Source organism: Argentina anserina, chromosome 6 (assembly GCF_933775445.1).
Source record: "Argentina anserina chromosome 6, drPotAnse1.1, whole genome shotgun sequence".
NCBI lineage: Eukaryota > Viridiplantae > Streptophyta > Magnoliopsida > Rosales > Rosaceae > Argentina > Argentina anserina.
Window position 1 is genome coordinate 14,213,292 of NC_065877.1, and position 60,948 is coordinate 14,274,239.

The following is a 60,948-nucleotide window of genomic DNA, read 5'->3' on the forward strand; positions in this document are numbered from 1 at the left end:
GGAGTTCCTATATTCAAATTGTATTTTGGGGATCATTGGCATATTACATGTTCTTTTGCGATATTCCAAGGCTAATTAAGTTTGATAGGAGAAAGATTCTTGACCGTTTAAGGCACTTCAGAAATGTTGCCTTGGCCGGCAAGTGTACATAGTCCAATGATTGAACGAGTGACGTTCTCATAGTCGAATTGCCGGAATTGGTGTGTTCTTATCCTTTTGTTATTCATATGAAGATAACTATCTACCCTTTTAAATTAAATTAATCATGACTTCATGAGTGCCTCAACCCAAATTGACCTTTGCTTGGACAAGCTTCGAAAAAATTATTCATTGTGCAAAGCCAATTCGATCTGATGAATCAAGTTAGTCCGAAACAACTTGAGGTACATCAATATTTGAATTTTGAATGTGAAACCTAAGCATGGGACCTGGCCTTTTCTCAAATTTCTAACACAAAAAAAAAACTAACTTGATTAAGTCAGCATGAGCTGCTAGATCTTAGAGGATCGGAACTTGATAATTTAGAAGAAACCTCCCTATAAGTAGAGGCTATCTCTTACCAATACTTAGAGCAATTGATCAACGTGCGCTGAAGATTTAAGTCTATGACACAGCATCACCGTATCTAGAAGAGGCAAATGTTTGAACTAACTGTATTCTCTCTGTCAATATGCATTGTACGTTTCTACTACTATCAACTTTGTTTGTACGTACAAACATGTCCTAAGCTGAGAAGCTGCAAAAAATAATAATCCATAAGCTTATTTACAAGTCGTGTTCTAAACCTGGGTAACGATCCTGTAAGCTCAATCTAGTTTAAAATACAGACATTGGATATTATTGTTCCATTTCTAAAACAGTTCAAATTGGACAAACTACTGAGCTTGGGATGGCCTGTACAACCTCAAAAAAATGGCCCATATGTGTGGAAACTCTTATCAATAGCACATAACCAATTGCTCCATGATAGGAACATATAATGCGACGTTTATAATGTAATTTCTCCCCCATTAGTTTAGTTATTCTCTTAATAATGTCCATTTTAACTTAGTTTACTTTTTTTAGATTCATTAGAGAAAAATAAGAGGAAAATGTGTTTAAAAGTCCAAAAGGAGTAATAAAACCCGAAATCAGGATTCTGACTCTGCTGAACAGTCAACTTCGACGGACCATAGCGGACAATTTACTTGGAGGAAAATTATGAATAATATATCGATGGAAAACCCTATGAGTCTAGTTTCAAGTGCCTTGGAATCACAGTAACATCAATTTTTGGGAGGAAGTTATGCTCAATTTAGTGACCAGAGGTCAGACTAGCCGAGAAAGCTGATATTGACTGGTTTGTGTAACTACGACCCAGTTCACTTCGAAATAGGTTTTGCACAATTATGAGAGGTCTTCTAGCCATAAAAGGAAGCTGATGTGGGTGTGGAGTATGTTAGGAGAAACCAAAAGCAGATCCGGCCATCCAAAGTCATTTAATTTCAAGGGTTGTGATCTAATCTCAAACTCTGACCTCTCTCTATACTTAGGGGGCTGAAACCAATGAATTGGGGATCACTTATTGCCGCATTCAAGATCAGAAAAATCTTAATCTATGTCTTCTCTCAGCCTCCCAAGTCCAAGAAGCAAAAACCCTAGTGTAGGCAACTTTAGGACTTCTCCAAGGTTGCCGTGCATCACCATCTTCTTCCCGGGGCTACTCTTTGATGTTTTCAAGCTTCCTTGTTGATTAAAAAGTGTAATCCATGACGTTTATTTTCTGTTTTTCTACGTTTGTTATTGGATTTCAGATTTATTGTATGAATTTTGTTATTGGTATTGGATTTTTGATTAGACCAAAGATGTGTTGAATTTCATAACGTTTCCTATATGATCTCGAGTTATTAATGATTTTTGATGATATAATTCCATGCTTGCTGGTTTTCTAAAGACTTTCATTGAGTCAAGCTTGTGTATAAGAAACTTCTTGTAATATGCTTGCATGTTCAAATTTCGTTCTTATTAAGCTTAATGATTCATGTTGACATTATATGGGTGCTCTTCAGTCTAAGTATGATGTTTGCATGGAAGAACCTAAGTGTTGGACTTCTCTAAAGCTTAGGATAATTAAGAAGAACATTTAAGTACATACGCGACTTCTTGTAATGTGCTTAAGAATTTACTTTTTGATAACTAATTGAATCAAAATTATATTATTAGATTGAAATATTTCGTTGACGTGTTGGAACTGTTATGGAACTCTGTCATTGATTGTGAGAGAAGATGATCATGTGTACATATATTTAATTATTTCCTATTTTGTATTCTTTTATTTCGTAAATTATATCTCAAAATCCTTTTATAAATCCTTGTAAATATGTAAATGTTGTAGATAATCTTTTTCCTAACACTCTATCTCGCAGGAATACTCTCAATCTCCGGCTTATAACGATAACCCTTACTATTTACTATACTATCTTCTACATGGTTTTATTGATGGTTTAAAACGCTACATCACTCTAAATTGATTGATTCACAGTTGCTTCATTTAAAGTCTTCTTATCTACTAGAATGGCAAACTGATTTTCCAAATCAAGGGATCCTGCATATTATATACAAATATTAGTTTATTACTAAAAATCATCAGGGAAGACAAACTATGAAAAGGGAATTGAATGTCGAAGACATATATATCCATCAGTAGAGGGTGGCAGACGGGAGAGATATGCAAAATTAAGTAGTACATAAATTGAAACCTTCAACTATTCTTCCAGAAGTTCATACTCATACTTGATATGCTTCTACCAAAAAAAAAAGAGAGGAAAAACTCATACTGTAAAGTTATAATCCCACGGAGCAATAACTAGTCAACTACTATTTATCACTCGTTAATATAGTGATGATCATCAAAACTTAATAAATTAGGAGTTCAGGACAGACAAAAAGAAAACACATTCCAGTAATTTTTGGATGGACCAATCGTCAAAGACGCAAATTTAAATCAAAATATCACTTTCCAAAGACAATTCAAAATTTATACTCCCAAATGTAATCCTTGGATTATAAGGTAGCTTTTGCTAGAGCAAGACTTGCTCGACGAGAGTGACTAATAGAATTGACTTCTTTCGAAGCGAACTTAGGTGAGTTTCATTTTGTAATGAGTAGGTTGTACTATTATGCTCCTGGTGGTTTCATTAATGCAATGAACTGATTTATATGTCGGGAAAGGGAAATCCTACGGGACTAATTCGCTTTCCGACTTTCCTCCGAGAAAGTTCCACTAATCTAGAAGGCAAGACGTCCCAGTTTTAAGCTCTCTTCTCTCGATTGGTTACTCTGACACGCTATTTTTAATCGAAGAGACTATAACTTGCATGGAAACACAAAATCTAAATACAAATCTTGAACAAGTCCTCGTGTAGGAATTTTTGCTGCGATGCTACTTGTACGTAGTACATGATATTATAAAAAATTCAGTTAAGATGACGATGCATGGTGGACTAACTTGTGGATTCTTTGAAATTGATTAAAGATGTATCTGCTTGTTGTTTGTCATTTCATGTACGTTCAACATCAGATAATTTTCCATATGATTTATCATGAAGTTTCCAGTTTTTCCATCGTTAAGAGATTGGTATTGAACTTTGGTTGTTGTTTGTATTTTTCGATGACCATACATTTATTGACTCGGTTAAAACTTGAAACTTATTCACTCTGAAATTTTAATGTGACTTGGAATATCTCATTACTATTACTCAACAAGCATGGACCCATAGCTTGCGTATTCGGTCATAGGTAATTCTAATGCAATTGGTATGAACTTTCCCGGTTTATCTTGACATTTTCAAAGAAAGTGATTAAAATTAAATATGCATAATTATTGTCTAGACCCAAAAATCAAAATATTAGATCATATCTATTAAAGCTGATATTATTTGAATGATTATATTGTGCAGCAAATTTGTGATGTCGAATTCCTCAATCAATACAGATTCTGCAACCTGTACGTAAAACAAGTAACTTGTAATATCCCTTATTCTGGATACAATAAATAATTATAAATACACATTCATGCTCATGGTACTTATTCCATAGACCATATATTATCAAGAAATATTTTTAACAATACAATTGAAGTAAGTGGAGCAATCTTCATTTAATACACAACAGAATTATCCTAGTTTGACCCAATTACCACATATATATATAAATATATATATTTCAGAGGATTGCATCTTCTCTGAAACTTGAAAATCACCAAACTCACCATCTTTCTTGTCTCTCAAGCTTCATCTTCCTGAGCAACTGCGCATGATGCAGTTTTCTTCATTTCAAACCTTAATATTCTTACTAGCTCTTTTGTGTGGTGCTCTTACTCAAGCAAGTTGCTTGAGTTTCAGCTATCCAGAATTTAAAAACGAAAATGAAACAGATTTTCTTTGGTCAGAAAAAGATTTCAGGATTATTAATGATGCGATCCAAGTCACAATTGATGTTTCTGGCGGTCCAATCAGCAACCAATCTGGAAGGGTTTTATATAAGAAGAAATTCAGGCTGTGGGGAGATGGTGGTCGGAAGAAAGCTTCATTTAACTCTACGTTCAACATCAACATCAGCAACAGAACAGATCCAGGAGCTGAAGGTCTGGCCTTCATCTTAACTGCCAACGAGACTCTTCCTGAGAATAGCAATGGACAATGGCTTGGAATTGTAAATGCAAGTTCCAACGGATCTATCCAAGCCAGAATTGTGGCGGTAGAATTTGACACAAGTAAAAGCTACGAGCAAGATCTTGATGACAACCATGTAGGTGTGGATGTAAATAGCATTTACTCTCTCAAACAAGAGAGTTTGACAAGATACGGGATCAGACTTTCAAGCGGTACAAACTACACAGTGACGGTTCAGTATGACAGCCAGAATCTCACCATCTTTATTTCCCACCCCACGGACACTGGGGATCAAATGAATGATCAAGTGCTGTCGCTTCCTCTTAATCTCACAGAGTATCTTCCGGAGAAGGTTTATGTGGGATTCTCAGCTTCCACGGGCAACAACACCCAGCTAAATTGCATAACGTCATGGAACTTCACCTCTTCACGTATAGAGGAAAATCCAAACCTACTGTGGGTTTGGATTGCAACTCCAGCAGCCGTTGTATTCGCCTTCCTAGCAGGGGTTGCTTCTTACATCTACTGGAGAAGACATCATGGAAAGGAATTACTGGAAGATGCATATCCCTGGTTAGAAGATGAGATTCAAAGCACTGCCATGGCTCCAAAAAAGTTCGAACTGAAAGAGCTTCAAAGAGCTACAAGCAGGTTCAATCCCAAGAACAAGCTTGGAAAAGGTGGCTTTGGAACAGTGTATAAGGGATGCTTAGGAAATAAGGAAATAGCAGTCAAGAGAATCTCAAAGAACTCACGTCAAGGAATGCAAGAATTCATAGCAGAAGTCACCACAATAGGCAGCCTTCGTCACAAAAATTTGGTTAAATTGATTGGATGGTGCTATGAACGCCAGGAGCTTCTTATTGTATACGAGTTGATGCCAAATGGAAGCCTCGACAGATTCCTATTTGGTGAAAACATGTTAGGCAAAGAGATGGAGGAACCACCACTGAGCTGGGAGAGAAGGCACAACATCATAAACGGGGTAGCTCAGGCACTAGATTATCTTCATAACGGATGCGAAAAGAGAGTACTTCACCGAGACATAAAAGCCAGCAATATCATGTTAGACGCAGATTTCACTGCACGGCTGGGAGACTTTGGATTGGCCCGTACGCTTCAGCAAAGTGAAGTAACTCACCACTCCACCAAAGAGATCGCAGGAACACCAGGTTATATGGCCCCGGAAACATTTCTTACAGCAAGGGCTACAGTTGAAACAGATGTCTATGCATTTGGCGTTCTTGTGCTGGAAGTTGCCTGTGGAAGAAGGCCAGCTGGGAATCAAGTTGAGCAGAGTAACTACAATAATAGCATTGTGTATTGGCTATGGGATCTTTACAGCAGGGGAAGAGTCCTCGATGCGGTGGACTCAAGATTGGATGGAGACACAGATGAGGATGATATGGTGTCTGTGCTGACTTTAGGGTTAGCTTGTTGCCATCCCGACCCACATCAGAGGCCTTCCATGAGAACTGTTCTTAAGGTTCTTACCAGGGAGGCAGATCCACCAGTGTTGCCAATCGAACGACCGGCTTTTGTATGGCCATCCATGCCTCCATCATTCAAGGAGGATACAGAATGTGATTTAGCTGGAGGTCGACTTACTCCATTCACAGAAATCATAGGAAGATGAGTCCCCTATCTAATGGTTGGTAAAAATGAAATCTTGCTCTTCTTTTGTGTTTAAATACTTTCTGGGTTACAAGTTTGTTTGCATTGCGTGAACAGTGTACATATATGTTTTAAACTTTCTCCAGTCAATACATTCCTGTAAGCATATAATTTGTACAATAGTAAATACAATAACAATTTCTGTAAAACAAATTTGTGTATTTTCTTTCAATGTAAGTTAGTCACTGTTTCCGCACTTCGTTATAAATTATCTTATAACTTTTTATATAGGAATCAGTCTCTTGAAGAAGAAAAAAAATGTATACATTCTTTTATCAGTACATGATCAGGATATTGATGGTATTTTTTTTGGCAACCAATACTCTCATTAAACCACAAGGAAAACGTACAGGAAAAACATGGGACAGATAAACAAATTAGAAAACAAAGAAAGGGGAATTAGGGTGCTGGTTCAGAAGTAGCATCAAGGACTATTAGTTCAGTGAGGAGCAAGGCGGGTTGATGACCCAAATCAAAGGACACATCGTCCTAAAAACCAATTGCATAACATTAGAAAGTATAACATTTAACAAAAAGGAATTCTAATGGACGCACCAATAGGAATGGTCTCTGAATGGTATATATAAACATACGCAACGACCGATGTCATAATTTAACTTGTGATTGGTCATTTTAATTATTTTCTTTCAGGTTGCAACCGCGCCGGCTTGGCTGTTAATACTTAATAGCACTTATTTAATCAAACAAGTTCCATTAATTAGCTATATATGGTAGCAATTACACTGTGACTGTTCAATATGATAGCCATAGCCAGACAATCACTGTCTATATTTCTTCCCCAAGAAAAGTGGGGAGGAATTGAAGGATCCGTAATTCTCTCTGGCTAGAAGGTGTTTGTGGGTGCATCAGAATCAACTGGCTAATAATATGTCTGAGAGAAATTGCATATTTTTGTGGGATTTTGAAATTTACAACATCATCTGTGTTTGGATCACAGTTCCAGCAGCCATAGAAGTTTTTTTTCCCTATCAGGAAGGCTTCTTGCTTGTACTGGAGGAACAAAAAAGAAGGTGAAAAAGCACAATTGGAGGATGCATAAAGAAGAGATTCAAAGTTCCTCAGTTCCAAAGACATTCATAATGAAAGACTTCAGACAGCAAGAGATTGGACAAGGTGGCTTTGGAACAGTTTACAAGGGAATCTTAGAAAATAAAGTGTAATACCCAAAATTCATATATAATTTCCAATGAGTTCCTTGATATTATTAAATTGTTCATTTTCTAAATTTATTTCACGAGGATGAAAACGAAAGGATTTAAAAGATTAATTATTTAGAAACGTTTAATTTGACGAGTCTAAGAGTTGACTTTGGACTCATTGGGTTTCTTAGAAAACTTTTTACATGAAAGTTGTAGAGTTCGTCGATATGAATTCGTGGACACGCGACACGCCTAACTTGGAGTTCGTATGAAGAAGTTACGAATCAAAAGGTATTTGCACATTATTGGAAAATAGTATAAATAGAGGAATTAAAGAGAAAAAAATGGGAGAAAATCAGAAATTCATATCGGTACTGTTCATGAGCACTGTTCATCACGACAAAATCTAGAAATTCTCTCCCCGAACAACCGACTTTCGACCGCCGGATCTCCGCCGTCTGGCCACCATAGAGCAGTGCACTAGTCACGTTTGAAAGGTTGTTGCGTCCCCTGCCAATTGGTGGCAGCGTCACCCGCCATCTCGCCGCCGTTTGGGAGCGGTGAAGTCCGGAAGTTCTCCCGAAAATGCATATCTCGCTGAACTTCAACTCATCGGATCTCCTTCCTCCGGCAACCAATCGGTAAGATTCTTGTCCCATTTTGAAGGTCTCCTTCCATACTACAAACTCTCCAAAAGATTTAACCCAAATCGTTGTGTGCTAGGACAATCGAAAAAAAGAAATTATAGTTTTTAAATTGGGGCTTTTCGGTTTTTGTTAAATTGAAGTGTATAGGCTCTGAATTAGACTTTGTAGTGAAATAGGAAGTTGTTAGGAATGTCATTTAGTTTGTGGTGGTGAAATTTTGTAGTCATTAGTGGCGGCCGGTGAACAGTGGCACCGTATGAACAACACTGTAAACATTGTCCATGAACAATGAATGTGAACAATGTTCATAAAACAGTTACGTTGAACAGTGATCATGAACAATACGAACAGTAAATGTGAACAGTGTTATGTAAAACAGTAAATTCAAACAGTACAACATGAACAATATTTTATGAACATCATTTAACTGTACTGAAATCGTCACATGATATTTTACGTATCGTTTTCTAAGCATTTTATCATGCTATTAAGTGACCGATGAAACAAGTGAGGAAATTACTTTCAGTTTCGTGGAAGTTGCACGCATGAAATAAGGTGAGTAAACCTCACAATGATCATCATGATCAAAGTAATATTATAATTATTGAATTTAGTTTGAGTTTTCACCATAGTCGTTGCATCACTAGTTTATAAAAATTATTTTAAAAATATGTTTTGGTTTAAATTACGTGAACTTGATCGTCTACGGTTCATGGGTAAGTGAAACCCTATTTTAATAAATGATTTTAAAAAGGTTTTAGTGATTATAGACTATGGTGAATGTGAGTAAATCTCACTATGACGAGTCTACCCTTGACGTGACTCATATCTACGTTTTCTTTAAAAGATCGAACTATAACATGTATATAATATAGTGGGTTGTGTATGTGTATAAAATGATAAATACGATACATATATATGGGTTGCTATATTATATACTGCTACGTTCTTATCTCCAAATGAATTATATTGTGGCAACTATATTTATTTTATTTGAGCAAGAGTCGCTTGTTATAGTACAATAACATGGGTGGATTGTTATTATACGTGGTTTTAACATTGAGTTTTGTTAAAACGGTTTCTGTCTTCGGACGTGTTTTATGTCTTCGGAACATGTTTTTCTGTCTTCGGACGTGTTGGCATGTCGGAACCTAGTTTTGGCCGGGCGACAGTTACGATTCAGTTGGAGCCCTAGTCTGTCTGCCGGTATACTGCATGAGGGGTAACAGATGTGTTACCTGCTTATGAGTACCCATATTTTTAGATATTAGGTAACAGATGGGTTGCCCAGTGTCTGGTGGCGTACTGCATGAGGGGTAACAGATGAGTACCTGGGTCTCATGAGTACCTGTATTATAAATGTAATTTGGGTAAATAGATGGGTTGCTCAATGTCTCATGAGCACTCATATTTTCAGATATTATTAGACATCCAGATGAGCCGTCCTGTGACTCATGAGTGCATTTATAATTAAATGTTTTCAGTATTTTCTCTTGTATACTATGTGTGTTATACTGTTGGTTTACTCATACGAGCTGCAAAGCTTACCGGGTTTGTGTTTACAATCACGGTGCACCTATTCGATGGTGTAGGAGATAGTTCTGCAGGTGTGGATTAGCAGAATTAGAGGGCTTTCTCTGAAGATTGTAGAAGATTTTTTTCTGCTGTTCGTGGTGAGGATTGAGTGAATTTTACATTTCCATTGGTTGTGTATTATTCAATTCAAATGAGTCATGTTGTGGACTCAGTTTCGATACACTGTTATGATAAGATGATTTCAATATATTTGAGATTGTTTTAGAGTTTTCATGGCTTTAAATTCGAATTTTTATCATTCGAATTTCGAAGCTGTGACATAAAGAGATAGTAGTTATAGAAGTCTTAGAGGATTCACGTCAAGAAGTGCAATAATTCATATTAGAATTTACAACAATACAAAGTCTACATCACATAATTTGGTAAAATTAATTGAATGTTACTATGAAAGCCATGAACTTCTTATCGTTTATGAGTTCATGCTAAATGACAGCCTTGAATCCCTTGATAGATTCATATTATAGGATGAGCGCATGGGAAATAGAACAACAAACTCTGAGCTGGGAAAGATGGCACAATGTCTACTTCACTGGGACAAAAAAAAAAGCCAGCAATATTCATGTTAGAGGAAATTCAATAATGGAATTCATAACTGTCTCAATCTTTGTTTTTTATTTTATTTGGATGACTGTTCAAGAGCTAAGACCATTCCAATGCTCCTTTTCGCCATGCATAAATTGAACCAACAACTAAGATAAGGACGAAAATTAAAGTTTCTATAAATATAGATACTCCTAATACATCAAAACTCATTGTCCATGAATAAAAAAAACTGTTTCAACAACAAAAACTAGAGCAAACATATAATAACGTTTTCGAAATTGTAACCAAGCAAATCAACTTCGATTTTTAAATAATCAACATCAGTTATACTTCTATTGTAACAAAGGATTCCCTTTTTTTGTGAAAAAGGCCCGTATCAATAATTATGATTTTACGTATGGACAATAGATTTGGATCCATCCCTAGGCTGGGAGATGGCTCATACCATTCAGCAAAGTGAGCCCACTCCACCGAAGTGATTGCAGGAACATCAGGTTATACGGCTCCAGAAACATTTCTGACAATGAGGACTATAATGTTGAGAAAGATGTTTATGCATTTGGTGTTCTTGTGCTAGAAGTTGTCTGCAGAAGAAGTCCTGGTAGGATATAGTGTAGAAGGGAACGATTCTTCATGATGCTCACTCAAGATTGATTACGACGTTAAAAAGTTCTTACAAGGAAAGTAGATCCATCATTGTTGCCTATCGAAAAGCCTGATTTTGTGTTGCCATCCATGTGATAACTCTGGATGGAAGTCAGATTACTACTGTATATTACAGAACTATATGAGAGATGAATTAGCCAACAAGCTACACGTAATTTCCAGTTCTGTGATTGCAATTATTGTTCACTAGTGGATTCAGCAACGCTTTTCTGGATGTAAGATGTGTTCCACTCATTATTTAGGTGTGTATAGCATATTTTATGATCTTAGTTGTTGTGTGGATTGAGTTTCTCTTTCTTTTTGCTTCACAATTTGTGTACATGTAAAATTGTAACATCCTGAATTTTCTGTATATTTATAAAACTTTCAATTGTATGATTGTTATATCGCATTTTGAGCTTAAAGTGTTTTGTCTCTGAAAGGTTTAGAAATTTGATTTTTTACATTCATGTGACTACGTTTCAAAAGTAAGGTAGAGAGTTTTATTTGATATAGAGAAAACTAACACACACACACACCAATCAATGTGAATGTCAGTAATCTCTGAATCATACAAACAATCATCACCGATTGATGTATTCACAAGGAGTGAAACAAATGATGTCAAGAAAATTGTATCAATTTACTCAGGTGACCTAAATTTTTTCGAATGATATTTTTGTTGTCTTTGATGCATATTGAGTCATACTTGAAGTTGCACGAGGGTTTCTACTTATCTGTTATGCCCATTATCTTAAAATTTCAAACAACTCAGAATCAAACAAGACAATCTTCAATCAACTCAAAACTAGATTAACAATCTGCAATTCCCTTAGCTGCTAATACCAAAAGAGCATTTCATACTTATCAAAAACAAGACAACCCCAGGGAAATCATAGAGCAGTCAATCCGTAAGCTGATTGAATAGTTAAAAAATAAACTGCAGCAGCTAGCAGTACATACCAAGATTCGCCTCCCCGAGCGAGGGAATTTTGAATGTGATTCCTCAAATTTGCTACCAACCCTTTAAAAAACGCTCTTTGTGCTCCTGCAATAGTTGGCAAGCATTATGATTATTAAACATCTAAACAACATGATGCAGTATAGTACAAAAAGAGTCTGGTTTTCCCTGGATACCATTAACCCAGTGACAGTGGGACTATTAACCCAGTAAAGGAAATGTTTGTTTTTGCACATAATTAGATGAGGCTCCACCAGTGGCGGATTCATGACTAAAATGATGCATGGCTTATATATCAGTACAATTTTTTTAATTAAAATTAATATAGCAAGTATTTTTTATAAACACTTTGTATAACATGAGATAGAATACAATATAAAAAGAACATAAATGAAAACTAACTAAATTTTACTCTACGTGGAACTAAATCTTCAAAATCTTTGATCACCACCTCATTATCAACTGCTCCAGCAAATTCCTTCTCAATGTGGAGTACAATGCAATCATCAAGAAATTCTTCTTCTATCTTGTTTCTGAGTTTGTTTTTTATTATGTTCATGGATGAAAAAGCTCTCTCGGTGGTAGCAGTAGAAACAGGAAGGGTCAGCACTAAACAAATCAGTCTATATATCATCGGAAAAAACTCTGACTTCCTTGTTTGGACAAGTTGCCGACATAAATCAAATATAGAATCTAAGTTATGAAATGTTGCATTCTCAACTATATCCTTCATATAATATGCACACTCTACTTCTAGAGAAAGTAAGTCATCTTGCAAAAAATCTTGAGGATAAAAGCTTTTACCAAGAAGAAGTACCTTTTCAGTTTAAAAAAGGTTGAACTTATCTTGAGGATCCAAAGTCGAAGTGAGCATAAGGAGTTCACAAGACCTTTCATTGAACCTCTTGTTTAGCTCATTGATAGTCAAGTACATCATTGAATACCTCTATGCAACAATGGTGCTCATTGGTGAAAAAATTTTGTTGTTGACATGGACGACCCGTGCCATCCAAGTAACGAGCAGTCATATCAGGCATATCGATGTTATGTTTCTCACAGAATGAAGTAAGGGCCACCAAAAAATCATTCCAACCATCATCTCTCATATCTTGAACAAGCGATTTTGTATGTCCCACAAAATTCAATGCAGCTCGGATGTCAATAGCTTTTCGCTGTAGTGTTTGGCAAAGATGTTCAGTGACTTTCATGACTCTATACATCAAAATCAGACAAAACACAAACTCGAAGGCTCTCATTTCTTTAAGAACACCACTAGTTTCTCCCCGAACAAGTACTTTTGCGGTCTCCATGATATTAACCAAAGTAGTCAAGGTTGAACCAAATAATTCAATGAGGCTCTCAATAGAGCGAAAATGAGAGTTCTAACGAGTACTAGATGCCCGTTGCAAGGTACTTGTTTGGTTAAAACCCTTCCCTGAAATAAAATAAAAATACATTATAATCTAACATTAGCATATATAATCAGTAGACCAATAAGTTAATTGCATAAATATGAAATTGGGAGCTCAATGAAGTAAAAGATTTTACCTATTTCAAGGGTACCAAGAGCAACTAAATCTTGAATTTCCTTTTCTCGTGCAAATTTTAATTCACTCTTACGTTTTGCAGAGGCATCAATAAAATTCACAATCATAACTAGAGTGGAAAAGAAACGGTAAGTATTAAGAACACCCTTAGATGCCCCATTTAGTGCTAGCTGCAAACTGTGAGCAAAACAATGAATATAGTAGGCATACAGACAATCTTCAAGAAATAACGCTTGTAAGCCATTCCAAATACCACTCATATTGTTGGCTCCATCATATCCTTGACCACGGATATTTTCCACTTGCAAATTAAACATACCAAGAAATTTAACAATAGCCAATTTAAGAGTCAATGAGGTTGTCTCAGGTTCACTCACTATCTTAAAGAACCGTTCTCGTATTAAACCACAACGATCAACAAACCTCAAAACAATGGATATTTGCTCTTTACCACTTACATCAACTGCTTCATCAACAAGAATGCAAAATTTTGCATTACCAACTTCTTCGCGAATCATTTGCCTCACTCTATTACCAAGAATATTCAAAAGCTGTTTTTGAATAATTGGACAAGTGTACTTGGCATTTCCACGGCCACTCTCCAATATAGCTTTATCATCATCATTAGTCATTCTTGCATAAGACTTCCTAACTTGCTGAAAATTTCCGGCATTACGAGAGCTTTCGGATTCGTCATGGCCTCTAAAAGCTTGTCCTTGGTTGGCTAATAGTCTTACACTCTCAATTGTAGCATTCAACCTAAAGTTATTATGCTCCACCTCTTTTGCTGTTTGTTTCACGAAAACTCTCTCAATTTGTGTAGCTAAATTCCTCAATGAGTGCCACTTCTCCATGGCTTCATGATGCACACCCATTGTATACCCAGCATGTTGTTGAAGAATCCTCTTTTGCTTCCAATTTCTCTGCCCATCTATGGTGAATGCATGATGAGTAGCATTTTCTTTATCAAAAAGAAAACATGGGAAACAATAGATCTTATCTTGATCCTCCGAGTACTCAAGCCATGGATGACCTTCAAACTATTTATAGTTAAATGCTCGCATTTGTTTCCCATGTTGTGAAAGTTTATAAAATTAGAGCTTAGGTTGACAAGGACCTAATAAGATGTAAGCCTTTCGGATAGCTTCGTGCCTATCTACAGGATACTTCCATATAGGACATCATTTTCCAGGATCACGTTCAATGGCATTGTCATTGCCATTTGGATCAAACTCATTTCTCTGCAACCCATGTAAAGGAGACTCGGAAGATGGCTGTTCAGTTACTCCAATTGCTATTTGAGTACTTATAGAGGCTTGTGAAGATGATGGTTGAGAATTGCTTTTGCTAAACCACTCACTAATCAATGATGTTTTTCGTCGTTTAACACTCTCAATTGGCTCATCTGCCATTCTGAAATTAAGCATACACAAAAATTCACCTCAATAACCTCCATATTAAAGTAGCCGGAGGAGGACGAGTGGTTGAACCTTTTATACAAAGAATCAGCACATTAGAAAGAATATGGGAATTCTAGAGCAAACGTAAAGCATATATACTGCATTAGTCATTGATCGACCGAGCAAGTCTATGATCAAGAATTTAATATAAGATGAAACCATAGGCCAAGTTTTCAGAGTTATACAGATGAACAGATCGAAAACAAGCTTCAAGAATACTCTTTTAAATCCTTGCTTGTTCTATAAGATCCACAAACAAATGCTGGAACAATTTTTAGCAACCAATACATCTATGAACATTTATGATCTCAGGTAAATGAATATAAAGACGACTAGACGAGAAACTATTTAGGTGCCGCGCCCTTTGTTATTAACATGCCAGTTAGTGAATGCATTACTAACTCAGTTGGACAAATTGAAATCAGCACCAAAAGTGATAATTTTAACGACATCCAACATAACTGCTTCTATTGGTAAGACTGCAGTGACTTTCTTGTATTGTGAATGAAAATTTATACTTGCATGTTAAATTAAAAATCTCCTTAGTATGGTGGCCATTTATATTTACCAGGAGCTGTAATTTGTTGTTTTGAAAGATGATGCACTTCTAGTACCGGCCCCGTATGTATCAATTTAGTTTATTTTTGGTATTCTACATCAGTCTGCAGTCCACCATGGTTCTATGCAGTAACAAATATGCATGATTGAATAACTAGGGTTGAAACATGACATTCTGTTCCTCATTCTCAAGTTTCCAACTTATATGCTGAAATTGCTCTAGGTCTTCTATCTGTTCCTGCACTATGTTTGATGGAGCATATTATCCTTTTTGCTCCTCCCAATTGATCATACTTGGCTTTTATGTGTCAATTTACCTTGCAGATATCGCATTGCCCTAATGTACAGTATGTATTCTTAGGGTTGTGAAAGCTTCATGCTTCCTAACTATGCTAGTTTGAAAGAGAAATTAAATATGCCTCAGATTCATGATACCCATACCGTATTGAAGTTTCTCAGCAACTAAACACTGAATGTATATGATTCCGACCAATGAAACAAAAAGCATAGATCTTAACATATATAACTAAACTCCCAATTCGGAAATAAGATAAACATAAACTAATTGTTTCAAATTTGAGTTCTAGTTAAGCACTGTCAGACTCAGATACTTACATAATAATCCAATGGAGTAAAGCAAAGTGAGGGTCACATGTGATATTAAGGATGATGAATCGATGATCCCACCTGTGATACTCATCTGGAAATCCATGAAAGTTGGAACCAATTTGGAATGTTAAGGAAACCCTATAAATTAAAGTTTGGGATATAGTAATTGGAATTTGGGGAAGCTTGAAGCCGTGTTTGGGTTAAAAGTCAAGACTTGATATTTATGAGCTCCAATTAAATCACAGCCATGTTGGGATTCAATTAAACAACACAAGTAGACTAGTATTATTATTTTTTGCTCTAAATTTTCGCATGGGCTTCAGCCCAGGTTAGCCCTAGGCTGGATCCGCCACTGGGCTCCACCGTTGAAGTACGTAACCGGGTAAACTGAACAAAAACATATAAGCAAAATATATATATCAAGGCATGGGAAGAGTTACCATTTACCAACATATAGTTGGTATATAAATAATATAGTATTGAATTAACCATTCATCTAAATTCAAAAGTCATAATAATTATTTGTATGTATCAAAAATCAATTGCATTGGGAGAGAGAGTTAAAACCATTTAGAAAACTCAGATACCATGTAGAATATGACTCTTCTTACATCGAAATAAAGATTACCAATTTTATAGTGCGAGCATATAATTACAAGATCCACATGATTTGCATAAAAAATATACAAGATTTGTGTGATTAGCAATATACATTTAATGACTTGATTCTAGGACTTGATTGGAGGAGGAGGATGAGTGATTATCTTTTTTTTTTTTGATACAAGAAAAGAACAACTACAACTTAAAACCTCTCAAACAACCAATACCATAAACATCAAAACGAATAGCACGAGAAACATTAGCTGGAAAACTATTGGACCAGAGGCAATAGGGACCGTATGACCAATTTGAGTAACTGCATTAGCAGCAAAGTTTGCTTCATGCCAAATATGCCGGAAAGTATTCATCTGAAATTGTGTAACTAGCATAGTAATATCACCAACTAAGGAATGAATGCGCCAAGGGATTGTGCAGAAACCATTAATGTTGTCAATAAGAATCTTGGAATCACTTCGACTTGGAGATGAGAAAATTTATGCTCCAAGGCAGCAATAAGGCTAGCAGGAAAACTGTAGGCTTCAGCACTAAGAATATCAGTAAAGCCAAGGTGTTTAGTTGTAGCTAGAACATGAGAGCATAAGGAGTTGCAAAAAATAAAGCCAGCAAAGGCAGAATTAGTAGTAACCAAGCCATAAAAATTCAACTTCATAGTATGAGCATGAGGGTTTGACCAATGAATCAGATGAGTAGGGGAAGAACGAGTAGAATGATCTTTACTCAATTTATCGTGAGAATAAGAAGAGAACATATAAGCTGCATTAAAGGCAGTCTGAGTTGAATCAGGAGAAGTATTTCAGAAAATAAAGTGGTTTCTTGCTTTCCCAATATGGTACATAATTTTTAAGGCTTTTGAGAAGTTAAACTGATGAGAGTAGGGTGATTTGAGCCAACTAATTACTGAAGAGAAGGAAGAAGGAATGTCAACATTGGAGTGCAACCAAACTTGTTTAGAAAAAGGACATGAAAGGAACAGATTATCTGAGGTTTCTAGATCATTGGTACTGTAATATCCTGGAAATTTATAATTATTTTCTAATTATTGTTCGGAGATATTTAAATTGGTACTGATCTGATTATATAGTACAAGGGAGAAAACGAAAGTGTTCGAGCGATTTATACTCAGAAACGTTACCGTGATGGGTCAAGAGTTGACTTTTTATCCATTAGGAATCTCATAAAACTTCATTCGTGAAAGTTATAGAGTTCTTCAATACAAATTTGTGGGCACGTGGCACGCCTAAATCGGAGTTCGTATGAAAAAGTTATGAATAAAAGGGTATTTTGGACATTTTTGGAAAATAGTATAGATAGGGGAATTAAAGAGAGAAAACAGGGAGAACAATCAAAAATTTGGATCAGGTACTGTTCCTGGACACTGTTCACCGAAAACCCAGATTTTTCGTCTCGAGCGGCCGAATTTGGGTCGCTGGATCTCCGCCGTCCGGCCACCATAGACTAGTGCACGGTCCCATTTGAAAATTTTATGTGTCCCCTGTTGATTGGTGGCATCGCCACCCGCCATCAGGAGCGGTGAAGCCCGTAAGTTCCCCAAAAGTGCATAGTTTCGCCGAACTTCACCTCGCCGGAACTCCCTCCTCCGGTCACCAATCAGTGAGATTCTTGTCTCATTTTGAAGGTCTCCTTCCATACTACAAACCCTCTAAAAGATTTAACCCAAATCGTTTTATGCTAGGAGAATCGAAGAAAAAGAAATCATATGGTTTAAATTGGGGTTTTTCGGTTTTTGTTAAATTGAAGTGTTTAGGCTCAGATTTGGACTTTGTGGTGAACTAGAAAGTTGTTAAGAATGTCATTTAGATTATGGTAGTGAATTTGGGTGGTCATTGGTGGTGGTTGAAAAACGGGCGGCGCTAGGGGCGGCTGCCGCCGTGCCGCAGTTGTTTTCAACGGCTTTTTTGTGTCGTTTGATGGATGTGGCGGTGTTTTGGGTCATGTGTCGGAGTAATGATTTACTCCATTGTGACGTGCTCGTCGATAAGAGCGTTTACATAGGTCATTTGCATGTGTTAGGTTAATTCTTGAGTAAGTTAATTGTTGTTAAAGGTTTGGGGATTCTAGGTTGAATTGTTGTTGTCGTGTTTCAAGTGTTAATAACTTGCAATCTTGATATGAATTAGGTACTTGTTTCTTGGTTATGGAGTGATTGTGGTAGCTAGTACCTTCCTTATTTTGAGTAGAAGATGCATCGGGAGCTAAGGTGAGTAAACCTCACAATTATCATCATGGTCGAAGCAGTGTTATCATTATTGAATTTTAGTTTGAGTTGTTATTTGTTAACATAGTCATTGCATCACTAGCTTATAAAAATTGTTCTAAAAATATGTTTTGGTTTAAATTACGTGAACTTGATCATCTACGGTTCATGGGTAAGTGAAACGCTATTTTAATAAATTATTTTTAAAGGTTTTAGTGATTATGAACTATAGTGAATGTGAATAAATCTCACTATGACTAGTCTACCATTGGCAGTGACTTATATGTTTGAATTATTAAAAAGAGTGAACTGTGACATTTCTATAATATAGTGGGTTGTGTATGGAGTAGTGAACTTTCCTATTTTTATTCTTTCATATTTATAACTTGTCGATTCTTTTCAGGAAAGACAAATCCTATATGTAGTAGGAGTAGAGATGCCGTGATGCATTCTTAGGTGGATAATGAGATTATGTCCGTGTTGGATAAGGAGAAGAGAGGCTAGCCTAGCAATCCTAGTCCAAGAATAAGAGTTGTTGAGCATCCCTTGTTTATCTCCCATTTGGATTTGGTTTCCTACATCAAGTTGGATTTGGAGTTCAAGAATCAAAGTCCATATCAAATAAGATATCTTCATCCAATTCTGATGATACCTCTTCATTTGGACGGCAAGGCTGACTTGTGACTCCTATATATAGAGACTCGGCATCATAAGAGAATCATCATTCAACCTTGTACAATCACTAGCCAAACCTCTGCCCGAATTCCATACCCACCATCCAAGAACCCTAAATCTGATTCCACCCTTCACCATCCCTTGCTTTGAAGTACGCTTGTGAAGAAGTCCATTCCCTTACAACTACAAGTCTCGGTCTGCTTTTGTGAATGCGTTGAGATTGCATAAAGTATAACCATGATTCTTCTATTTTTAATTCTTGTTTTAGGTTTCTTGTATTTAGATGATTACAATGTTTGGTTTTTGTTAATCTATTTCGACTTTTTCTATAAAGTTGTTGTATGATTTCAAATTATATAAATATGATGAATTTAGGTTTTGTTTCTATGATTTTTGGTTTTCTACCGTGCATATTATTAAGTGATTTCAAAAATATCTATGTGTTGTGTTTGCATTGAGTATAGCATGACATCCAGGTTATTGGATTAAAGACTTGTGATGAATTCAATGATTCTTATTTGCTGCGTTGAGTATGCATGTTAGGGTTAATTGATTAGATTTTAATGAAGGGCGTTGATCAATAGTTGAATGAGCTTAGTGTTTATGTATTTAGGATAACCGTTGAAGACCCTAATTGCATGATCCAACCTTAATTATTCTTGACTTGTTTCGGCATGAACCTTAGGGAGAATGAACTCTGATTTTCGTTGGTTTTGTGTAACTTGTTTTGGTGATGCTTTATATGAGTGTTGATCGATCACATGTACATAGTAATTTATGTTTTATTTATGTTTTATATCCATTCCGAAACTTATACCCTTATATCTCTTTGTGAATTTGTGTTATTTGATTGTGATTCAGTCCCTGGTTGGATCCCCAGTTTGTGAACGATACCCTCTTGCTTTATACTACTAACGATGCTTACAGGTTTAATATTGATGTCGAGTAATCGAACTGATCAGATACATTTATGCAGCACAGACTTTAAGCGATTAACAATAATTTTGAAAATAATCTTATAGCTAACATTGCACAAACTGATAGGTCTATAATGATTTACATTATTAGGAGAATCAATTTTCGGATCAAAAACATCACAATATTGACAAAGAAGACAATTATGTAGTTCAAAACCAAAGGTTTAATATTGTCACAGAAGGACTGGTAAAAAGTAGCATGAATTCCATTCGGACCTGGGGCTTTGAGAGCCCCAATTTGAGAAATAGCCAGAAAAGCCTCTTGTTCAGTGATAGGAGCAGTGAGCTGTAAGTTATCAGAGTCAGAGATGATAGGAGTAATGACTTTAGTAAAGCTACGAATAAAATAATTGCTAGGGGTAGAGGTGGGAATGAAACATTTTTGAAAGCTAGAACGAAAGTAATTAGTAATTTGAACAGGATCAGTAAGAGTCAAGCCAGAGTTATCTTTAATATAAGAAATGTTCTTTCTTTTCTTTCTAATCAAAGCTTGAGTTTGGAAATAGGCATGTTCTTATCACCAAAAGAGCTCCACTTAGAACGAGCTCTTTGGATCCAAAATACTCCTCAGCAGAAGCAATTTTATCGAAATCTTTAGTAATAGAAAAATCTTGTGATAACAAATTTAAATCTAAAAAGTTAGCATACCTGGACTTGCTCAAGTTGATCTATAAGAGTTTTTTTTTCTTGAAAAAATATCACTAAAAGTAGTCTTATTCCATCTAGAAGCCAAAGACTGAAAGCAAGAAATGAAAGACTTAAATGTTTGAATAGACAAATCAATAAAGTTATTAGCAAAAGAAATAGTAACAACATTCTTAAAGGTATCATTTTGTAGCCACATAGCTTCAAATCTAAAAGATCTAGATTTCGGAGAAGAACCATTGTCAAAAGAAATAAGAACAAAAGCGTGATCAGAATGGATAATATGCAAATTAATAGCAGATAGAGAAGGGAGAGAATGAAGACAATTGCTATTAGCAACAACTTTATCTAATCTCTCATAGATTCTATTAGGAGGGGATTGCATGTTGCACCAAGTAAAGGCATTGCCTGAAGCAGGGAGGGAAATTAAAGAACGGTCATTCAAGAAGTTCATAAAATTTGAGAATTCCTATTGTCCAAACTTGCCTTGTGAATGACATCTCTGCCATATTTCTGTTGAGATACAAACATATCACCTTCAAATACTCAATTCAAATCCAAGGAAGAAGTGAAGCTGACATAAGTCTTTCATTTCAAACTCTTCTTGTAGGGGTGTCTTGATTTCTGCAATAAGAGTCTCATTGTTGCCAATTAGAATAATGTCATCAACATATAAAGGGAGGAAAATTTTTGAGCCACCACTAGTCTTGACAAATAGACTTGGGTCAACATATAAGTATTTAAATCCAACATGAGAAAAGGTTTCTTCATGATCTATTCTATACTCCTGACTAAGACCCCTTGCAACAAGTCTTGCTTTGTGCCTTGCAATGGTCCCACCAAAAACTCTCAACAAATCAATTGGAGGAATAGAATTGTGCAACTTCTCATATGGATTTCATGTCTAAATTTGGAGTTGGCATTCTATTAATCAATTAAATAGGTAGCAATAGCACATGCATGATACCAAAACTTATAAGGCAGAGATGCATGTTGTAAGAGAGTGACAATAGTCTCTCTAATATACCTATTTGTCCTTTCACTCACACCATTTTGTTCAAGAGTGTAGGGACATGCAACTTTATGGGAGATGTCATGATCCAACATAAAATCTTTAAACTTTATTCTCATATATTCTCCTCCCATGTCACTCCTGAGGCATTTAACTTTCACATCAAATTGAGTCTCAATCATGGTATATAAAGCTTTAAAATATTTCAAAACCTCATCTTTTGTTTTCATATGAAAAATCCAAGTAAACCTTGTGTAACCATCAATAAAGAGAACAAAGTACTTAAAGCCATCAATAGATAGATAATAAGTCTGGCCCTAAACATCAGTATGAATAATCTTCAAAGGGTTTTGGCATCTGCTCAAAGACTTAGAAAATGGCAGTTTCTTGAACTTACCCATTAAAAAAAGGTTCACAAACCGATGGAACAAATTCTGCTACATTAGAAATATTACATTTATTCATCATTGATCTAACTATCTCATGTGAAGGATGCTCAAACCTCTTGTGTCATAAACTATGCTCGATCACCTTTCCAACTAAAGCAACAGCCTGACTTAATGAAGAAGCAACCTCATCACTTGTAGAATTGTTTAGCTTGGGCAGGTCAAAAGGAATGGGATACATCCCTTGTCTACTCAATCCCTTGTACAACACCTTGCCGAGCACCTTGTCCTAAATAACACACATGAATTCATCAAACCACACTACACATGTAATGCCCGAGACTTTAATCTCGTTTAACCAACACATTATGACTAATTAATCAACATTTGTCGAATAACGTAGTTTAATACGTCGATATTAAACTACACGTCGCCATTAGCGTTTTAGAAGCTCTATTTTATTTTTTTAACTTTACAAATATTTTCTCTGTTTTAAAAGTGTTTTACTCACTACACCAATCATAGCCTTTAGAGACAGATTCTAGAGACATATTGAAAAAACTGTCTCTACTGCTTTTCATTAGCAACAGTTTTTGTTGTGTGTCTCTAATAATAATAGAGATGAACTAAATTATATCTCTAATACTGATAGTGACGGATGTAATCCCCACTACATGATTAGGCGCCAAACTAAAATTTTGGAGGTAAAAAGTTTTCAAGCCCCGGGTATCTTTGGCGCCAGGTTATCAAACTTTTACCAATAGTGACATATAAGTTTATTTCAATTTTTTCTGATAAGAGATAAGCCTTTTTTTAATGTGTTTTTAACAATAAAAAAAAGAAAAGAGAAATAAAACACCTATATTTTTCAGTCTCTTTTACTTGACGTTAGTTTTTGTGAAAAAGCCTGCCTGCAACTGCTAACTTCTCCTTCCTCCAATGGTGATTATGAGATTGGAGCTAAAGGAGAAGACATCCAGACAAATTTAATTGAGTATGTATCTTCTCCTCCTTCTTAATTAGCTTAATTGAATTCTATATTGTAATACTGTATGTGGTTTGGAGTCTACTATCTTTGTTCGCATCCCCTTTTTATGTTTGTGGTTAAAACAATGGCTTAAAAGTGAATGGGCATCTCCTGGGACACCATATTCGCTATAGTACATATTTATATTGCCTCTTTGAGAGCATCCTTGAACCACCGCTTCACGCATTAAAGCCTCTTTGAGAGCATCCTTGAACCACCGCTTCATGCATTCCGATATAACCTCCTTCAACGGCGCCCGACTCTTCTCTCTCTGCGAGTTGCTCGAAGTCTCCATCCCCTTGCTCCCGAAACCGTTTTCCTCTTTCACCCAAAATCGTCTTCGTCTATCTCCCAAATCATGTTGCTGCAACCCAATCCCTGTCGCTCACTCTTCCCTTCTCATCTTTTTCAACGACGTCACGAGGAGCTCAAAAATCCCAAACCCCCGCCGTTGTTGATTCCGGCGAGAAAGAGGATATAAAGAGGGATAGGATTACTGATGGGTATGGGGCTTGATTCTAATTGTCATCTGTCCTTGAAATTTTTTTTAACTTGATTAGATCGCCCTTAAATAGATTTATGTTTCTTCATTCTTTTCAAGTTCAGTTGTTATGGTTCAATTCTATTATTATACAATGTCATGTGCATGTAGAGCGTCAGAGAGAAATCATAGCTATTTACAGTGATTAAATGTATCATGTGCAGGTAGTTGTAAGAGAGAGTGCTGCCCCCGAGAGTTATTGTTGAGGAAACATCTTCTTGAAAGCTCACAGAGGTTAGTTCTTTGTTCTGGTTAGTTTATTGCTCTTTGATGGTCTAATTTGTCAAATGCAATTGGGTGCTTGAGTATTGAAACCAAGAGTACAATTTTGTCTAATTTTGGTGTTGTGCCAAACAAACACTGCACACTGAAAAGTTCTTTGCCAAGTCGTTTTCTAGAATACATGAATCAGTCATTACTTGATACGGTCAGTTATATCTTTATGCATCCATGTGTATGTTTGGTGGTGTTTGGATTTTGTTGGTGCTAGTAAGACATAGAAGTCTAATACATCATGTATTATATTTCTATAGAACTTTACACTTCTACATAATACTATTGGTGTCGTAATTTGCTTGTTTTCTAGATGACCTGTGTTACATTTGTAGAGTTATGTGGTAGCATTTTGGTATTGCGTTGCTCTATTTGACAAATTATAGTGATTATTAATTCTTTTTGTATTAAGTAGCGCTCTTTTGTTTTTTTTTCTTTTTTCTTTTATGAATGCTTAGAACCACATTTTCGTATGATGCTTCTTTTTGTGTCTGTTTCTAAATTTTAAGTAAAAGATAGTTCCTGGCAGTATGGACAAAAGTTGGGTTCATCTGGATCGCCGCAGTCCAGAATACATTGCTGGTTTGAAAGTGTTTTTAGATAATGCACCCAAAAGTGTCCTTGACAATGAGATAATTTGTCCATGTATAAAATGTAAAAATCAGGACAGATTTGACAGAAGAACTGTTGAGGAGCATCTTGTTGTGAAAGGAATGTGACCCTACTATATGAATACTAGGTGGAAGCATCATGGAGAATCTTATGTTGAATATATGGATCAGGTGGGATTACAGAATGATGGAGGAGCAGAGATAACTGGCATGCAAGAGTTCCTTAATGAAACCTTTGTGCAGCCAACAATTGGAGAAAATATTGGGTCATCAAGTGAACCACATATATTTGAGGGACCGACACCTGAGTCTGAAAAGTATTTTAAGTTACTTGAAGAGGCAAATAAAGAGGTGTACCCTGGATGTAAGAAGTTTAAGAAGTTGGAGGTTGTTGTGAGATTGTACCAAATAAAGTGTTTAGGGGGTGTGAGTGACAACATTTTCTCCATGTTTTTGGATTTCATTAAAGAATTGTTGCCTGAAGGGGAGTGTTTGCCAGATTCTTCTTATTACACCAAGAAGCTCATAACTGATCTGGGTCTCACATATGAGAAGATTGATGCTTGTCCTAATGATTGTATGTTGTTCTACAAAGGTACGGATATTGCGCTGCAAGTTTGCAAACATTGTGGTGCCTCAAGATATAAGCTGGAAGGACCTGAAAGTTCTAAGGAAGTCTCAGCTAAGGTTCTTTGTTATTTTCCCTTGAAACCAAGACTGCAGAGGTTGTATATGTCCAAACATACTGCCTCACATATGAGATGGCATGCAACCGAATGTCCCAAGGATGAATTCATGAGGCACCCATCAGATTCTCCTGCTTGGAAGCATTTGGATTCTTTGTACCTTGAATTTGGGTCTGAGAGCCGCAATGTACGGTTAGGGTTGGCGAGCGATGGATTTAATCCATTTGGAAATATGTCTACTGGTCATAGCACTTGGCCTGTTGTTCTTTCAGTCTATAATCTCCCTCCATGGATGTGTATGAAGCAGTCCAATTTAATTTTGTCAATGCTGATTCCAGGACCTCGAGCGCCCGGAAATGATATCCATGTGTATTTAGAACCTTTAATTGATGATTTGAAGGAGTTGTGGGAGGCTGGTACTACCACTTATGATGTGTCAAGTAATGAAAGGTTCACAATGAAGGCTGCTTTATTATGGACCATAAATGATTTTCCCGCATATGGGAATCTCTCAGGATGGAGTACGAAGGGGTTTAAAGCATGTCCTCACTATATGCACAACACAGATTCACAGACCTTGAAATGCAGTTGTAAGCTTTGCTTTTTAGGTAATCGAAGATTTCTGCCTAGTGACCACAGATTTCGAAGATTAAAAGCAACATTCAATGGGCAACGTGAGGATCGTGTTGCACCGAAACAATTGACTGGAATGCAATGTTTGGCAGAATTGTCAAATTTGTCATTTAAAGTTGGGAAACCTGTGAAACTTGTCATTTAAAGTTCGATCAATATGGTTTTACATTGGTGAATTTTAATGAAGTATTACACACAGAGGACACGTTTGTATTAGCTTCATCAGCAATACAAGCTTTTTACGTGAAGGATCCAGTTGACCCAAATTGGCATGTTGCAGTTGTCACGCAGCCTAGAGACTTTTATGATGTAGTTACTGAAAATGGTGTCTCTGTAAATATCGAAAACCCATTAAGTGCTACTGATCATTATGCAATACCAGATCTTGATGACCGATTTATGGATACCGAGGATTTTGATACTAGACTGGACGTTGACGGGACTCATGTAAATGAGTCTTTACCTATTCCTTCAAACATGGTGCAGCTTGAAATAGATGAGGAGCTTGACAATGATGATGATGATTTTTCTACTGAGGATGAAAATGACCTTTTATGACGCCTTAGAATACTAAACAGTGTTTCTAAGTTGAACATCTTTTCTTTACAGTTATTCTTTTTCATTGCTTTCTGATATGAGCAAAGAAAGAGAACTTTATCTACCAATATAACTTTTCTATATGTTATAATTTCATTATTATCTTTCTGTTGTTATTTGTGTGTTTTGTTATCTGATTAAATGTGTGCATTTTGTTTTTTATTTTTATAATTCTGCATGTAATCTCTATGTGAGAGCAAACAAACTTTGTTAAGTGATACATGTTCAATGGTATACGTATTAAATACTAATTTTGTAGATGAGTTTGGGAGATAGTTCATCAGAAGCTGATCTAGAAGGACTAAGTGATGTTGTTAATGGCATAGGTTTGTTGTAAATTTTTTTTAAGGTGTTATTAAATTTACTGATATACGTAACATTTTATACTGAATAGAATCATTATGATGTGTCTTGTAGGTAGCACTACTAATGTACGTGGAAAAGGAACGTGCACCTGGATGGACAACAACATAAAAGAAACTCTCGAATTCAATGAAAAGGGTGTTAGTGTTGGCTCTAATGATGGCAGATTTGCTCGGTACTTGGGTGGGTTAGCTCGAGACAAGAACATTATTCCGCTGGTCGAAAAGACTTGGCGGAAAGTTCTCTCAGATGCTGAAAAGGATACTTTGTGGGGCAGGATACATGTATGACTAGTTATTGTACTATTTGATTTCAATACACAATTTGATGCTGCTTCACTAACATACCATGGGTATAGGCAACTATCGAATGGAAACCTGAAGATCTTCCCCATATGCCTATCATAAAGTTCAACATAATGGAGAGAGTCGCTACATCCTGGAGGAGCTACAAAAACAGACTTAAGACAAAGTATTATAAGAACAAGATTGGCACAAGGGAACGTTGGGTGTGTGGGGATAAAGATGTAGACACAAGTCAATGGCGTGAAATGGTCAGGCATTGGGATAAAGAAAAGACAAGAGTAAGTGTTCCTCTGCAGGTTTTTGTTTTGAGTTTTTAAATTAATTGTGATGTTGTTCTCTTTTGAATAAAGGGAATTTCTGAGAAGAATTCTACACATCGAAAAGGACAAAAATATAATCACACCTCAAGCACAAAGAGTTATGCACGCAGTCGAGCTGAATATGTAAGTATGTGATATTATTACTTCAGACAAACTAAGGCATCATTCAATGAAATCACATCATATGCTAGTGAACAGTTATATGATTAAAAAAATTCTTGTGTAATTTGCATGTTTAGCTCAAGAAGCATGGTCATGAGCCCGATCCAATTCAGTTTTTTGTTGATAAGCATACACGGAAGGATGAGCAAAAGTCCTGGATTGATGAAGGTTCTGCTCGGACACATGTGAGCTTTTCTAATTTGAGTTGTATTCAAATTGTTTTGATTATTGCTCCTATAATCATTCCAAAGTAATACTTGCTCAAATCAAATGCTCTGAAATCGATTCTATTCATAGGTACTTCATGCATAATTTTGAACAAATCAAAAGAAGTAATGCATGGTGTTCAGATTCTAGGTTGCCTAATGATAATGAGTTCTCTGAAATATTAATGCAGTTCAATTCAGTTTGGAACTTTGGGTGTCAAACGAGTTTACCACTTAAAATCAATAGATGATGTGGTGCTATTTTTTTATATATATTTTTTCGCTTTCACAGACAGAAATGCAAGATAGATTGGCACTTATGGTTGCAACTGAAGGTATTGAAACTACAGAGATGCGAGAAAAATCATATGCTGCAACTATGGGACCTGAGAAGCGTTATAGAGTTCGGGGTTATGGACCAGGTGTAACACCTGATATGGTACCTTATGTTCATACTGATGGTAGCCCATCCTCACACAGATCACATGGCAAACATTATGCCCTCTTGCAATCACAATTTATGGAGTTAGAGTTCAAGTACCAACAACAACAAGAGCAAGCTCATGAGCAACAAGTTCAGACTCAGGTACAACTCAAGCGCACCCAACAAGAATTAGCAATGCTAAAGCAGATGATACAATTTAAGCAATCTACCTCACCTTCACCACAATTGTCTCAGCCTTTGCATCAACCACTCTTCCAAATGCCTTCTTACCCTCCACAATCTCAACAATCTACCCCATCTTCACAACAACCATCTCAGCCTTTGAATCAACCACTTTTCCAAATGTCTTCTTATCCCCAACAAATGTATTAGCCTCAAATGCAACCACATCCTCAAATGCCATATCAGCCGCAACATCCTACCACTGGACTAACTGGATTGCTTATGGGAGATACCAGTGTTCAAGAAAATGAGTTGTTGAACCAGCTTAGAGATTCATCAAATCAGAACTCACGTGGGTCTGGGTAGTAGGCTTATATATGTTTATCTTGTCTACCATTAGATGTCATCTGATATGTACTTTGATGACCTTTTGAGTAACAGGTATTTTGTGGATTTGTATCTATGAATGTTTGCTACTATTTTCCTTGCATTAAACTATTAGTTCTAGTTGTCCGAAAATTAAACTATGAAGTTTGCTACCTATTTTCCTTTGTGTAAACTTTCTTTTCTGTTGCCCAGGAAATTAATTTTTATAATATAATTTGTTTATAACCCAGATAAAACCGATATATAATAAACAAAATTGTAAAAATCAAAATCAAAATCAAAATATTTACGAATATAAAAATGTAATGTTAATTATATATATCAATTGTAGGGACAGTTAATCATCCATCTCTATAAGTAATAGAGACACTTTTAATTGTCATTAGTATTTATTGTCCATGTGGCATGAAAATGTAATAGTGATGAAACTTATTATCAAAGTGTCTCTAATAGGTTTTAGAAACGGAACAATTAGTGACAGAAGTTTATTTCATCACTCCTTCTATTAGAGACACAATTATGTATACTTTTGTCACTAATATATTTTGTAGAGACATTTTCTCATTGTCACTAATATATATAATTGGTGTAGTGACTTAAATTTAGTTTACGCGACTTAACTATGACCGTCGATCAGACATCGTCATTACTCTGCCGTTTGATTTAGATCTTGTCACCTTATTTGGGCCACTGGTCCTTTGCTTTGGAAAAGCCCATTTGTTTTCTTCCTTTTGCCCAAAACTTCAGCCCAAGACTGAGGCCCAAATCCCTATTACTTTTATATCAGATCCACACTCTTTCTTCTTCATTTCGACACAAAGCCTTCTCTCTGTTTCCTCCACCGAACTGCCGAGCTCCACCGCCAAGCTCCCAGCGCACCGTCTCGGCAAGAGTCATACATCCAGACCCATCACTGCATTCACCTCTGTTTTCTCTATCTGGTGATGCCCCTCGATCATGGCTGTAACTCAAATCAATCTTCAGCCGAAAATGCAGCAGCTTGAGCTTCGATGGACTTCGACCTGAGATTCTGAGCTCCGATGGGTTCCTCCACCCTCTCTTGGTAAGACCCAATCCTCTTTTATCTCTATAAGATTGATTCGACCATTTGTTCTTCGAATCACAAACTAATTCAAATTTTCCTCTTTTTTGTAAAAATCACCATCACATCGCCGTCGAGCTTCACCTTCGTCGTTCTTCCCTCAGTCAAGACATCCTAAACATTGATGACATATTTAAGAATTGGATTTCTATAAAGGTGAGCCCAGTTCCAGGGGCGGATCTAGCTTATTTTTGGGGTGACTCAAGCATCCCCAAGCTTAAGACAAGGAAAAAATATCTAGTTTTTAAAATCTTTTTTTTCCTAGGATTACCCTAAACTCCATAGCCAAACATCCCCAAAATAACCAATGCTACTCATTTGCTTCTCTTCCAAACCTTACTCTTCTTCCTCAATAGCGTGTCCTCAGCCAAGTATCTCTTATTTCAGAATGCCAGGTAGGTTAATTACTAGCCAGTACTTTGCTTATTTATTCAAATGTGTATTTGTGTTAGATTTTGACTATGTACACCGTTTTGTCTGATATATATGATTATTATTTTTTAATGAATATAGGTGTCTATTAGACTAAAATGACAAATTTGAGTCCAAATCAAAGCGATCGAAAAAAAAATTACTTCATGGTTTCATGAAATGTCCTATCTACGAGTCCAGATCTAAATTATATTCACTTCTTATCTTTCTTAAGATTTATTGATCAACTGCAATCTTTAATTCAGTTTCCATTGGTCATTTCTTAACCTTTCGAACCGCTACTAAAATGCTAGCTTTTATAAATGATTCTGGATTACGATGTGCTACATGAATATTTATTTAGTTAGCTTACGTTATTTGTATATAAGCATTAGAAGAATAAGCCTCATTATATTCATTGACTAGGTAGATCGATTTTGATTTCAATTAGTAAATTTTTTTTGCACCGTCGAGATTCTTTATTATCTTTTTATTGTTAAGTTCAAGCATCCCCAATAATCCAATCTTGGATCCACCACTGCCCAGTTCTGTTCTTCTAGTTCTAACTTGATTTCTTTTCAATTCCTTCTGTTAGAACTTCAACCCAATCTCTAAGCTTAGGTGACTTTACGAACCATTGGAGGACTATTTGTGGAACTCTAAAGTAGTAGCAGGAAGCTAAAGCGAGCAGCTTCCGAGGAGAAGGACGGATGAATGCAGCAGCTCCGATTTGAATCTGAAGGATCGATGAGGTAGTAAATCGACTTCTTCTTCTGTAAAGTTTGAGATTTTTGTTGGTTTGTATTGTTGGGAAGTCTGGAACTATGTTGCATGTTGGAATGAAATCGAATGGAGATGATTTTAGTATCGAAATTTAGGCCAGAATCAATCAGAGAAGAGAAGTGTTAAATCCCTAGTTTTTACTTATTTAAATTTACTCTTTTACCGTTTTACTGACATGTGAAATTACTATTATGCCATTAGCAGAAAGTTACTGTCTCACTGTCAATTTTTAATGTTTTACCGTTTAATCTAAATTACATTTTACTGTTTTACTAAATGACTTTTACGATTTTACTTTTAACTAAATATAACTTAGTGAAAATGATTTTAATGGTTTTGCTTTTACCTTCGGGTAATAGTGAAACCAAATATTAACTTAGCGACGAAAACTAATCAATAGTTCTGATTTCCGCCCGGTTTAGAAATCGAGAACTCATTTAACTTAGAAATATGGCGGTAATAATATGAATCGTCGATATGGTTGTAAGTGTCTTTAATAACCTTAAAACATGCTTAATATCATTCGATGACTAAAATTAGACTATTTTGGGTTATTCGAGAATTAGTCGATAAAAGGACAAATAAGATCAACTTAGTTAACTCCCAGTCAAACCGGGAAAGATTTGGTCAATGGAAAGTCAGATGTTGACTTTCTTGGTCAAACTAGGAAAAGAGATCGAGTCAACTATCTACAACTTTTGAATTTAAATTCTGAACTTTATGGATTCAGAAACGAAGCTACAAGAGCTGTTCGATACTTGAACTATCAACAAGATTGGAGCGGAATCATACGATATGGACTTGGGATTTCTGCACATCATTCTAAGTAGGGGAGCTAATTCTCTCATGTTGCGTTGGCCATAAATATGAAAATTCATAGTCTAGGACTTGGGATTGATTTATTATTGAATTATTGTTGATGCATTAAATGTTTGTGAAAACTCGAGACTAGACAACGTTTTAAGATATGATTGTTTCGAGTGTGATAGACCTGAGAGTGATGGGGTTCATGGATACCGGTCAAGGAATATTCGGTGTAAAAACCGTAAAATCTCCATAGGGGCAATACCCTGTTAGCATTTTACCTTGTGCATTATCTTTTATTTTAGAGTATTGTGAAATGAACACTCGCTCCTTTATTGTTATTTTAACAATAAGGGCAGTTGACCTTAATTTAAAAGGTGACTTGTTCACCTCCTAGTCATTAGGATCAGTCATGCATTCCTATTATATCTATTATAATCTTATAAAAGGACCTTGTTGTTTTAGCATGATATTTGCAAAACTTGTATGTTTTTTTAGAAATGGTTTTCTTTGCGTTTAAACTACCCTCAATGTTTTATAAAACTTTATACCTTACCCTATTCTGGTTTTCAAACTCATGGGTGGGGCTGGCCCTTACTGGGCAAGCGAGGATAACGCTCACCCCTACTATAGTATCTTGCATGTTAGAATTATTATTCTGGAGCTAGGAGCATCTTAGAGAACTGTCGTTCATTGTGCCTACGTGTCTTTCTTTTCTAGCTATTGTATTTTTGTTCATTCAAGTAAAATTCTCCAAGGTTGTTTGTAAAGCATTTGTCACCACTTGATCTGTTTCTATTTTGGGTTGTATTTAGTTAAACTTGGGCCGGTGACTAAATTCACCATCTTCTGTCTTTCGTTTGTAAAATTTGTAACTCTTGTGATTCACGGAGTTATATTAAGTTGTTCGTTTCTCTTCTTATCCTTGTAGAAAAAAGTATTCACAGGTTTCCTTCATGATTAGTGAGTGTACAAACAAACTTCTTCGTTTATTTTACTTACTAATCTCCATTTCAAATCAAATATATTATTTACATTTCTTTCCGGGATGTGACAACACAGTTATTTTGTTTGCACAGTTGATATATAGATAATAAGTGAGCTGCCAACTCAGGTAAAAGAAAAACATTGTTGAGTTTGAGCAAACCTAGCTCAGAATCACCACTATGAGTTATATGAAGTTGAGAACCATTACCAATTTGCACTGAATCAGAACCAGTGTAGGTGGAGAGGTTGTTGAGCACTTGTGGAGAGTTGGTCATGTGATTTGTTGCTTCTGTGTCAGCAAGCCAGAATTGTGGGGTATCGTTCGTAGCAGCAATCATAGCAGTTGACTCTGAGTTGTTATCATGTTGCTAGTCAAGGAAACCAAACAGGTAGTAGTACCTTTCAACCCTATGATTCTTCTTACCACAATACACACACCCAACATTATTTCCAAAGTTTGTGTCATTATCAGTGGGACCCATAGATAGAGACCTACACCTCCTAACTCCATGACCAATTCTGTTACAGATTAAAGTGATGTTGTTGTTTCCTGCAATAAAGACTCCATTGTTACATCTTCCATTGTTTCCATTAAAGCCTCCATTGTTGAACCTTGCACCTCCATTGTTGAATTGCATGTTGTTATTGTTCCTTCCAGCATAGAAACCTGTGAACTGAGAAGTATTACCATTCATGACAGGAGTAAATCCAACAGGAACCATTTGAACAAAGCACTGTTGATATTCAGTATGAGCTAGGGCATTGTGAACAACAGCATGAGTAATGTTGATTAGAATGAATCTTAGGGGAACACTTGGTGCCAAAGAACTTTGTTGAGCATGAGCATTGGCAATCACAATTTGCACAAGATTATCATGTGAGTTTGAGCTGGTGGAGGCATGGAAGTGAGAGCTAGCCTCAGCTTGAGAATTGTTACCCTGAGAAACCGTTGTAGTGAGAGGAGAAGTGATAGATTGGTCTCACTCTCAATATCAGCTTTAGCAGCTTTGAGCAAATTTTTGAGCTCCCCTAAAGAACAACTCACAAATTGTGCATGAATGACAGTTTTGGTGGCTGCAAAGTTAGCATGTAAACCATGAAAAACTGTGACAACAATATCCTCGTCGTCAACTTCAACACCAACACTAGCAAGAGCATCCCTTGTAGTCTTAACCTTCTCCAAGTATGTTTCAATGTCTTCACTCCCTTTCCTCATATTTTGTAGGTCAGATTTGAGTTGCAGAATGTTCTGCATGTCTTGAGCAGTAAACTTGCGCCTCAGCTTCTCCTAGAGCTGTTGAGAGGTCTTTCTTCCAACGACACAGTTCACAGCTTCAATGCTTAGGGTTTGACCAATCATGTTCATGATATTACGATCTTCAATTTCCAAAGCGAGTGAGCAGGGTTTGGGACCATAGTGACATCTACATTTACACTAGTCTCACTAGGGCAAGGAAATGCTCCATCAACATAGCCAAGAATAGGGCTGGGCGCGGGTTTGGTCGATCCGGGTTTGGCCCAAACCCATTTTCGACCTGCTTTGCTCGGTTTAGCCATTTTCAAAGCCGAAATTGATTTTCAAAAACTTGGGCTGAAAATTCGGGTCATTACATATAGGGTTCGGAGCGGATCAGTTTCAGGTTAAGTCCATTTTGTTTGAAAAGTGAGACTGACCCACTTGGCCCAATTGTGACCCGGTTCATAAACATCTTTTTCTAGATTCATGAAATTATTGATTCAAATCATTCAATAAGACAATCAAACTCATTTATGGAATCATAATAAATACTGACTATTCTTCATAGAATCATAGATTCATAGTTCATCATCTTCATTAGTACATTACAGATTCAAAAAAAAAAAAAGACAAGATTCTGACAAGGATCTGTTACCTACAATTCCCTCAACCTTGGAAGAACTGAAATCAGAAGTAAATCAAAAATGCGGCGGCCTTCCGTTAGCTGCTGAAATGTTGGGACTGGCAATGCAACTGCAGGAAGATGAGCGTACTAAAAGTAATCAAGGCATCAATGATACCTCAGTAGCCTAAAAATTTTGTTAATTGCCATTGTTTTTCAATTACTTCATGTTTTATCAGTTCATCTTCCATAAAACGTCTTAGTTTTGGATAAACTAATTTGGTAGTACTTAAAAATAAAAAATCATGCTCATCAAGTCATGCATGATTGACTTCTTTAAACTCTTTTTCAACATCCGCCATTTTACTTAACACGGTCTGTCTACTTTATCTAATTGCAAATGCAGCAATTCAGCTGGTTGACTTGTTCTCTTTGCAAATTTGGCTATAATATTTACCTGACTGCTCGAATGTACCTCTGTGAGCTCGAGGTATGGTATATAATTATGCATCTAAATTTTTGGTTGACAAGAGAAAAATAGTTCAATAGTACAAACGGAACGGTAGAACTTGAACATGTTCCAGTGTTCCAACCTTCTCTAAATATCTCTTACCGTGAAATCAGTAAATTTGACGTACTCCAAACTGTGTAATAAGCTGCGGGCAAGATTTTAATTCAGTTCATACCTCTATACGGTATTGATCTAAGCCATCACTGTACAATGCAAGATCCATATGTGTTGCAGACCTGTAAAGCATACGCCTACTTTGGATTCTTTGTCGTTGAGAGAAGTAATGATCGAATAAGAGAAAGCTAAAACCCAAACCATCCCGTATGCATGTGTATATGCTTGGTTACTTGGAGAGCATTGAAGCTAATTTAGGAAATGAGTCAGAAAGGCCTCTAGCTGATTCTTTGGTTCTGAGAAAAGTAAGGAATGCCAAGCAAAGTAGACAAGTCACTCAAAGAAAAATTTGTTATAGTAGTTGGCTTTATGTCATGGACCTAGCCATTCGGCTGCCACACTTGGTCCATGCGGCGCTCCATCTTCATGGAGCCAGCCTTATCCAACGGGGCAATACACTGGTTTCGCCCTGCCTTGGGCTCATCAAGGGATCGGCTCCAGACCCCTACCTATGTGTAGGGCGGCCAACTCGACTCTTTGACATTAAGTCCTCAACTAGCGACAAGCTCTCCGAATTTAACCGGGTCGGCATGCCTGAACCCCTCAGAAGGAGCAGCCATATATCTCCCACACATTGAATCTTGGAGCAAATCCCACATATCCTTGAAGTTCTATCAACCAGCAGCCCACGATCGACACTCCCAAAATAGGGACGTGACATCCTCCCCCACCAAACTTGGTGTACGTCCTCGTACACAGCATCATCACTTGCGGCCCGCGCATCCCTTGTGCGGCCGCGATGCCTAGAGCGACGAAAAAGAGTTCCCAAAGATCTTCCACCCAACAATGACTTCGCGCTGGATCTCTCTTGTCCTGGCCCTTGCCACGGATCTTCTCGTCCGGTCCTCCCCCTGGAGGCGACCCTGCCTACTCGACTCCCCCGCGGAGCCCCCCGTATCTTGGGGACACGGCGACACGTGTGAGCGCTTGGCGAACACAACGACAGCGATGTTGAGGTGGCTCTGATACCACTTGTCACGGACCTGGCCATTCGGCTGCCACACTTGGTCCATGCGGCGCTCCAGCTTCATGGAGCCAGCCTTATCCAACGGGGCAATACACTGGTTTCGCCCTGCCTTGGGCTCATCAGGGGATCGGCTCCAGACCCCTACCTGTGTGTAGGGCGGCCACCTCGCCTCTTTGACGTTAAGTCCTCGACTAGCGACAAGCTCTCCGAATTTAACCGAGTCGGCATGCCTGAACCCCTCAGAATGAGCAGCCATATATCTCCCACACATTGAATCTTGGAGCAAATCCCACATATCCTTGAAGTTCTATCAACCAGCAGCCCACGATCGACACTCCCAAAATAGGAACGTGACATTTAGCAGACTTGAGAGTGACATTGCACAAAATGTTCCCAATTATTAGAGGCATTACTTGTAGTTGAGTTTTTCATTTCTCTCTTTTTTTGGAGAGAGAGTGAAGGCAGATAACTGCAGGATCTCAATATTCTTTTGATCTATTCCGAGGAAAAAAAATTACTTGTGTTTCAAATAAAATAGCATGCAATTATACATTGTCACAAGAAGCTTGCCAAGTTCAAAGAACTAATACATTTTCTATCGATATAGTGACATGGATTCGATCACATTACTCTATAACAGGATATAATCTAGTTATGTTCTACCGATGAAGCCATGATCTAAAACGACCTATATCTGAGACTACCAGAAAAGAAAAATCTATATTTTCTGATTCCAAATCGATTTCATTTTTTCCAACAAATCAATGTGTAAGCCAGAGACAAAGAGTCTCAAATGTGGTCGACTTGTACGCTTAAATCCTGTATTCCCAAGTCGTGGTACAAACCATGCACCAGTTGAAGAACCGGGCGCTCATCTATACCTTTCTTGACCTGTTTGATATCAGCCACTAAAAGTGGTTAAAAGAAACTGTAAACAGTTGTACATACTAAGACTGTTTAGACAAATTGCAAACTTCCACGCACTGAACGTAGGTGATGGTTTCATTACTCTTTACCTGTAATGAGAGTGAACCAACTACATGACCAGGAACCACCTCCCAAAATCGAGCTAGAGAAACTTCAGAAACATCTTCACGGGCAGAAATCTAAGAAGAATATATATATAAATATAGAATAAGTACAGTACTACTACAATTGGAAAATCCATTTACTAATAAGACTTCATATATAGTAGAAACAACCTGTCGCCAGCATTTGCTCAATGCTGAAGTTGGAACATTTGGTGGTGCCATTTGGAGTAGAATACCTCCAGTTGCTTTAAAGAGTGGCATTACAAGCATAAATACTGCAACTGCAACTATTCCAAAGCACAAAACTTCTGCATTCTGAACCCTGCATATTTAAAAACAGATCAGATGAGGAATAAAATCAGCAAATGAAACACAAAGAGATAGGTGGAAAAGAAGCAGTATTTACCCAAGTGACAGAAACCAGGATGCCAGTATCAACCCTGCACTGGGAAACATATTCCATACACCAGATTCAGATGGAAGTTCACATAAGATAGAGACTAAGAAATATAGAGCATGTGGGGCAGACACAGGCGATTACTATGGAAAGTCATGAAGGATGAAGGCAAGAATTGAGTTACCTGCGAATGGAATCCGCGAGAACATGCAAGCAAACTGAGTGATTGTTCATATCTTCAGCATTCCTATAAACTGCAAGACATGTATGATAATTAAGAACAGGGGAAAAACGACTGTTTATTTTATTATAAATCTATTTGAGTACCACTAATCCACTAAACATCTCATCTTCAGATTTGCATACCCTCCTTAGTGCACAGAATTATCAATATTCAATGCATATTGACATCCCCATGCATTCGCTGATACCTTCGTATCTCTTTAGTGATAAGAGCTATAATACATAGTTAAATACCAATCATTAAATAGGGCTATTCAGGCACATATATATCACAAAGAAAAACTGATGATATCAATGTCAATCTCTGGATAATGACATGTATCAATGAGGCTAAGATACATTAAGGAATACACAACCAAAAGTCTTAATCTTTTTTCACATCGCTAAGCCAAAATTTTTCACGCATGTCAGGTACTTATCAAGACCTTTCTTCCGAGGTTTGACCTGGCTGTACTAAGCCCATTATGGGTATTTTTTTTATCTAATCACAATGTCAGGACATGCGATAGAGTCAAGTAGGTGTAGGTCTCAAAACCCATGAAAAATTAATAGATCCCAGGTCAAGTTACAAGTGGGTCACCAAAAACTACATAAACAGAGCTGCAAACTTACCAAGATTTATACGAGCATAATTTCTGAAGAACCAAACACCAATAAGATTCACCAGTAGATTTGTCACTGCTGAAACAATCAAGTAATGCCTATAACCAGAAAAATGACAGATAATAACTCCATCAGAAGGAATCCTAGAATAAATAAGAAGCACAAAATTTCTAGCATGGAAGATCATCTACTGATTTTGACATATACAGAAAAGATGAAGAATAGATAGATTAGCCCACAAAATGAAGCACATAAAAGCATATGCACAAGCACCTAGTCACTGTCACACGCCTCAGTTTCAGTTACAGATACATATCAAACATGTGATTCTAGACATGCTTTTTGCATAAAAGACAACAGCTTTATGTTGTGTCCCAAAAGGCCGAGACCAAACAGGCATATAGTGAGATTTAAACTTGCTGACAAATTGGAATTCTACATTGAAAATTTTCAGCTAGACAATTAATCATTAGGACAGATCTCAAATGATACGATGGATCCTACGAACAGGCATCTGGATTCTGGAGTCTCACAAAGTGCAAAGTTCAAATCAAAACTGAAAGCGAATGAAAAGGTGACATGAGAAAGATCAAGTGTCCACTAAAGAATAAAAAATGAAGAATTTAGTCCAATTGGCACATAATTGGAACAAGCACAGTCCTTTTCAGTGGAACAAGTACATTAAGATGCAGCAAAACATCAGATTATTATAGTTTTGGATGATCAACTTACTTGTGTTCAGATTCATCCTGTATAAATGCGTGGAGTGCTTCTACAGCCAAGGAGAATGACATAAACAAAAGAAACAGCTGTCTACATGTGCAGCAGAATCAAAATAAAGTCCACATATTAGCCGAGAATGCATAGAAGCCAAGTTATACAATACTTCTAACCAAAGAGTTAAAGGAAGGAGGCATCTCTTCCAAAGTAACAAGCTAAAGCTTTTTGCGAGCTCCAATAGTGATCATGATTTAAAAGGATCATGATCCACATTTAAAAGAAACTGCGTCATCCCAAAATGACCAGGAAAACAACTTTATCAAGTTCTAGAAAAAAGTGTTGCATTGCAGGTAATGGAACCTTAAAAAATAATATGATGCCTAGAAAAAAAGTGTCCTTGCAAGAAAATAGAGATCTTTAATTGAAAAAAATCAATAGTGGTGGAAATAGGACAACTGCCAATGCCAAGAATATAGTAAGACAGGAGTAAAGCTAATCGAACAAAGCTGCCCAAAATACTAATAAGAGACGCGTCATTGCATAAACTAGAGAAACTACACAGCTTTACCATGGCACAAACAAACTATCCAGATACTAGAAATAAAATGTGAAACACTTACAGCATTGGTAAAAGCCGACAAAACTTCGAGCCTCTTGTACCTAATTCAAACAAAACAAAAAGGCAAAACAGAACCCACACATTACTTTCAAACTCCTAAACACCACCATACCTAACAACACGAACAATTTCAACATTTCAAGTAATAGACACACAAACACAACAAAATTCCTCACCCATAAGTGTAAATTCCATCAGGCTTCTTCCTGGAAGCCGCCATTGCGAAGAGCGAAAAGGTCAACAATCCGCACCCAAAAGTCAAATGAAATGCATCTGATACCAAACCTGAAACCACACATCAAAACCAAACAAATCAAAACCAAACCAAATACAACTATAAAAGCTACTTACGTATAAAAATACGTATTTTATACTACGAACCAACACGCCCGGTGAAGAGTCCGATACAGAGCTCGGCGGTGGAGTACGCGACGTTGAGCGAAATCAAGAGGAACAACCGCTTCATGTAGCGGTTGCCGGATCTCAGGATCCGGGAAACCGATTCGAATAGAGTCAGCAAGGTCAATTTCTCGGCGGAGACGTCGAAAAGCTTGTCGGTTTCGTCGGCCGGCGGGACGTCGATGCTGGAGACGGAGCGGGAGAGGAAGGGCGCGGCGGCGGAGGAGGAGGAGGAGGAAGAGTCGGTGAGGTTGATGGAGGCCTGGCGGGAAAAGGCGAGGCGGCGATCGGTGGCGCCGAGTTTGAAGTCGGAGCTCCATGGACTCTGAGGGCCTGCTTTGAAGGAGTTGCTCTTCTCCATTGACAAGAGTGTGGAGTTTTGTTTTGTTAGATTTGAAATTTAGGGATGGAATTGGAGTTTGGGATTCGTATTTATTTACAAGGGAATCCTGATTTGGAAAGCTAGGGAGAGGGAGAAGACTGCAAGTCAACTACGTGCATTTTCACCAGTATCAGATATTTGTTGTTTTTTAAGGTTTAAAATATATATTTTTTTAAATTGAGATATCAGATATAGTGGGGATATTGATTTTTTTTAAAAATACTATTCTAAAATTATTTATTTATTTATTATTAAATTACGTTTAAACATATATACAATTATTAATTTTATCTAGTATCAGAAAGAAGTTTTAGGTGTTTGAAAAGACGCACGTTGGTCAACAAAACTACAATACTCTACCTAAGACATACGAGCCATATAATACGAATTATAATGGTTAAGATGATAATCATATATCTCTTTCGAACTACCGACAGTTTCTCCAAGAATGAGACATAGTAAAGATGAATCCAACTCAATGATTGATCATATATTTTCCAAACTGAACATAATCGTAAATAGGATAACCAGATTGATAATTGACTTCATATGATTTGTTTGACGTCTCATTGTGTTATATGCTTGAACTGATAGAATCAAAACTAAGGCAACTGAAGTAACAACAGATGAAATACTTTGATCATCAATGACTTCTCTTGTCCTCCTTCTGCACCTATTTTGATGTTGCGCACCATGACTACTTGCTTTAGATCCATGATCTTATCTTGGGTAGTTTAATCAAAATTACTTTCACAAATAAACTGCTCAAATCCTCTACAAATAAATTACTCGAAAAACTAACTCTTCATCTAGAATTATGAATATTCTCTTATGGCCTTCATATGACTATTATGTGACCCTTTATTTTGAATTCCCTCAATGTCAAAGAGAGCACTAGTCACTAATATGGCTTGACTCTTAAGAGTTAATACTTAAACATTCGCTCCTCATCCGGATATCTTTTACGAAAAATGAAAAATTAACCGATTGCGGGACTACTCTTCTAGTCTTGTTTTTGATATCTCTAGAGGCTCAAGGTGATTAATTAATCAAAAACTCATATATGAGACATCCTTAAGTTGAGATAAATTTTTTTTTAAGTGAAAATTTTCGAATATTTCTTTAAAATATCGAATATATTTTATGTTATCAGATAAATATCGCAGATACAGGAAAAAATAAGATATTTATTCGTAAGATATATCTTTTTTTAAGAGAGATCGGAGAATATATCAGAAATATTGAGGAGATTTTGAACCTTGTTGCCAACACTCATGTACCACATTTAACAACAAGCAATTGTAGCACAAATCACATGCACATTATTTTGGAAAACAAATCGAGTTACTTACTCGCAACATTTTATATATATAGAAGATTACAAGTTTAACTGTTTAAGCACAAGCAACTTAGGACGAAATGGAGGGCATTAGCAGTTACCTACTAACTAGGTCAGTTACCTGTAAGGATCGCACCAACGAACTTACCTAAAGACAAGTAAACTAAATTGATTTCAAAACCAGTCTTCATTTATTAACAGTAGACTAGTTTGGAGGAAAAACAAATAGCTTTAATGGGAAAATCAATTTACTGTTAAGATAAAGAAACTTCAAAGCCCTTAATTACTCTCGTCACAAATTCAAGCTTGAATTGAAAACTCATGCTGAACACGAGAATGAGCTACATATGTCCTGTACAAGAATTATCATTGATCTTCGAATTGTTGTTCTTGTTATTACAATTTGGTTCTCTACATGAGCAGCGGGAATTTGACAGGCAATTGGAGAATAGGTAGAGCCATCCTCTTCGATCAGGTGCTGAAATCATGGGCATCAATATTTTGGATGAGTCGGTTGGCACTACGCAGAATTTGGAACAGATTCTGGAGCAAAGAGAAACTAAAGTCCATTTCTCAACATAGATTACACCCCCAACTTTACCAATTTGATTAAAGTTTCAGCTCCAATTGTTAGACCAGCTGCAGACAGTAACATTATGAATTTCAAAGATGGAGGATTATCACTGAAAAGTACAAGAGATGAAATTGAGGCATATGACCCTGCAGAACACAAGGAAACTTATGTGAAGAAAATTATGTGTAGACAACAACTACTACATGGCCCCATCCATAACCACAAGGTGAAATCCAAGGAGCACACTAACCCATTTCCCCATACTTCCAGGCATCAAATGGTGATACACTTACATACTATTAGGGTGGGGACGGGATGAGGAAGGGAATACAAAAACATATATAAATAAAAATAAATAAATAAAAACTTACCATATTGTCAGGACTGAAGATGATAATCCAAAGTATACGCATTAATATCCGACGGACTTGTGCCAGGGCTGAAAATAAACATCAAAATTGAATCATACAATAGAACTACTCTGAAAATGTATAATTCAATTCTAGATTTACATTTATCTTGGCAATGGATCACTATTATCTGTAAAAGAACAGAAATTGAAAAAATTGTACTCTTTTGTATCTGGAAAATCATATAACTGAACGTACCTTTTATTAATGGTTCCATAGTGGAACTTAAGTTTCCCAGCCTTCACATCTTCAATATACTGCAGCCATAAGCCCATAAGAGATGAGAAACTGTGACAGAAAATAATGTCTATTTTTTTAAATAATAATGTAGTAAATGAAAAAAATGTTGTAGATCGCAGCACTTGAAAGAAAACCGTACCAATTTTAAAGTAACTACCATTGATGAGAATGACAGAGACTCAAATGGTATATCATCAAGTGCAAACAATCGGCATTCTGATGATTCTGGACCTGGTGAAAACTGGCCGTTCTTCAGCCTTGCTAAGAAAATTACGTAAGTCTGCTCAAAGAAACACAAAAGCATATTCACCAATTGTAGAGCATCTTGAAAGAGAAGAACTAAATTTTATGGGTTAAAAAGAAGCTCCGCTTTGTTCAAATAAATAAAAAACAAAGAAAAAAAATGTAAGAGAAGCTCCCCACTTACCTGACCAATTAAAGGGATATCCAATTGAGCAAAAGGTGAAACAACTTCAACTTCAGCGCATGCTTCTTCCCATGTTTCCCTAATTGCTCCTTCTGCAGCTGATTCCCCAATTTCTAGGTAACCTGCTGGTAGAGTCCTAAATGACAATAAACAACAATAACTATGATGATAAACCTCAAGTACGAGATAATACCTCAGGTTGCTTAGATATAGATCCTATTACAAAAATGCCCAAATCAGTTGGCCCTTGCAAAAATAATTAGTTTCTACGTTAAAACACATACCAGAGACCATATGATGGTTGAATGTTCCTCTTGCAAAGTAGAATCATGTTATCATGCACAATTAGACATCCCACAACCTATTAGGTGAAGCAGACAATATCAAAATTGGTGTTACATTTAATAAAAGACAAGCTACTGAAATGTGCATAGGACGTCTTGCAATATCAACCATAACATAAACTGGTATAAGTTTTTTCATGTCACTGCTACAACTTTTCCCTCTGTTTGAATTCTAATTAGATTCTTCTAGATTTTAACTTTTATAAAACAAGGAGAAGGAAGCAGACCACACTGGCTAATATCAACTTAACAAGACTTACAACAAAAATATGTAAGAGAAGGCCAAACATGCATTGAGTATCAATTACAGCATAAGATTTTAAGAATGCCCATTTTAAAACCAGAGTGTCTTTTAAAGAAAATTTTCTAAAGTTAATCAGTTTAAGTGAAGGAATGTAGTTCAACTTAATTTTCCAGATATCAGAATAAAGAAAAGCTTGTAGTGGCATATTCCAAAAGAATATGTTGTAACTCAAAGTTTGAATACATAGGATGTAATCTACTATAAATCTCATGCGACAGGAAAACACACATGCAACTGGAACATACATAAAAGTTGCTGCAAAACTACTATACGATATTCTACCAGCTAACCTTTGAGTCTCATATATGAGATTCTTGAACTCATAAACGGACATTGACTTGCAATAATGTAGGTCCTAATAAACAGACTCTGACAATTACATTAGTCTCTGAATGTCATATATGAGATTCTTTAACTGAAATTGGCTGGCGATAATGTAGATCGGAATAAACAGACTATGACAATTATACTGTATTCACATGCACAGTCTCAAGGACATTTCTATAGCAAAACAGATTCTAGTTGGCATACCATTTTTGGATTTTCATAAGCAATTATCTCACAAACTGTACAAACAGCTCTTATTTTCTCCTCGCCATCAGGTACCTCATGCTTTGTTGCACCACCACACCACTGACAGAATTTGATTTTACGAGCATTGCCCTTCACAGTCACAAAAACCGAATTTGTGAAGAATAGAAGCATATAATAAATCAAACAATGCCTAATGTGCATTACAGCCTAAGAGTATGTTAGATAAATTGTGTTTCTAGAGTGTTGTAAGCTTTTACAAGCATATAATAAATCGTTGCCTAATTGTTTGCAACAAAACGAAACTCATTCAACCTCATTAGATAGCACAAACCCAATTCTCCACTACTCAAAATACCAACTAAAATCTACTAAAGCCCATCAAAAATTCCGAATCAAACATTCAAACACCATTACCCCTGAAATTAAACACATAAAAAAAGACACTTACAACTGACTGAACCACAGTTGATGATGATGAAGAAGAAGAAGAAGGGGCAGCAGCTGGGTTTGACTTTGACCCGGAATGAGCCTCTGACATGGTGAAAGCTCGGAAAGAAGCTGAGCGCGCCGGGAATAAGAAACGGGTTGTTGCTCTGGAAGAAGAGAGAGAGGAGGATGACAATGGTTTGTATTTGATGGAAGAAATGGAGAGGCTACAACAAGTGGTTCGAGTAGTTCGGGGCTTAACCAAGCCAGATGAACAGCCCAAGATCTGTATGGTCTTGAGCATTATATGGTTTTTACTATCTGCGATTTTGACACCGAGATATGATGGGAGCAGAAAAAAAAATCGAAGAGAGATTGGTACAGAGAGAGAGAGAGAGAGAGAGAGAGAGAGAGAGAGGGGATTCAGAAACAGAGCGGGTCTTTCATCGTTGTTGAGATGCTATCGCTTTTGTTTTGTCCACTTCGGAGTGTTGTGTCCCGCGTTTACTTTGTCTATTTCCGCGAGTTTTGTACACTCACCACCTTCGTTAAACTGAAGCACTGACTTGAAGAACATATGCCATCGGGGTTCAATGTCATTTTAGAGATGCTTCCGATTTCAATGTTGTTGTGTTCCATGTTTGCTGGTGCATCTTCATGGAAAATTGCGGTTTAATCTGTGTACAAGCTATGCAAAATACATGCATGAGTACTTGACTTCTAAAGTTTTTAACCCTCAGTCAGGTAAGTAAATGAAATCTTACGAATATACTATTGACTACATGTCTACAACACTGATATTGAGATATTGCCCTCAATAGCATACGTACATACTCGTACGTCGGTGAGCTAAGATCTAACCAACCAGGTAGGGTAACCAATAATGTTGAGTCCATGACTTTAAACCTCACATATGTAAATATATGCATTATTTAATAAATGTTTTAAAAAAAAAATACGTGCATACGGCGTAATGACACATTATATACAGACCTCAGAAAATTGAATATGCTCTTATCAATGGAACACATCTGAAAATGACACAAATTCAAATCTATATCTTCTTCAACAGCCAAATAATCTATATCTCTTTTACAGCCAAATACATCTATATCTCTTCAACAGCCAAATCTATATATACTCAAGTGATCGGCAACATCAACTCAATAGCCCTCTCTTACAACGCATTACATGACGGCAAAATGATACTGAGTTTACTGGGGCTCAATAACCACTAACACTACTGAGATTAGTTAATGATACATAATTATCACATTTCCACAAATTCACAGCCTCTAAACTTATAGTTAATGATGTTAATAGTCTAGTATTCAAAACGAATCAAAAAACTACACTAGTTAGCCGTGTATGAATCAAAATTGCTCTGACTTTTTTATCGACAAGTCCAGTTACCTGTACATTCAGAGAAAGGAAAGACGTACTATTTTACGACTCCTGGAACGAATCGGAAACAAACGTACATCTTTTCTGACACACTTGTATGTCTCCAGTTCCATAATCTACCTCTTTGGTAAATATATATATATATATATATATATATATATATATATATATCTTTGTTCATTTCTCAGAAATAAATCTTTTATCACCTTGTCAAAAATCAGGAAAAGCTACAATAATTGTCACAAGAAATTAAAACAGTATGCCTTCGTACTTCCAGCAAAGAAAAAGTCGCCTGCCACCGCCACCACTGGAGGATTATTGCACCCGCTGCCCATTTTGCCAACAATGCAAGCATCCCTCTTATCTGCATCTTTCATTGATTTCACTATGAATCCCAGTTACTCTCCCTAAAGGTAAATCTACCAACCTTCCAAATATCATCTGGGCCTCTGGGGTTTACAACAGTGTCATTAAAATCTTGTGATTTGTTACATCTACCATCTGAAGTTTAACAAAACTAGCCGAGCTGAAGAATCCTCAATTCATAGCTAATTTATCACATAAAGATTGATAAGCTGAGCTGCAATGCTTGAACTTTTCCTCTGCAGCAGCCTGCAGTACAGCAGTAACACAGTTAATTGCATTTGACTTGAGTCAGGTAACAAACAATAACAAAACATTTCCGCTTACAACTGGTTAATTAGAACGACTTGTAATTCTAAAACTTCAAGGCAATTACTGTCACTATACTACTCATAATAAAGATTTACATAGCACATACGCCTTATTGAACATGGCAGAGCCGTTGGCACTGCATACCTGACTGCCACATGCATCAACATCAGGCAGTCAACACACCTGCATTAACCAATGGGCCTAGGATCTGCCAAATTCAATATATAACCCTAATGAATGGTCAGAGTATGATACCTTTGAAGATCCCTGGTGACGATCTGGATGCCATTTCAGTGCACAGGATCGATATCTAAAATTGTGAAAGTATGGATTACAAGATAAGGAAAGATCAACATAAGTGAAAGGACACAAGAGCGAGTGGTAAAACAAGGAGATCCTACAAAAATAACTCACGCATTTTTGACATCTTCAAGCTTCAGAGGGCCCACAGCACTCAATCCAAGGGCCAACCTCTCATCTGACTCCGAATTATCAGAATCATATTCAAATTTTTCTTCTTTACGATGTCTCCAACTCCAAGATTTCCCAGAGTAATTTGAAGACCTTCTCCACTGTGAATCATCTTCATTGACGAATGACCAGTAAAAGAATCCACTACTGCCAAACCTGGACTGGAAATTGGTCTCTACATCTACATAATCTTCACAAAAGTCGAAATCTCCTGAAATAGTGTTCCAAATGTACTTAGATTATATACAACTACAAGCTGATGAATACTAATCAGGACATATGCATCAACAATGAAAGGATGCAAAGTGTATTTCAAACCCAAATACATAGAAGATGGTCCACAAGGAAAACCACAGCAAAAGTACATCCTGCTGTTTGTGGACCAAAAGTGCATTTAAACCCACATGATAAATTGCTCACCATGCAATGTTCTTATAAGATTTGGTGAAAGGTGTTTCTGAAATGTAACCAGTGAGAATGTCTCATTTATCATGGGAGTCTGATACATGTATTTTACTGCATGAATACTTACTTCTGCCCCAACTGGAGGGACCTTGATTGCCTCGCCATTTCTTTTTGGAACCGTTGGCCGAGTATTGCTTTTTAAACCATGAGGTGCCTCTACTTGAAGATGGCTCATTCAAATCATCGGGATTCTGCCATTTCTGCAGCATTCAGAAGAGATATAGAAGACAATGAGATAACAGAAAGATGAGAAATTACTAACCAATCACCTAAGCATAAATACAAAATTCCCAGGAAAAAAAATTGGGGAAAAAGTTGACCAATTAAGGAGAAGAAGGGAAGACGATGAATAGGGGCCAGCCATGTTCAAGAAGAGACACCATTAAGGCATTAACAAGAAACACTCTGAAACTTCAAGAACAATATACAGCAATTGAAACTTGAAAAAGTTCTGGAACAAGGTTTGACACAATTCCCAATTTAAAAGCTTAACAATAAACATGATAAAAATAGCATCTGACCATCACAACATGAAAAAAGTTAACAAGGATCAGGAACCTGAAATAGGTAGTCCGCATAATCATTGACATTGCGCAATAATGTTTGTTTTGAATGTATCCTTCTGGACCTTTTCGAATAGTTGTGATTCCTCTGCAAATAAGCATTTATACGTTTATATTATTTTCAATCACTAATAGAAGGAAGAGTTAAAAGGTATCGTGATTCCAAATGAAACAAATGAACACATGTAACCCTATAACTTTCAAACAACCGACATATCAAAAGAGAAAAAAAAAAGCCATCTGCAACCTAAAGACAATGGATTTCCCATTTATGCAACAAAATGGACACTTACCTAATAATTAGAAATGAATGGAAGACTAGCACCCATGTTTTCACAAAACCTTCACTAACATCCTACTACAAGTCTGAGTACTAAACGACAAAAGGAAACAATATAAGAAAGAGCACATTATCAATAGTGAGGTATTTGTAGGACCAGTTTCATTGAGCTGTCAGCTGTTATGTGATACAAATATTATAAGTATCAAATTTCTTTTGAGAAAAGCTATCCAAGGATGGTAACTAATTTTGCTTGTCCTTAGTAACAAATAGAGTGCATCACATGTCCCAAGTAAAAATTAGAAGTTACGACTGATAGTGTAGTCGATGCAATTCTCAGGTTTCTTTTTAAAAAAATGCAATCCTCAGGTTGGCCATTGAACTAGAGAAAAATAGTTAACATCTTATTTAACTTACCCTTAGAAGAGCAGGGAGGGAGGGGAGTTCAAAGAATTTTCAAGGACTCTAAAATATCATATACAGCAATACTTACATCACAGACAAGAGATACTTAATACAGCAACCATAAGTTGGTAATATTCTCTTTGGAAGCCTAGGACTAAGCTCAATCTTTTTTGGTCCAAAGGAAAGTCTCCATGCATGGTAGTTTAAGGGTCTTGCCAGTTTAATATTCAGATTGTGATGGATAATTACAAGGCTAGTGCTTCTACAAGTATTAAAGTCTGGGCCTTTAGGGCAACTCCAACCATAAGACTTATTTGGAGGAGCTATTCTCATGTTAGCACCCTCTTAATTCACTATTCATAAATCCTATGATACTTGTCTCCAACAATAGGAACTAATTTGTACTTGATTAAAATAGAGTATGATTATACCTATAAATTACCAATACGTTAATTATCATCTCCCTGGCCCAGCTCCACTGATGTGAGCCCATTATACTGTGCATGTCTTGATCTTGGATTTTGCTTAAGAATAGAACTACAAATAGGTCTGGGACTTATAGTTATAAGACCAATTTTTTCTTTTTTCGGCCTGTTGGAGATCAAATGTCCTATAATAGGACCAAATCTGGGTTATCACTCCACCGTTGGAATTGCCCTTAGTGTGTCCTATGTTATTTAAGTCTTACTTTATAGTCGTATGGTGTTTTAAGAGTCTACAAGTTGTGGTTAAACATGGCTACTAATTGTAATCCCAAATCAGATTGGAAAGAATTTAAACTGTACCTTATTGAAAGCTTGGCCTTAATTTCTCTCCCCTAACCTCCCTCATTCTATTTCTCCCTTCTACAGTGAAGAAACCTATGTGCCTTCTACAACCTTTCTGCTTTCTCACCAACTGCTGCTTTCTGCTGCATCACTACTATACACACACATAGTATAAAAACAACACTGATGGATATTGTCAACACTGCTTTCTCAAAGTTATATTTTCAATCAATGTCATGTTTTAGTTACTTTCCAATCAACTCAAAGTGGGAGATCTACATTACTGAATGTAAAAGCCAATACTTTAACAAAGCTTGAATTTTTACCATGATTCATAAGTCATCTGATAGAAAATGCAGAACAATAATGAACTTGGGCTCCAAAAGTCACAATTTATTGTTTTAATTAAACAAAGACAACAGAATCCTCCAACCCAGAAGCACCTAAGAAACCCACATTCTCCTTATGCAAATTCCCACAACAAAATCTTAAAAAACATTACTTTTCCACTCCCACATGCTTTTCATAGGCAAACCAAGAACAGCAACCAACACAATGCCAATGTTTCTGGAGTCTAATCTTAAAACATATGATCGTGGCGTAGCCAAATCGCTATAAAGGATTAAACTTTGGGAGAGAGTGTAATCCCTAAACAAAATGGAAGATGACCCAGGAATAAATAAACATAGATGAATACGGAGAGAGAGAGAGAGAGAGAGAGAGAGAAGCTTACGGATGATGATTCCCAGTAGCTGTTGCGTCTTTTACGATCCAAGACAGGAGTTGAATGAAACAGGGCACCCCGCACATAAAGGGAACAGTTGAGTTTTGAGTTCAGGAGAACCGTTTTCATTGTGCTATTCATTTTTGTTTTCTTTTCTGAAAATCGATGAGACGCTCAGAGAGAGAGAGAGATTAGAAGGGGAAGTAGCAGAGGTAGAAGCCCCACGGCCCTGAAGCTACGCATACGCTATGCCGACTATTAATTACCATCCGGTGATAAACAAATGACCCGACCCGACCCGAATGATGTTTTGGTAACTGGGCATTACTTGTTGGATTCGGCTGCCTCTGCCGCCATTTCTAGGCGATGTCTATAATGCACCGCGGGCCAGCTGCACAGCTATTTTGTCGCGCATTACGTGGTACTTCGTGATTGGCCGAGAGATATGAGTCCCGTCTTTTTCTCCTCTACGTACGTGCGGCGTCTGTGACTCTCTTTTTTCGGCGCAGCTCGGCAATCTAATTAGGAGGAGGGCAAGACAGAGAATCAATCGATGGTAAAATTTAGGTCTTGGGGTGTGTTGGAGAAGATTCACACCATCCAAACAGTGAAAGGATAAACCTAATTTCAAATTGAGATCCAGATCAGATCAGGGAGTCTGGGTTTGCCTCATATACGGCCCTACTAACAAGGATTGGGTTACCGGAGAAAGTCGTCGATCTTGTATTTTGATATTCGGAGAGCGCGTAGATTTCACCATCAGAAGCTCGTACTGTGAAGGTAATTGGTTTCTCTATTTGTTGGTAGGAAGATACGCAACTAAGGTAGAGACTAGAGAGTAAATTCCTTTTGAAGATAATTAGGCATGATAAGGAACCGAAACAAATTCCTTTTTTTTTTCAGCCCACAAATTGCTTCGATATCGTATACATGATTATCTCTCTCCTCGCCTGCAATTAGAATTGAAGATGATTAGGAGCATTCGGTTGAATGATCATCATTTAGTAGTAACTGGGTTGCCATGGTGATCCGAGACAACTTGGTAATTTTGAGTAAACAAATTTACAGGTCAGTCTGGATGAGCCAAGATTCAAGTTACTCGAGATGCGGGTGCCGACCTCAATTGTCCCGTTAAGGAGATGGATATCATGGGAACTCCGGAGCAAATCTCAGAAGAAGGGCATCTCATTCATCAAATTCTTGCTGAGGTAATGAGCTGCAATGTTTGCGGGGACTATAATGGCTGGCGTGGGTATGTGCTGCTTCGACTCTGCCCTGGTTAATTCTATCGGGTTTAATCAATTTTTTGTTTGTGCCTTTAAAATCCCCATGTTTTTAAAATTTGATTTCCATGGTCACTTAGGAGTTCATTTATTAATTGAAGCGCATGGTTGATAATTTTAAAATTTTGATTGAAGTAAAGGAAAACGTATTTAATGGCTTTATATTCACTGTAACAAATCATTATGGTTGAGAAAATGGCATGTTAGTCGAGTGTAGCTAGAAAGAAGTTTTAGCGGAGGGAATTTAGCACTTTCACTTGGTTATACAGTCACGATGCATATGATTTTCAAACTTTAAATACCAGGTACTAGGTTAGTTCAACGCAATTTGGCCAGCCATGATTCCGGTTCTCACTGGGAAAATTACTACTCTGTTCCCTGTGATTTTATACTTAAACGAGTACTTGATCTCTATTATATCTGGGTGCAGGAGATCTATCAAAATTTGGGTCAGGCCTGTTTTTACTGGTTCAAGTGATTATCTTGATAGGCTATACTCACTCCTAGAATGATGCATGGGTAGAGAAAGATGAACAAAAATGGTGAGTTTAGTCCAAATACGTATCATTTCCTGTAACACTGGTTCACTTTGATTTCTAACTGTATTTATGTATATATTTCAGGTATACCGCTTTGCTTGTTGTATCAATTGGATGCTACATTGCAGTATTTGCATTTTCAGGCATTCTATTCATTTGGTTCAACCCTTGTGGTGAAGACTGTGGCCTTAATGTCTTCTTCATTATTATGACCATGGTTCTTGCATTTGCATTTGCAGTAATTGCACTACATCCCACGGTAAGCATAAAATGGTAAAAGTCATCAATTTGAAACTCATGCTAAATGTAAGGTGCCCATCTTTCCGTTTCAAAAAAAAAATGCTAATATTTCTCCTTATGTTTAAATAATGAACTTATCAATTTATGTCTTCATGTCTACTATGCAAATTGTATATAACTCATGAAGTAATTAGGACTCATTCCCATATATTCTTATTTTTCTACTAAAACACAATGACCACATGGATAGTTATGATTTTGGGCAATAATGAATGGCTCTGAACTGCATTGCTTGACTTAACCAAAATCATTATAGAAGCTCCCTAAGACTCTTGCCTATATTTTCTTAAAATGTTCAGCATGTCTTGTTCCACCATATAGTACAAGAGAACTGCTAAAATTTGTGTTGGGAAGTGTTAAATGGTATGGTCATTGTTATTTGGAAAATCTTGGACTAAGTAGGTTTGTTTTATTGTCAGGTCTTATACTGAAATGTTAACCCCCATGACGATTTTGCCTGGAATTTCAAACAGGTAAATGGCAGCCCCTCCTACCTGCTTCTGTGATATCAGTTTATAGTGCTTATGTGTGCTACACAGCTCTTTCCAGTGAGCCTCGTGGCTATGCTTGCAATGGTCTCACCACTCCAGTGTTGTCTCTGTTGGTACTCTTCATCTTGGGATGGCGCAACCATTCTTTCAGTTCTGTACTCTACATTACGTGCTGGATCTTCAACAACGTTTCTGTCACCACCTTTTTCACCCATAGCAGGTACTCCAAAGTTCATGTCATCCTTTATTATGCAATAACCAATGTTACTCTCATGCTCATTAGTTACATATTAAGTTCTTTCAAACTCATTCCAATTTGTGCCGCAGCTGAAAAGACACCTCTTCTTGAGGGGAAAGAGTTGGAAGAAGGGAAACAAAAGAATGACAAAGAAGTAATACCTGTCAACCATTCATACACATTTTTTCACCTGATATTTGCCTTGGCTAGCATGTATTCAACCATGCTTCTTTTGGGTTGGACCAACTCTGCTGAGAGTTCAGACCTTATAGACATTGGCTGGACATCAGTTTGGGTCCGAATCTGCACATAATGGGTCACGGCTGCACTATACATTTGGTCACTTGTGGCTCCTTCACTTTTCCCAGATCGCGAGTTCTAGGTTGCTCATCCACTTTGTTCTATAGGTTCCCAAAAATCTCAAAATCTAGTTGTTTACCTGTAAATCACAGATTTTATCATGTAGTTATCTAAGTAATCTAACTAGCTTTTAAGATGGTCATGGTTGGGGAGTATTAAGTAAAGTTGAGCTCGGTGAATTTTCGATATGGATCTCCTTGTAGTCTCGAGTATGTAACTGTTGCTTTTGTGTATATAACTATATATGGAGCTAAACTTGCAAATAAAAACTAGAACGAGGTCTTTAAGTGAAACTATAAATTTGTTTGAAACGACCTATTTTTTCTCATTCAACGCCAAACTCCTAAATCAGAGACCACGGTCAAATGCGGTTAAATATGGATATTAACATGATATTACCGTTGACCGATGTCGGACAGTTCAACAACATCCAAATCCTATGAAATTTCGCCAGGGTTCTTTAATATATACACTGCACACATCATATGGTGTTGATCGACCGTATCTGACCGTCGGGATCGCGAGGGCTAAGGTGTGACCTAATGTTTATTAACCTAGATAGCTTGCTCAGTAGGAAATTGGGGGATCTTGAATACTTTTCAATTACGGGATGGAGGTCGATGATTGGGCGGTCCGATGTTTTCCATGATTTTTTTATTACGTGGGCTTCGTGTAAAAATTTGGTCCTAATCAGGCCTCCTTCGGCCGTCGGACTCTTTGGTCAATGCTAAACCACAATAAACCCCCCCCCTAAGGGGGATGACGTGCCCAGAGGGCCGTGCCTGTCACACTTGAAATGACCTATTTTTTTCCATTCAACGTGCGGCACCGCCTCGCCGAACCCCTAAATCGAAGGCCGCGGTCAAATGCGGTCAAATATGGATATTAACATGATATTACAATTGACCGATGCATCAGACAGTCCAACGACATTCAAATCCTACGAAATTTCGCTGGGGATCCTTAAAATATATGTTGGACGAATCGTATAGTGCCGATCGACTATATCCGGCCGTCGGGATCGCGGGCCCAAGGTGTGACCTAATGTTTACTAGCCTATATATCTTGCTTAGTAGGAAATTGGGGGATCTTGAAATACTTTTCAAGTATGACCTTATTTAATTACCTTTCAGTTAATTTGTTACTTTTTTTGCCTCTTTCGTCATAGTCTTTGCAAAATCTAGTCACTTTGCCCGGCTCTTAATTCATTTGTTTGATTTGTATATAGTACACAGTAGTTCAAACTTCAAAGGAGGGTAGGATGAAGTTTTGTACCATTGTGGCTTCATTACCCGAACTTCGTCCCTATATTTATAGAGGGGTTTAGAGTTTACTTCTTCAGCACCTTGCATAGTGCTAAGCATCATATTTAAATATTTGGCTTGAAATTTGCATAAACCCACAATTATGAATGTTCAATCAAGACCATCATATAGTCTATTAATAATGTTGCAAATTTAACTCAACTAAAGTAAAATGTTATACTACATTAGTGCACACTTCGGTAATTGCATACATGAGTTCTACAAATGTTCAATCGAGACCAGCCGATATGATATATATGTATATATATATAACTATACATTTTCAACAAATTTCTGGCTTATTTGACTATTTGTTTCTCGGGTCAACCGAAAAACACCTGAAGTCGTCTGAAATTATTTATTTTTATTTGACCGCACACACTAACTCATGAATTTTTTATGGTTATGGACATGTAAACCTCATACAGTCATCACCTCTCGGCAATGGGTTTACCTATATGATATGTTAATAGTGTTTTCAGTTGACCCAAGTTATGGACGGTCAAATAAGTGACGGGCCAAGTATTTTCACAAATATGAAGATCCAAGCCCGCCACCTCAAATGGGTCTTGCGGACTTTGGCAGACCGGGTCATGCGGGCTTGTATTAGAAAAAAAACATAATACTCTAATTTAAGGGTTTAAAACAATAAAAGAATTATTAGAAAACATTATTAAAAAAAGTCACAAATAAATTCTAGTTTCAAAATATTATCGATCGACACCAGTAGATATGATCGATATATATATTTAGGGACTCTGTAAAAATTTCATCTGTTTTGAACATGGTTTGACCGTTCGTACCTATGGTCAACAAAAAAAGTGGTGTTTTGACATAATAAAATCTTATTGACCGAGACTTTGCTAAATGAGTTTCCTCGTTGCGACCACGCACGATCAGTGACAAAAATTAGGTGATTTCAAGTATGTAAACAACTTTCCGTATTCGCATCTTGGTAATGGGTCCCCCTCTTAGGGCATATTAGTGTTGTTTTTGGTTTACCGGATATTTCGACGGTCAAACGAGGTCCGAATTGGATGTCATTTTAAAATGGTCACTAAATATATATACCGATCACATCGGATGGTGTCGATCGATTCCGAGAAGTTTCCTTCATATAGTCGCTTCATAATGCAATAGTTTTATTATAAACCTAATATAAAGGTTATGTTACATTAGTGGATACTTCGGTGATCGACAACTTCAGTTCGAAATATGGTTGATCGACACCAGTAGATGTGATATGTATATATATTTAGGGAACACATAAAAATTTCGTCCGTTTTGGACATGGTTTAACTGTTCGTACCAACGGTCAACTAAAAAAGGTGTTTTAACATATTGAAACCCCATTGACCGGGGATTTGCCAAATGGGTTTCTTCAGTGCGACTGGACACGATAGGTAACAAAAATTAGGTGATTTCAGATATGCAAACGGATTTCGGCGTTCGCATATTTATAATAGGTCATCCCTTATGGCATATTAGTGGTGTTTTCAATTTACTAAATATTCTGAGGGTCAAACAAGGTCCGAATTGGATGGAATTTTTACAGGGTCACTAAATATATATACCGATCACATCGGCTGGTGTCGATCGATCCCGAGAAGTTTCCTTCATATAGTCGTTTCATAATGCGATAGTTTTATTCTAAACCTAATATAAATGTTATGATACATTAGTGGAAACTTAGGCGATCGCCAAATCCAGTTCGAAATATGGTCAATCGACACCAGAAGATGTGATCGGTATATATATTTAGTGACCTCGTAAAAATTTCGTCCGTTTTGGACATGGTTTGACCGTTCATACCTGCGGTCAACCAAAAAAGAGGCGTTTTGACATATTGAAACCCCATTAACCGGGGCTTTGCTAAATGAGTTTCCTCAGTACGACCGCATACTATATGTAACAAAAATTAGGTTATTTTAGATATGCAAACGGCTTTCGACGTTCGCATCTTTGTAATGAGTCCTCCCTTATAGCAGATTAGTGGTGTTTTCGGTTTACCGGAAATTCCGACGATCAAACGAGGTCCGAATTGGATGAAATTTTTACAGGATCACTATATATATATACTGATCACATTGGCTGGTGTCGATCAATCCCGAGAAGTTTCTTTCATATAGTCGTTTTCATAATGCGATAGTTTTATTATACACATAATATAAAAGGTTACGATACATTAGTGGACACTTCGGCAATTGATAACTCCAGTTCAAAATATGGTCGATCGACAACAGCAGATGTGATTAGTATATATATTTAGGGAATCCATAAAAATTTCGTCCATTTTGGACATTGTTTAGCCGTCCGTACCTACGGTCAACTAAAAAAGAGGCATTTTGACATATAAAAATCCTCATTGACCGGGGCTTTGCCAAATGGGTTTCCTTGGTGTGACGGCACACAATCGGTGACAAAAATTAGGTGATTTCATATATGCAAACGGTTTTCGGTGTTCACATTTTGGTAATGGGTCTTCGTTTATGACATATTAGTGTTGTTTTCGGTTTATTGGAAATTTCGACGGTCAGACAAGGTCCGAATTGGATAAAATTTTTACAGAGTCACTAAATATATATACCGATCATAACGGCCAATATGGATTAATCCCGAGAAGTTTCCTTCATATACTTGCTTCATAATACGATAGTTTTATTCTAAATCTAATAAAATATGTATGTATAATATTTTATTATTTAGTGGGCTTTTCTGGGCCGGGCCGGGATTCACCCTCTAATATAAGCACAGCCCTCTACCCATGGAAGCGGGTTTTGACGGGCTTTCTCGCGGGCCGGGCCGGGTAAAAGCCCATCGGACTTGCGGGTCTCCGCGGGTTTTTCGGATCCGCGGGCTAAATGATGAGGCCTACTTATTATATTTTTTGGTGTCGATTGAGAAAATATTTTCTTTGTTCACTATCGTTAAACTTTTTTTCAATATTTGAATAATGTCTTAATTGGGTCTAAGACTATAGATTTGTGTCGTCTATAGCTGCTTACAGAAAACTCTAAACTCGTTGAAAGTTGAAACTAACTAAGACGATAGAATAATGTCGTCTATGGAGAAAGTTTCATTTTAATCGCCAAATCAAATCTCAAAATAGAAGAAGTCTTCTCTTTCGCGCCATCTCTACCCAAACCGAGGGGAAATAGAGGTCTAAAGCTATTCTCGGCCTCTGGACGAACCAGAGGCACTTGGTTGTCAGCTTTAGTTAGATGTCATGCTGGTAAGCCACTTTATCAATCGATGGTTTCGAATTTTGTTATTTTAGGATCTAGGATTTTAGGGTTTACAATTGGGGGTTTTGGGTTCGCCTTTTGGATTTGGGATTGTTCACGTTCGTAAATCAATGCTTTTAGTTAAGGTTTTCAGCCATATCACTCCCTCAGTACTGTTCTCGATTCCATGTGCTCAGTTTGATCAACTCTAAAGCAAGAGTCTTTGATTGCATCATTGATTTTGGTTAACTGGGTTAGTTTGCATTTGATTGAATTGAGGTAGGGATGGTGGGTTTTGGCGGGTTTGTGTTGGAGTTGCTTTAGTTTTGTCAAGTTTGATTCGTTTGAGATTGTGTGTTGAGAACTATTATGTAGGAGTAATGGGTGTAATGTGTATATATTCAGTTGAATTAGGTAGGCGCAATGGAAGAGTGTCGACTGTTGCAAGTGTTCAAAGGTGTCTTCCTCATCCTACTTGCAATCTGGACCAGCTTAACACCATGTTTAGCACTCATGGTCTCTCCCAGACTAACATGATTACATTACCAGGTAGTTATAGTCTTCTTAAATCTTTCAGCTTTTGATTGATGTCTTCACACAAGTTACTATTCTCTAGCCAGATAATTTGCATGCATTTGTAAATTGCTGTTATACAGTGTGACAAGATAACATGTCAAACTGTCTAGCTAACGAAGATCAACTCTGTCACACATTCTACAAAATATTTAGTGTCTGTTGATACATATACAACTAGCTAGGATATTCCAGATGTTTTTCTAGCTTCTTGTGTGCTATTCTTAGGCGCGCACACACTTGGATTCTCACATTGCAACAGTTTCTCCGACCAATCTACAACTTTAGCCCCGCAAATCGTATCGACCTAACACTTAATATAGGGTATTCATTGCAGCTTAGGAAGATGTGCCCCGTTAAAGTGGATCCTAGAATTGCTATTAACATAGATCCAACCACACCTAAAAAATTTGACAATGCTTACTTCCAGAACCTTCAGCAAGGAAAGAGTCTATTCACCTCTGACCAGATGTTATTCATGGATTCAAGATAAAGGCCTACTGTCAACACATTTGCATCAAGCAATGCTGCTTTTAACCAAGCTTTTGTGCAGGACATTACCAAGTTAGGCAGAGTTGGGGTTCTAAGTGGAACTCAAGGGGAGATCCAGCGTGAATGCGTGATTGCACCCGTCCCAACTAGAAGTAAAGGAGCTTCGATTAGCATGTGAGTGAATGCGTGATAGAGTGAACATGTTTTTTTTATCTGCATAATGATTTGAAGTTTTGGGATATATACATATATCTTGAGAGTTGATTCGTTTATATGTGAGGTCATGGATGATGTTTCCATTCACATTTTCATGGCTTTAGAAGACAAGTAGCTCCTAGTTTACAGCAAGAAGCCATAAAATAATGCACTTCTAGCAATTGAATAAATACAGCAAGGTAATGCTGGTATGGGGAAGCATAAGAAATTTATCAAACATAGAATCTCGTGTGCTCATATAATAGAATCTCATGGATTGGCTCCAAAAGCTAAATCTATTGAG

General features: G+C 37.0%; 7 protein-coding genes and 1 pseudogene across 10 annotated transcripts; 3 read left to right on the top strand and 5 right to left on the bottom strand.

Moving 5' to 3' along the window:
* The first annotated feature begins 4,250 nt into the window (after positions 1 to 4,250).
* LOC126800007 (probable L-type lectin-domain containing receptor kinase S.5) lies at positions 4,251 to 6,498 on the top strand. The gene has a single exon (XM_050527277.1). It carries the CDS (start codon positions 4,294 to 4,296, stop codon positions 6,286 to 6,288), a length of 1,995 nt encoding a protein of 664 aa, XP_050383234.1. The 5' UTR covers positions 4,251 to 4,293; the 3' UTR covers positions 6,289 to 6,498.
* Positions 6,499 to 12,275: 5,777 nt separating this feature from the next.
* On the bottom strand, positions 12,276 to 13,188 carry LOC126796927 (uncharacterized). Its single transcript, XM_050523643.1, has 2 exons — positions 12,823 to 13,188; positions 12,276 to 12,695 (listed from the first exon to the last, which is right to left on the bottom strand). Exons 1-2 carry the CDS (start codon positions 13,186 to 13,188, stop codon positions 12,276 to 12,278), a joined length of 786 nt encoding a protein of 261 aa, XP_050379600.1.
* A 72-nt stretch (positions 13,189 to 13,260) lies between these two features.
* Positions 13,261 to 14,300, bottom strand: LOC126796928 (uncharacterized). The gene is made up of 2 exons (XM_050523644.1): positions 13,427 to 14,300; positions 13,261 to 13,313 (listed from the first exon to the last, which is right to left on the bottom strand). Exons 1-2 carry the CDS (start codon positions 14,298 to 14,300, stop codon positions 13,261 to 13,263), a joined length of 927 nt encoding a protein of 308 aa, XP_050379601.1.
* A 23,095-nt stretch (positions 14,301 to 37,395) lies between these two features.
* Positions 37,396 to 41,385, bottom strand: LOC126800023 (metal tolerance protein C2). Of its 2 annotated transcripts, none has more exons than XM_050527305.1 (10): positions 40,894 to 41,385; positions 40,689 to 40,797; positions 40,514 to 40,553; positions 39,906 to 39,982; positions 39,183 to 39,271; positions 38,512 to 38,581; positions 38,337 to 38,375; positions 38,102 to 38,252; positions 37,916 to 38,005; positions 37,396 to 37,807 (listed from the first exon to the last, which is right to left on the bottom strand). In XM_050527305.1, exons 1-10 carry the CDS (start codon positions 41,270 to 41,272, stop codon positions 37,775 to 37,777), a joined length of 1,077 nt encoding a protein of 358 aa, XP_050383262.1. In that variant the 5' UTR covers positions 41,273 to 41,385; the 3' UTR covers positions 37,396 to 37,774. The 2 variants fall into 2 exon arrangements, with proteins under 2 accessions (XP_050383262.1, XP_050383261.1); XM_050527304.1 differs by having other exon boundaries at positions 37,396 to 37,790; positions 40,894 to 41,384.
* Positions 41,386 to 42,919: 1,534 nt separating this feature from the next.
* Positions 42,920 to 46,332, bottom strand: LOC126800028 (nudix hydrolase 23, chloroplastic). 2 transcript variants are annotated; one of them, XM_050527312.1, is made up of 8 exons: positions 45,914 to 46,332; positions 45,463 to 45,594; positions 44,568 to 44,644; positions 44,284 to 44,419; positions 43,996 to 44,136; positions 43,815 to 43,873; positions 43,578 to 43,645; positions 42,920 to 43,271 (listed from the first exon to the last, which is right to left on the bottom strand). In XM_050527312.1, exons 1-7 carry the CDS (start codon positions 46,193 to 46,195, stop codon positions 43,585 to 43,587), a joined length of 888 nt encoding a protein of 295 aa, XP_050383269.1. In that variant the 5' UTR covers positions 46,196 to 46,332; the 3' UTR covers positions 42,920 to 43,271; positions 43,578 to 43,584. The 2 variants fall into 2 exon arrangements, with proteins under 2 accessions (XP_050383269.1, XP_050383268.1); XM_050527311.1 differs by having other exon boundaries at positions 42,920 to 43,352.
* A 1,127-nt stretch (positions 46,333 to 47,459) lies between these two features.
* On the bottom strand, positions 47,460 to 51,882 carry LOC126800029 (uncharacterized). Of its 2 annotated transcripts, XM_050527313.1 has the most exons (6): positions 51,655 to 51,882; positions 49,465 to 49,557; positions 48,974 to 49,106; positions 48,385 to 48,652; positions 48,226 to 48,280; positions 47,460 to 47,907 (listed from the first exon to the last, which is right to left on the bottom strand). In XM_050527313.1, exons 1-6 carry the CDS (start codon positions 51,784 to 51,786, stop codon positions 47,833 to 47,835), a joined length of 756 nt encoding a protein of 251 aa, XP_050383270.1. In that variant the 5' UTR covers positions 51,787 to 51,882; the 3' UTR covers positions 47,460 to 47,832. The 2 variants fall into 2 exon arrangements, with proteins under 2 accessions (XP_050383270.1, XP_050383271.1); XM_050527314.1 differs by lacking the exon at positions 49,465 to 49,557 and having other exon boundaries at positions 51,655 to 51,880.
* Positions 51,883 to 52,784: 902 nt separating this feature from the next.
* Positions 52,785 to 55,117, top strand: LOC126796930 (uncharacterized). The gene is given in 9 exon segments (XM_050523645.1): positions 52,785 to 52,853; positions 53,234 to 53,240; positions 53,359 to 53,470; positions 53,552 to 53,726; positions 54,241 to 54,252; positions 54,255 to 54,342; positions 54,345 to 54,392; positions 54,395 to 54,478; positions 54,586 to 55,117. Coding segments are annotated over 9 exon segments (888 nt in total). The 3' UTR covers positions 54,879 to 55,117.
* Positions 55,118 to 58,924: 3,807 nt separating this feature from the next.
* Positions 58,925 to 60,643, top strand: LOC126796931 (peroxidase 16-like; annotated as a pseudogene).
* The last annotated feature ends 305 nt before the right edge of the window (positions 60,644 to 60,948 follow it).

What these genes read in the sequence shown, in the direction of transcription:
- LOC126800029 (XM_050527313.1), bottom strand. Translation starts at nt 51,786, where the DNA reads ATGAATAGCACAATGAAAACGGTTCTCCTGAACTCAAAACTCAACTGT. An exon ending in ATGCGGACTACCTATTTCAG is followed by an intron (nt 49,107 to 49,464) that starts GTTCCTGATCCT and finishes TGAATGCTGCAG; the next exon opens with AAATGGCAGAATCCCGATGA. An exon ending in TCCCTCCAGTTGGGGCAGAA is followed by an intron (nt 48,653 to 48,973) that starts GTAAGTATTCAT and finishes ACACTATTTCAG; the next exon opens with GAGATTTCGACTTTTGTGAA.
- LOC126800007 (XM_050527277.1), top strand. Translation starts at nt 4,294, where the DNA reads ATGATGCAGTTTTCTTCATTTCAAACCTTAATATTCTTACTAGCTCTT.
- LOC126796928 (XM_050523644.1), bottom strand. Translation starts at nt 14,300, where the DNA reads ATGGGTGTGCATCATGAAGCCATGGAGAAGTGGCACTCATTGAGGAAT. An exon ending in TCTTGGTACCCTTGAAATAG is followed by an intron (nt 13,314 to 13,426) that starts GTAAAATCTTTT and finishes ATTTTATTTCAG; the next exon opens with GGAAGGGTTTTAACCAAACA.
- LOC126796927 (XM_050523643.1), bottom strand. Translation starts at nt 13,188, where the DNA reads ATGGAGACCGCAAAAGTACTTGTTCGGGGAGAAACTAGTGGTGTTCTT. An exon ending in AGCACCATTGTTGCATAGAG is followed by an intron (nt 12,696 to 12,822) that starts GTATTCAATGAT and finishes TAAACTGAAAAG; the next exon opens with GTACTTCTTCTTGGTAAAAG.
- LOC126800028 (XM_050527312.1), bottom strand. Translation starts at nt 46,195, where the DNA reads ATGCTCAAGACCATACAGATCTTGGGCTGTTCATCTGGCTTGGTTAAG. An exon ending in TGGTAGTTACTTTAAAATTG is followed by an intron (nt 43,874 to 43,995) that starts GTACGGTTTTCT and finishes TTATGGCTGCAG; the next exon opens with TATATTGAAGATGTGAAGGC. An exon ending in TATGGAACCATTAATAAAAG is followed by an intron (nt 43,646 to 43,814) that starts GTACGTTCAGTT and finishes GTTTATTTTCAG; the next exon opens with CCCTGGCACAAGTCCGTCGG.
- LOC126800023 (XM_050527304.1), bottom strand. Translation starts at nt 41,272, where the DNA reads ATGGAGAAGAGCAACTCCTTCAAAGCAGGCCCTCAGAGTCCATGGAGC. An exon ending in CAGGATGAATCTGAACACAA is followed by an intron (nt 39,272 to 39,905) that starts GTAAGTTGATCA and finishes TTCTGGTTATAG; the next exon opens with GCATTACTTGATTGTTTCAG. An exon ending in TCCTGGTTTCTGTCACTTGG is followed by an intron (nt 38,253 to 38,336) that starts GTAAATACTGCT and finishes TTAAATATGCAG; the next exon opens with GGTTCAGAATGCAGAAGTTT.